General features: G+C 36.2%; 2 protein-coding genes across 2 annotated transcripts; one reads left to right on the top strand and one right to left on the bottom strand.

Annotated features, from left to right (window-relative positions):
• Window positions 1-33,125: 33,125 nt before the first annotated feature.
• Window positions 33,126-34,622, bottom strand: LOC128230697 (uncharacterized protein K02A2.6-like). Its single transcript, XM_052943141.1, has one exon. It carries the CDS (start codon window positions 34,620-34,622, stop codon window positions 33,126-33,128), a length of 1,497 nt encoding a protein of 498 aa, XP_052799101.1.
• A 4,908-nt stretch (window positions 34,623-39,530) lies between these two features.
• Window positions 39,531-70,487, top strand: LOC128232834 (prenylcysteine oxidase 1-like). The gene is made up of 6 exons (XM_052946599.1): window positions 39,531-39,674; window positions 41,459-41,665; window positions 42,680-42,860; window positions 47,648-47,856; window positions 53,285-53,397; window positions 67,098-70,487. The coding sequence occupies exons 1-6, from the start codon at window positions 39,578-39,580 to the stop codon at window positions 67,779-67,781; spliced, it is 1,491 nt and encodes a 496-aa protein (XP_052802559.1). The 5' UTR covers window positions 39,531-39,577; the 3' UTR covers window positions 67,782-70,487.
• The last annotated feature ends 1,602 nt before the right edge of the window (window positions 70,488-72,089 follow it).

Genomic DNA, 72,089 nt, shown 5'->3' with positions numbered 1-72,089 from the left:
ATATATATATATATATATATATATATATATATATATATATATATATATATATATATATATATATATATTTTTTTTATCAAATTCAATATTTAAAGCCTGTTTGTTTCTGACAGATATAATAAGCTTAATGAATCCATCAGTTCTTCTTTCGCACTTTTCGTTATTTCTTCTGTTTCACCCGCTAGTAACCCCAACGTAATTGCTAAATTGGGTATGCAATGTCTGTATTGTATTTGCAAAGTTCTTTCTTGCATACCGGACGTGTGTTTCCGGTCATGTGACCAGTGCTGGAAAAACCCATCTTACATACCCCATGTAAGATGAGACATGCGCAAATACCCGCCACTTCTTATTTCATATTGTATGGTTTATGAAAAAAATATATTATGCCATTTCAATAAAGCGCAATCAAATATATTTGTTAGCAAGACTTAATTAAAATTGAAAATAAATAATCGTATAATACGCTATTTTTAGTTATTTAAATTTACTTTGCTCTATGACGTCAGTAAACAACGTTGCAAGCGCTTTTTGGTATAATTGTACGAAAGTTCGTTTTCTACGTCATTTTTTCCATAAATTCATAATTTTAGGTATGCAAGAAAAAATATCAATCATGTTTTTCCGGTCCGGATCGAAAAATCCGACCCTCGGGCACGCTGGGTGACCGGTAACTCGGCAAGCCTCGTTACCGGCTAACGCGCGTGCCCTCGGGTCGGATTTTTCTATCCGTACCGGAAACATATGATAGATACTTATATTCTTCCAGTCCTCTTCTAGCTTCATCATACTTTTTACAGTGGAATAAGAAGTGTTCTACAGTTTCAGGAACTTGGCAGACACTGCAACAGTTGTTTGTTTGGTCTGGTGTCTGTTTTGCCCAGTGATCTTTGAGCCGGGTGTGACCACTTAGGAGTTGGTTTATTTGGCTGAAACTTCTTCTTTTCTTTTCACCAACGCAGTTTCTTACTCCGGGTGTGACAAAGATGTCATGTATGGCGGAAGACCTCTCAGAGTTGCGGTATTGTGCTAACCATAAATTATGATTATGATTATGATTATGTTATTATGACTGATGCACATTTTAGGTGTAATCCAAGGTTCTTTTCTTCTGGTTCCTGTGTGAAAACATTTTAGCCTCAATTAGCCGCAATAACTTCCGGTAGAACTCTTTCACCAGTAAATGTCAACAAATAAAGTCTCACAGGTACATTAGTGACATCACATTGCGAAGTTATCAGTTTGAAAACCGTTTTGTGTTTTCGACGAAGGCACTCAATTCTTCAGCGATAATTGCTCGATGCTCTTCCCATGGATCATCTTGTCCAGAAGTGAGGAGAAGGTGTTCTGTGACCTCTTGGTGCTTTATTCCAGTTATGTTGTAGAGGTTAGAGAACATTTTATCCCTTTCAGCACAGTAGAGATTGCAGTCAATCAGGTAATGAGAAATTGTTTCAGGTTCTCCACATAAACACCAGGGTGATTCTTTGACTCCAACTGTGTGGAGGTGCTCATTTAGTTTGCAGTGCCCACTCTGAAGCTGTAGGAGAATGCATTGGTTTTGAAGGGAGTTGAATGAAATTTTCTTCTGTTTTACAGAGCGGCGGTTGGAATATAGTGTTCTTGCTTTCTCTGAAATATCCCATCGTCTTCCCCATTTAATGTATAGCGCATTTCTTGCTGCAGATTTGATGTCGCCTTGGGAAACTGCTGTCATCAGATCCTCATCCAGCAGCTCAGCCTCTTTTGCAGCTTTTTTGGCCAGCATATCAGCTACCTCATTTCCTTGAATGTCAGATTGCAGAAGGTTTTGAATTTCAGAGATCAAGCTTTTGTGAGAAGAGACGGACCCCCCTAAAGTTAGAATTCCAGCTGAGGTTTGACTGTCTGTTAGTATCCTTACATTTTGTAGTTGCTTCTTTTTTGCTTCATCAATAATGCATTGTAGAGTCATTTTTATTGCCACCAATTCTCCAACCAGTATTGAAGCACTCTTAGCAACTGGCTGGCTCAATTCTACTCTTTTCTGATCATTGAAGTATATGCAGGCTCCTGCTCCACATGGCCCTGGATTTCCTAAGCACGACCCATCTGTGAATGCAATTACAGTGTTCACTTCATCTTCTGCAATAATTTGTGAAATAATCTTTTTGGCAGCTTCTTGTTGTGCTAGATTTCTTGTTTTTGAGGAACCTAGGTTGTTCCAGTATTCTGGCCGTCTTCTGCTTGGTTGTAACCCTTCTAAGTAGGATGCTTGAGGAACCTAGGTTGTTCCAGTATTCTGGCCGTCTTCTGCTTGGTTGTAACCCTTCTAAGTAGGATGCTTCTGGTTCGATTGAATTTATGTTTATGTCAATCAGTAATTTCATGTCTGTAACTTGTTGTAGCATTTTTATAATTGGTGTTGGCTGTTTTATTTGATTTGTCTTCTTTTCACCCATGTTTAAAGTCTGTTTTATCAGGGATGTGTCTGGTTTGGCCATTATCTTTGAACATTCTCTGATGGCAATTTCTTCAAGTCTCAGTCTATTGGAGGTATATTTGCTTGAATCTCAAGACCTTCTAAGCTGGCTAAGTGCACAGCACCAAGGCAAATGCTGAGACCCTTTCGCTGAACCTTGTCTAGTGTTTTAACTGTTTTGCCTGATTGCCATACAGGAGACGCATATTCCATGTAAGGTACTACTAGGCTCTTGTATAGTCTTGTCATGTTATCTGGGCTGATTTTCTCGGACTTTGCAACGTTCATTAAAGAGTTAACTGCTCTTGTTGATTTGATTTCTACTTGGCTCAAGTGATTTTCAAATGTTAGTTGTTTGTCCAAGAGCACTCCAAGCAGCTTGGTCTTACTGACTTGTTTCAATTCCATTTTGTTGAGGTGTAATCCAAGGTTCTTTTCTTCTGGTTCCTGTGTGAAAATTATGTATTCTGTCTTATCTGTGTTGAATTTCATTCTCCATTTTTTTGTCCATTGTGTCACTTGATCAAGGTCATGTTGAAGTGATGCTTTTATTTCATATTGGTTTTTACCTGTCTTCCAAATTGTTCCATTATCAGCAAACTTCACCTTTGAGCTTGTCACCTCTTTAAACATATCACTAAGGTAGATATTAAAAAGTAAGGGAGATAAGACAGATCCTTGTGGTAGTCCTATTGATGTCTCCATCATCTTTCCATTAGTATTCCCTACACAGCAAAAAGCCTCCCTGTCTCTTAGAAAGTCTCCTATCCAAGTCCATATATTCCCTGTGTCCCTAATCTGCACATTTTGACCATAAGCCCCTCTCTCCACACTGTGTCGAAAGCCTTTTCCATATCAAGAGACACAGCAACAGTCATCTCCCCTTGGTTCATTCCACCAGTTGCATCTTCAACAAGTATGAGGAGTGCATGGGTTGTACCTCTTCTTTCCCTGAATCCTTCTTGTTCTTCATCAAGGATACATTTATGCTCTACAAAGCTGTACAGCCGTTTGTTTATTATTCTTTCTAGGCATTTTCCCAGGATACTTGTAAGGCTTATTGGTCGATATGCTCCTGCCTGGTGATATGATGTTTTACCTTGCTTTTGTAAAATCTTGACTTTGGCTATTTTCCATGCTTGAGGTAATCTCCCTGTTATGAATGAATTTTGAAACAATGTGTGGATTGCAATCAGCAAGGGGGTATTATATCTCTTCAGCAGATCTGAATGAATATTGTCAATCCCAGTGGCTTTTCCATCTTTTAGGTTTTGAAGTGAGGCTTCTACTTCATCCAGTGATATTGGTTTATTTAAGAAGTTGTCAGGCTCTGAAATGGATTTGTTGGTAGTTTATAAGTTGTGAAGTTCTGTGTCAATTTTTCTCTTAAATGTGTCATCAAATTCTTCATTTTTTATGTGTTCACCACCAAAGAAAGTTTCTGCAAGGATTGTGCTCTTTGCTTTGTTGTCAAACACAGGAACATTGGCTTTGTTGTACAAGGGTAAAATTGTACTTCCATCATTTTGTTGATAAGAAGTTAGTTTGTGAAAAGCAGTCCATTTCTGTTTTGGGTTTTGGCATTTGTCAATATTATCACAAGTCTTGTTGGCCCACTCTTGTTTTGCCGTTTCGCATATGTTTTCATACTCTTTTTCTTTGTTTTGGAAGGCTTTCAAGATAGACATTGTTTTTCGTCGCTTGAAGTGTTTTTTTGAAGCATTTAACTCATTTTTTGCTTTTTTGACATCTTCATTTGTACATGGTGGTTTTCTCATTCTTGTTCTTCTCACAATATTTTCCTCTGGAACACAGGCTTTAACACAGGCATTGCAAGTTTCTATGAATGACCCATATACTGATTCTGTTGTTTCATCTGTATGTTGCACTTTATTCCATTCATTGAATTTAATGCTTGTTATTCATCCCATTTTCCCCAATTTGTTTTCTCAACCCTCATCTTCTTAATCCTTTCATTTTGATTCTCTGCAACATCATCGGTGTCAAGTTTCATATACAATGTCACATGATCTGATCGTACATTTTCATGATGAAGTGTTTGGCAGGTTTTAAGTTCTTTTAACAGTGGTGGTGAAATAAGGACCAAGTCAATTACACTGTCACAGTTTCTGCGAGTTGGTAGTCCATCGTTGACACACATGTATCGGCTTGGTACTAGGAACTTTTCTAGAATGCTGCCTGCCATATTTTCAAATTTATTTCCCCATAACATGCTTTTTGCGTTGAAGTCTCCAGTGATAATGACATTTGGGAAGGAGCCGCTTATTTTGTCCGTCATTTCAATCAGTATTTTCAATTGTTCTATTTTAGATGGTGGAATGTATGAAACTACAAGTAGTACTTCTTGTTTGTTTTTAAGTGTAATTTTTGCACATACAGCTTCAACATTATCATTTTCAAGCTTTGGTTTTCTTTCAACGATGAAGTTTTCTGCTTGTCTTGCAAGAATAGCCCCGTGGTTGTTTTCCTTTCTAGGTTTTGAAAGGACATTCCAATTTCTAAATTTTATGTTGTCATTTGGACTTTCCCAGGTTTCAGTTAATGTTGATTAGTTACATAAGATGTGCAATTTTCAACTCTTTTAATTTATCCTGGTAAATTTTGCAACAATTTAAAGATGCTTTGTGGTTTTCTTGGCAGTTGGCGCAGCGTGTCTTGTTCTGACACTGTTGTATTGGGTGATTTTCACCACAGTTCTCACAGCGAGTGTCAAAACTACAGTTGGCACTGATGTGTCCAAATCTCATGCAGTTAAAGCACCGGATTATTTTCTTTGGTCTTTTTCCTTCTATGTAGGCTTCTTTGTTGTTGAACTTGATATTGAGTTTGGTCTGAGTACTAAGTTTCAAATGTTTTGAAGATTTAAATGTGAGTTTCATAACAGGCATAGGCCTGCCACTATGTCTGTGAAAACACCTTTTTGCAGTTTCAACTTCACAATTTCTCTTTCGTAATGCAGCAAGGACTTGTTTTTCTGAAAATCTTGGGTCAATGTTTTTGAGGTACCCGGTTCTGTCTTCACTGTTACCAGGTTGATGAATAGGTTCTTCTTCGCCAAACACGTTGAGCGGCCAAGAGTTAATACACTTCTCTTTCTGTTCAGTGTTTTCAAATTGCAGCACTACACCACCTTTCGGCAAACTATAGGCAAAGTCCACACCTTCAATGTTTTTTTCGGACAGCCGTTTTTTTCAATTTTAGAGGATGACCTGAATAATGTAGGATCATGGATATTGTTAACAATCAGAATATTTGAAGGGTCTGCAACAATATTGTCGGGAATTTCTTTTCCTTTGTTCTTTGATGTTGTGTCCTCAGTAGCCACTCTATATGTATGTGCATGTAATATTTGAATATGATACCGGGACTTCCGGAAGATATACGATCATGAATAAAGCTAGTGAACGGTCATCTGTTGTTTCTAAGAATATCTAATCCCCGAACATATCATCTGGCGACGAGGATACTGTGAATTAATAGTGTAATATTTGGATTAATGATCATTTTGTTTAACTAATGGATAAAGACGTTAAACAGTGAACATAAAATTAATAATCTTCCGAATTTTCCATCCTTTGATGTGGACACAGACAAATCAAACGCTGGCACGCGTTGGGAGAAATGGCTAGGGCGGTTAGAAAATTTATTTGTAGGATTAAAAGTGACAGATGATGACCAAAAACGGGCGCTTTTGCTTCATTACGCTGGTGAGAAAGTGTATGATATATACGATGTAGAAAAAAGGGACACGGATGCGTCCTTCGAGGCAACGAGGAAAGTGCTTAATGATTATTTCGCCCCTAAAAAGAATGTTCAAATGGAAATATACAATTTTCGCTCATGCAAGCAACATGACACGCAGTCATTAGATGAGTTCGTGACAGAACTCCGGACACTTGCAAAAAATTGTGAGTTCACAAATGTAGACAAGGAAATTCTACAACAAGTAATTCAGAACTGCAGATCGAACCAATTAAGACGTCGTGCCCTGCGAGAACCGGATAAGGCATTATGCGACATATTAACAATGGGTCGAATGCTGGAGCAATCCGACCGACAGGCTGCTGCTATGGAGAATTCGGACACTGTGCAAAGGGTTTCACAACGACCACGTGGCAGTGTGAACAGGTGTGGACATAAACGAGAGCGCGGTGGTCAGCATTATGCAAATTCCGGCATGCGGAGAGGCTTATCGGCGAAATCACGTGATCACCCTGGCTAATCGGCGAGACCACGTGATCGCGCTCCACTGAATGAAAATGACAGCTGAGAAAAATGACAAAATAGTTGTAGACAAATTTTACCTAGTCAAAGGTAATTACGGGACACTTTTAGGATTTCAAACGGCTTCAGACTTAGGTGTTGTTAAAATAATCCAAAATGTCAACATTTCACAGGAAACAATCGAAAGAAAATACCCAGGCATATATGAAGGTATTGGGAAATGGAAGCAGCAAACCGTGAAACTTCACGTAAACAAGGACGTGCATCCAGTGGCACAAAAAGGCAGAAGAGCTCCTTTTCATTTGCGAAAAAAGGTCGAAAAGGAAATTGAAACAATGCTCAAAAACGACATAATAGAGGAAATAAGTAATGAATCAACGCCATGGGTGTCTCCAATCGTGACACCACCGAAGAAAAATGGTGACGTCAGAATTTGCGTTGATATGCGATTAGCAAACAAAGCGATTGAAAGGGAACGACACCCAATGCCAACCATCGATGAGCTTATACATGATTTAAATGGATCAAAAGTGTTTAGTAAAATGGATTGGAAATCTGGATACAATCAACTATTTCTCGAAGAAGAGTCACGCCCAATTACAACCTTTTCGACGCACATAGGTCTATTCAGATACAAACGATTGAACTTTGGGACAAACTCCGCAAGCGAAGTATTTCAAAAGACAATAAGTCGGCAAAGTGTTCAATGCACTTCATCGCAACGGGTTGACACTTAATAAACAAATATGCGTATTCAACAAGTCAGAGATTACGTTCTTTGGTGTTGTTTTCAATGGGTCAGGGATCTCAGCAGATCCGTTAAAAGTGGAAGCTATCCGGAAAATGGAACAACCAACCAATGTGTCAGAAATAAGAAGTTTTCTTGGAATGACAGCATATTGCTCCCGTTTCATAAAGGAATATGCGACAATAACAGAACCTCTCCGAAGACTGACAAGAAACGAAACACCATGGTCATGGGAACGTGAGCAAGAAAACGCGTTCGAGAAGCTCAAACAGGATCTCTCAAGTGACACAGTGATGGTGTATTTCGACCCAGGGAAGGAAATAGAAGTAGTGACAGACGCTTCACCGGTGGGACTTTCAGCAATTCTTACCCAACAGGGCAAAGTCGTGGCGTATGGAAGTCGGGCATTGTCACCAACAGAGTCTAGGTACAGTCAGACGGAAAGAGAGGCGTTAGGTGTTGTATGGGCATGCGAACACTATAACATGTATCTTCATGGTGCTCCATGCTTCACTGTCATAACGGACCATAAGCCGCTAGAATGCATATGGAAGAAAAAACAACCGCCTCTAAAAATTGAACGTTGGGGTTTACGACTTCAGCCATACAAAATGAACATTGTCTATAAGCCTGGAAAAGACAATCCATCTGACTACCTGTCAAGACATCCATTGAAAGATGTTGGTAACGATAGAAACCTGGCAGAGGAATATGTGAATTTTATCGCTGAAAGAGCTGTTCCAAATGCTATGACATTAGATGAGGTAAAATCATCATCGATAAGTGACAGTACAATAAGAAAGGCTATTGAGCTTACAGAAAATGGAAAATGGTACGAAATAAAGACACTAAGTGATCTAAAAATAAACAAAGAAGAATTATCTGCACTTAGAAGTGTGAAGGATGAACTGAGTGTACACTGTGGAACTGTACTATTGAGAAATGACAAGATCGTTATGCCTAAATCGTTAAGAGCGCAGGCTATCAAACTGGGCCACGAAGGGCATCAAGGGGTCGTGCGAACCAAGAGCTACATACGTTCAAAAGTCTGGTTTCCTAATTCGAACGCTGATATCGAAACGGCAATAAAAGGTTGTTTGGCTTGCCAAGCAAATAAAAAGGAACCGAGACCAAGAGAACCACTGAGAATGTCGGAAATGCCAACAGGCCCATGGATGAATTTAAGCGCGGACTTTTGTGGACCGTTACAAACTGGGGACTATTTATCCCACTCGAAAGAGTATGAGGACAGAAGGATTATGGCAAGGGAACGCCACATCAACATTGGTGACAAAGTGTTACTGCGAAATGAGACACCGTCTAAGTGCTCTACGCAGTTCAAACCAATGCCATATACGGTTACGGAAACAAAAGGACCTATGATCAGTGTAAAATGTGATTCAGGACATCGAGTGACACGTAATTCGTCTTTTATGAAAAAGGTTGAACCATCATTGGACGCCTCCAACATGAATAGGAATAACAATGACGATGATCTTGGGGATGATCTGATCGATAATGATGGTGGTCAAAATACGACGGAGGTTCACACCCGACCAACTAGGGAACGACGACCTCCGACTTATTTGAGTGACTATGTGCGGAGTGTTGATAATAAGGTTTCATAGTGATATGGGCATAATAAACCCAGTGAAACCTGAAGATCGATGATATTTGATCTTTCGTGTGAGTTGTAAACATAAATGAGTACAAAATTATCTTATATTGTTTTATTATAGTTAATATTGATAAGGCGTTTTAAATGAGTTTTGACATATGAACATTTGATAAATTCTAAAACATTCAGTATATTTAAATTTCTCACAGTGAATATCTGCCAAAGACATACTTTAAAGTAAAGAAAAGAATGTGGAAAAATTATGGACAATTTAGATGACAGACGATTTTCTTATATAACATTATTCTTTAAAAAAAATATGAATAAGATTGTGTACGTATGTGTAAATGTTTGGTATTGCTCATGTAGTAGAAACGTATTATCTAGTAGTAATAAATATAACATTCGAACTGACCTCACTGTAGCACCAGTATCAAGTTTCAATGAGTTACTGATTACCTTGGAATTTCTTAAACCTGTAAACACTATAGTTAAGTTCACAGTCTTCTAGTGATTTTCCACAGTTTGATTTATTTTGTGTTTTCAGTGGAGGTTTTGAGGCTCATGTTTCGCAGTGAAATCAATAATGGTTGTGTTATTATTCTCATCAGGCTTGCAGTCAGATATGTTTTTTTCTAATCCAGGGTGACCTATTAATTACACAGTAAACGCATGGATACTTTATGAATTCAATCACTCTCGCACTCTCAGCATCAAGTGCAGCACAATGAAGGTGCCACCACTTGCAACAAAAGTCACACTTTATCCAGCTGGTTTCTGTTGTTGAATGATGGGGTGGTTCTTCCAACTGGCAACCTGCACACACAGTGTTTTCAGATTTCAACTTTGTTTTTGACCACTTTAAGTAGCTCTGTGGGGACTCTGCTTTCTCTTCATTTACAACAGATTTTGATTTGATTTCAATTTTTCTACATGTAGGTTTATTATTTTCTACATTTTGATTATGACTATGTTTAACACTTTCACTAGTTTTAGTTTGTATTAGGTCTTGATTCGGGAACAGTTCCTTTGTTTTAGTTGAAATCCTTTTACTTCTTCGCATATTTATAACTGGTAATAATTGTCATTCTGTGCCATAGAAATATCATAAAATAAAGCGTAAACATTACCTTATTCCTTCCTCAAATTGATCGGTGAAAAGATGTTAAAAACCCTGTTCAAACCTCGTCTATGTTTACATGTTTATGTCCTTGACCCGCACCGGAAGTTAAGATCAGCTGTTAACTGTCAGAATGATGCACAGAAAATTTACACTTTTTCAATAAAATCTTTTGAATTAAACACTTGTACACGTCTTAAAACCTTCCTTTTACTCTTCTTGTGTGTTTCGGTTAAGTTTCATTCAACAATCACTTTAATCACGCTAATTTCAATTATTTCCAATTTTTTGAATAAAAACAACAACTTTTACGTTCCGTGACGTCATTATTGTATTTTCGGATGATTGTCGTCGTTGTTGTTGTTGTTTTGTCGAATTTTTGGCTTGTTGTCGCCTGTGATCTCTTTGTACTTCGACGAATTTATTCGCCGTTATCATCACATAGTACTGCTTCACATTGTGCTTTTACTCTTGCTACTTATAATGATATAAACGTCACTTAATTTGGAAAGTTGTTTTGAGTATGTGTTCTTTTTGTTTTGACTTGATTTTTAATTAATTATATTATCATTACATCCTCTTCGTTTCCATCAAATAATCTGCCAAAGATGCAACTAAAGCTTCTTTTGCGTCCACAGGAATGTTTTCTATTTCTCCTGCAAGAATGGCAAATCAAATCAAATCAAATCAAATTTTATTTTCAGTCGGTATGACATAAGAGAGAAAACATTAGCTATGAATACTTATTGACCGATTTGATTTGATTTGATTTGCCATTCTTGCAGGAGAAATAGAAAACATTCCTGTGGACGCAAAAGAAGCTTTAGTTGCCAAAGATGTAACTAAAGCTTCTTTTGCGTCCACATGAATGTTTTCTATTTCTCCTGCAAGAATGGCTATTGCCCCACAGTTTATTCCAAAGCGATGTAGGTGTTCTTCAGTTCTTTTTTCTAGAGCTTTTCTTGCCACTACAATTTTTTTACAATGGAAAATGTAGTGCTCCACTGTTTCATGAACCATACAGAAGTCACAGTTTGGTCATTACTATCTGTTATTTTAGCCCAATGGTTTTTTAGATGGCTGTGTCCACTTAGTAGCTGGTTGATTAAACTAAACGTATTTCGATTTCTATCTCCTATGCAGGTCCTCCTTCCTGGTATTGTAAAAATGTCCTGGAGTCTTTCGGCCTTTTGTGAGTTCGCATACTGACTTGCCCATTTGTGCTGTGAAGTTTCTTTCATTTGCCTAATTACATCTCTCGAGTCCCTTTTCTCTTGCAAAGCAATATCATCTGTATTTTGGGCATCTCTGGCAGTTTCTTTGCCCAGGTGGTCGGCTAATTCGTTACCAGCAACATTATTATGGCCAGGTACCCAGTGTATAGTTATTTTATTTTCTCTTTCTTCTAAAGCTGCTTGACAGTCTGTGAAGATATGAATGTCTTTTCTTTCAATGTTGGTTAGTTCACTAGCAAAAGTAAGGGCCGTCTCTATTCCAACTATCTCCCCGGCATAGTTATTACTCAACTTTGAGACAGGTTTTTTGATCTGTATTGGTGCTGAGTTGTAGCCATCCATATAAATGACTGCCCCTGCCCCCGTAGGTCCTGGATTGCCTAGAGTAGACCCAATCAGTGAACATCAGCACATCTTCTTTACATTCTTCAAGTATTTTGTTGGTGTTTACTACTTGGTTTTCCTTACTCTCTTTAAATTCTTCCAATATAATTTTTTCCCTTGTTCTTGATAACCCGATGAAAGATTCGCTGTACTCAAACTCTTTTCAATGTCACTGAACTCGGTGCGGCCCCTAAATTCTCCAAATCTACTCATAAGCATGGAGAAACATGTTGGTTTTTCTCTCTTGGTTCCTCTGTGGTTTAACCATCTGTTGAAGTCCTCTTTTAGTGGATCATCTGGCGCCTTCTCTGCTATACGAACTGCCTCCTCTGCCTGTTTTCTTTTAATGTGTATGTTTAGAGAAAGACTGTTTGTTAGTACTTCAAGTGTCTCTGTACTAGTGGAATGTATGCAGCCACTTGCCTTCAACATAGCCCCTCTCTGGACCCCTTCCAATGACTTTAATTTCATTTCTGGTACAGTTGCAAGTACCTGAGCACCAAAATCCATAACTTGTAGCACCAGTGCCCTGTATAACCTCATGTAAGTTGACTGGCTGCATCCAAGAATCTATCTAGTGATTTAAGTGCTTTAAAACCAGATGCAGCTTATATGCTTTTCAAAACTAACTTTATCATCTATAGTAATACCCAACAATTTCTTGTCTTTAACAATCTCAATTTCTTGAGTGCCTATGACTAATTTCTCTGTTATGTTAGATTTATCACCAATAACTAGGGCCTGTGTTTTCTCTGGAGCTATTTTCATGTTCCACTTTTGGCACCAGTTAGTTATACTCTTCATGTCTTCATTAGTTTTTTTGACCGCCTCATTAGCGCTGTCGTGGCAGTTCCAAATTGATACATCATCTGCGAACTCTGTGTGTTCTCCGTTTACTGCGTCAACGCTGTCCCTTGTGTAAAAATTACAAAGTGTTGGGCTGAGCACTGATCCTTAGGGGATACCAACCTTAGATGTTGAAATTTCTGATCTGTATCCATTTACTTGAATGGAATACTTTTTGTCAGTTATGAATTCTTTCAGGTACAGCCAAAGTCTTCCATCAATTCCTAGATCTTTTGCTTTCTTCAGGAGACCAGCCCTCCAAACCCTTTCAAAACAAGACTCAAATTCCATTGCCACAAGAACTGTAACTTTCTTTTCATTCAGAACCTCCTGTGCCCCTTGTACTGCCCTGATAACTGACTGTGTACTTGACTTACTTTTTCTGGAAGCATTTTTATGTTTTGAAAACCCTTTTTTAACTTCTATTTTCCAAGTAAGGCGATTTTTTATGATCTTTTCTAGTTGTTTCCCAATAGTACTTTCAAGTGTTATTGGTCTATATGCGCGGGTCTTGTTGTAATCTTTGTTCGGTTTGGGAAGCATTACCTTTGGATCTCTTTTAAAGCCTTCAGGTAGAGCTGCATTTTGCCAGCATTTTTGGAACAGGTACAGTAAACCTTGCTTCATGATTTCTCCGCCTTTCTTAAGCATGATGCCAAAAACTTTCTCTTCAGGACTCGGTGCACTTAGTGTGTTAATTTCCTTTAACACAGAGTTAACCTATTCCCATTTTATGTCTTTTTGTTCAAATCTGTCATGAGGTACATTTGCTAGGTCAGCTCTCTCTTTCATCTGTCATGTCTACTTCCTTTTCAACATCGGCGAACCATTCTGGTAAGTTTTCTTTAATATATTGGGTATCCCGTCCATACCTCTGCTTCATCTCAATGAAAATGTCTTCATCAGACACTGCAAGAGTATTGTCTTGCCTTATTATTGGTTGCACTGCTGCTCGGTCATCATCCTTCCTTACTCTATTTATTATTTTCCAAAATGTTTGTGGTTGTTTTGGGTTAAGTTGGTTGGCAAGGTCCTCAATGTATTTTGTCTGAGCCTTCTCAACTGTTTCTTTAAATTTGTTCCGTAAATTCATCACCTCTTGCTCGTTAGCCGGATCAGCTCTTTTTTGATATTTTCTTTTTGCCTTTCTGTAATTCAAACTAGCTTCAGTCAGGTTATGGCACCAGTATCCTTTGCTGTATGGGCATACAACTTTTGTTTTTATTGTCTTGTCAACACATTTCAAGATAGTTTCAACTAATGATTCATAATCATCATCTAAGCTTGTGTTTGGTAGTCTGTGTTCTAGCCATGTTTGTATGTTTTTATCACACATTTGTTCATATTTAGACCAGTCTGTATGTTTGAAGTCCCATTTTTTTTACTGGTTTCCAGATTTCTTTACTGTTGATTTCAAATGAAATAAGGTTATGGTCAGAGTTCAGGTATACTTCTTCTTGCACTTTCCAATTTGAAATCTTGGACAGAAGCTCGGGTGATACAATAGACAAGTCAATGATGTGGTCTTTTCTTGTTGGCATATGGTTGTTCAGCACTACTAAACTTTTCCTTTGTAAAAATTCATGTAAAGTCCTTCCTAAGTTGTTATTAGTTTTGTCATGCCAGTATTGATGATGAGCATTAAAGTCACCTAGCAATATAAGAGGTTTTCCAGATTTGTCAATTACATTTATGATTTCAAACAGTTTGTGAATCATTTGATTCTTTTCTGGTGGAATGTACATGGATCCAACAATAAGTGAAGTATTGTTTGTATAAACTTCGGCCCAGACTGCCTCAACATCACATGCTCTCAGATCTTTTCTTTCAAATATTTTCAAACTTTTGTCGATCATAAGACTGACTCCATCTCCTTAATTTATTCTTCTTTGTTTCTTTTTACTGATTCTTTAATATTGTTTCCTGGGTGCCAAATTTCTGACAGGGCTAATATTTGTATTTTCTGGGCTTTAACTGCATTTTCAATAAAGTCAAAGGATGTGTTCATAGATCTTATATTTGCATGTGCTATTTTCATATTTTCAAGTACAACAATACATATAAAAGAGAGTATTAAAATTCTATGGAGTTGAATATCTTTTGTACTTTTCATTAATACTACAGTATATGAATGTGCTAGATTCTTCTTTTCAATCTATCACACAAGTCCAAAAATGCCGGACACTTGCTGTAGCTTGCTTTTTACACTTCCTTTTCTTCTTACAGTTTCCTGTGTGAGATTCTGCACAGTTCTCACAGGATTGGTCCTTTTTGCAGATGGCCGCTATGTGTCCAAATTCTTGGCACTGGAAACACCTTGTTGGAATGTTACGCTTGGTCCGGTATGCTTGCACCACAATTTGTTTATTCTCTATTGTAATCTTGCTTTAAAAAAGTTTCTGCTGATCTTCATAGGAGAAACACTCAACGATTAGTATTGGCAAGGGTTTTTGAGTGTCCCTGTACCGCAGACGCCTGTAGGTCGCTTCCACACCAGTTTGCAGGTTTACCGCTTCACCAACTAAGTCTTCTGATAGGCTTGTAGGCACGTTTCTAAGTACACACAAAGGTTTAGGGCAGTTTTCATGAACTTGCAATGTTTCTTTACCTGAATTGGAAGCTCCCTTTGGCCACTTCTTTAGCAATTTATGCGTATTTGGCTTCAACGTTCTTATGTTTCTTTCCTTCTTGATGACCCTACTGTCTTGGAAATCTGATGGCGCTGATATACCACCGATGATGACAAAATTTTCAATTTGTGTATCAGTCTCAGCTGATTTGTTCTGTTTCGGCTGAGATTCCTGTGGTGTTTGTTTTCTGTCTGTTATGTCAATTACCTCTACAGGGCTGTCAACAGAGATAATGTTTGGTACAGGCTGTATGTCAGTTTGGGTTTCGGTACTTGTCAATGATTTCTCAATCAAGTTACAATCTTTTGAATTTTCAAATTTTATCCAGGGGAAATGTTCAATAATACACAGTGCATATGGAAAGAGGATCTTGTGTTTGTCTATTTTCTTCAAATCATCAACCCTCAGAAAAGAACATTCCAAGTGCCACCAAGAATTGCAGACGTCACACTGAATCCATGGTTTTTCAGGATAGCGTTTGATTTGTTCAGGAGGCTCTATATTTCTACAAGCACAACAAATTGTGTTTTGGTTAGTTTCACTTTCACTCTTTACAGAAACAGGACTCACCGGCGAGGGTGATTTTTGTTTACTTGTTTTCTTTTTACCTGTCTTTCTTTTTTCAGCCATTTTCCATATCGCAATGGTTGTGTTAAATGTTCAGGTTTTATTTTAAAATTGGATTAAATAAAGTTTTACCTCAAAAAGTCTTCAAAATGAAACTTCAGCCAGCAAACCAGTATGTCGACCTTGACTTTGTTTACAAATCTGCGGAAATTCCGATCAGCTGATTTTTGTCCGCTCAAGGAAACTCTCAAACCCCTTTCAAGCCTTTATATCCGGTCGATTTTCACCAAAACTATATCAAACTACTCGTTTCAGTTATTCTGATATTTTCCAATTCAACTATTTAACACTCGGACGCAAAACCTTTTAATTTCTATTTTATTTTTAATTTTCCGTAAAAGTAAACAACTTTCCGTTAAGTGACGTCACAAATATCGAATTACGTCCACGAATATACGAATAGCGTCCACGTTGTTGTTGTTTTGTCGAATTTTTGGCTTGTTGTCGCCTATGTTCTCTTTGTACTTCGACGAATTTATTCGCAGTTATCATCACATAGTGCTGCTTCACATTGTGCTGTTACTCTTGCTACTTAGTCCACTGGGCGCCGCCATTATTGGCCTTTGCCTGACGTACTGTATGAAATATCAGTAAGCAGGGAACCAGACTATATTCGGAGCTCCTCGGCCCGAGGAGTTCCGAATGAGACCAATAAATGTGCTTGAATTTATCGATACATTGTAAAAAGTGTTTGTGACAACTCCCGTTTTAATGTGACACTCTTATTTAAAATCAATACATACGCATGTATAACAAACATAAACTACATACTAAATAATGCATTTATGGAAAATATTAATTACCAGTGAATAACAAGATTGTAACTTTGTATTTAATAGTTGAAAACGCAAAAATATTAAATGATTGGTGAGTGCTAAAAGATTTAGTGCGGGATATATGTATTACAACCGTCTCCGTGGCCGAGTGGTTAAGTGTCCGCCTACGGAGCGGGAGGTCATGGGTTCGATCGCTGGCCGCGTCATACCAAAATACGTTAAAAGTTGGTACAAGTAGCCCCCTTGCCTGGCGCTTGGCAATAAAAGGGTAGTGCTTGGAAAAGTGGTGTACTCAGTACTGGTTTAACCCAGGAAAGTTGTACCCCGTGTATCGATGCTTTACACCGAGCACGTAAAAGAACCAATTAATTAAGGGGTCTCTTCGAAAAAGAGGTAGGGTATAGCACCCGGACTTTCTTGTGACCCACCACTGTCTCTTCAGCGTGCTGTACCTTCAGCAAAACAAAGGACCCCGTTGGAAATAAGTGCTTGCACTTACACGGGTTATCTTTGATCGTAAAGCCTAAAGAAATACAATACAATACAATACAATACAATACAATACAATGGTGGTAAAAAATATTTGGGAGTAAGAGTGCATCTTTAACTTAAATAGCAGTGGAAATCTTTAGCCATGAACACGCATATTGGGGTTACTACTTGTTATTAAAAGATCTATATGTAGATGATTCCACTCTTATGGAGGCACTACTACTAGACCCACAAAATGACTTAGTTAACTATTAACCTAAACAAAATCAAAATAGATATTGTCTTAGCAAAAAACAATCTTTGGGTATATCAAGACTATATAATTAAACCTGGGCTATGCAATAAAGCAATCAGCTCAATTCCAAGCTTTAATTAGTGTTTATCTCATTTTTTAATGAAGGTATATAGTGTATAATTTACAATTTATTTATAATTTCTTCTTTTGATTACTGTTAGTATAGCAAAAATCAAATAAACACGTATAAGAAGAATAACTACGCTGCAAAAAAGAACTAGCAAACTAATTATTTGTAATGGCTCTCGTGTAAAGAGTCATTTATCATATTGCAAAACATTAATGTTTTTTATTCAAACATATAATGTTTTATTATTTGAAGCTTAATCGGTTTTTCAAAGCTCTTGTACAGCGATGGTGTACGATATGTGCATGAGCAACAGACAAATTGACAAATAAAAAAAGGTATCACCCCTCTGATAGCCTTAATCAGTTTTCGACTTATTCTATGTTCGTTTATTTTGATATTACATAATAGTATAACTGTGTGTTAGAAGGCGTAAATCAAGAGTAAGTGTATTTTTAGTGTTATATTTTGAATACGGAATATATGCAACCAGTTTCTTATTCCTTATTAAATTGTATATTGTCTTTGACTCCTTTGCCGTTAAAAAGTAGGTTTAATGCATTGTTCGAATATTTTAAACATTTATAAGGACTATAGATACAAAATAAACAAAACTGAACAAGGGGTATGATTAAGGAATACGTTTATAAGGACTATAGATACAAAATAAACAAAACTGAACAAGGGGTATGATTAAGGAATACGGAACTATATTTCCATATTTGACTTATGCTATTTTCCTTATTTTTAACTGACGAAAACAATACTAAGAAGGGATTTCATGTCCTTAAGAAATAGTATATTTGAAAAAGGAATGAGGAACCAACATATCGCCCATGTTCAACAAGCAGTAATGTGAAAATGATATATTCACTGTATAAATGGCGAGCGAACGAAGCGAGCAAGATAGATAGATAGATAGATAGACACTTTTTATTCCTCCAAGTGAAGAGATTAACATATATTCAGATGAATGCAAAGAACGTATACACACATCGATGATATGATATACAAGAACATCAAAAGAACATTTTGATATTATATAGATGAACATTGCGAACATTAAACATTTCGAGTAATCATTAACATACACAGCATCTTCCATGCACATATAATTGTGTATAGATAGTCAGATGTAGTCTTAATTGACAAAATATATGAACGAGAATTGTTCAGAGTTATCTACTCAAGATGTTTTACAGACAATCTCTACATGGCGCTTTCTGTGTAAAATATAAGTGAAGCAGATTTGTCCAGATTAGTGATAGCCTAACAAATATTATAAAGTAAACACTAAGGTCGCCTTAAACAAAATGAAAATTAAGACAGTTTATAGTGAAAACCATTATTGAAGCTATTTAGTAATCTAAAGTTTAACACCCGCCGCAAAAGTCTTACTAGTGCAACTGTGACAGGATAGTTGACAAAGCCTTCATCATAAATATCGGTACTATCAAGTGAAAATAAAAACACACATTGATCGAACATGTCATTGTCTTTATCGACTTTAAAATGTCGAGTCCACAATGTTCTTAAAGTGTCCTAAATTTACGGTGCTCTTCGTTCGCATGACAATAAAGTAAGAAATGAACACTAATATTGTCTGTCCTTAAATTACAGCATTTACAAATTTGTAAATATGAGCGTGACACAAATAGTCCAAAATCACTCAGAATATGCTTGCGTGGGCATTCATACGAACATTACAATGCTACACAAAATCAATGTTACACCAATATGGTTAGCAAAATTAATGGAAACAAATCAGTTACTGACCGCATAGAATTCCAATATATATATTTTTTTTGTATTTTTGGAGATGCGTTTACGCTCTCAATCTGTCAATTCATCATTGTTTTCAGTTAAATATTATTTTAAGTTATCTACTTCTTGCTTTTCGATGAAATATGGAGTTTTATCAGTGAAATAACAACAGTGAAAATATCAATTTAATATTTTCACTGCAAAATAAGGAGTGCAAATATCAACTTTAAGAACTACATTTAAAATCCATTGTAAGTTACTTCCTATTGATCTAAACCAAACACGTCACGTTTGAACCATAAACTGTCGCCAAAACATAATTTAAATTTTTAAAAATGGTTGCATAAGGTTAAATAAAGTTATATTTGGAAATAAACAACTTACTGTCTATAGGGAAAATGGTAATCCTGTTTTTCAAACATTTACTTGAACTTTGAAGCTGAATGTTCGAACATATGATGTTATATCATCGTTCAAATATCTTTTTGAACTGTCTGTCGTTCTGATACGTAATTCGAACTTCCTGGGAAATTCACACAACAATTAGCAGATTAACTGATGATTTTTACCCCAACCACGTCTAAAAAAATGTTAACAACCTAGCGTGTTCTTCACACTTTACCTGGTCTTCAAGCGAATCAGACTGGTCTCTGACAGTGAGGCATGACTGAATACACATGTTTTCATAAAATGAGTATCCGCAATTGTTTTGCTAACTCTTTCGACCTTTAATGTTTTTAATTCAATAAATGGCGGCGTAGTAATTTGGTCATTTATTCAATCTCAAACTCCTTTTATTCGTGATAGAAGGCCATCGGCCAAAAACACAGTGTACATGAACCCCATGGACAAGTATTTGAACTTAATTCTGACAAAATACACAAATAAATGTACAAAAGATAATATAATGCAATTTTATCCGTAAAAGGATGTACAAGGGATAATATAAGGCAATGTTATCCGTAAAAATGAAAACCAAATGCTAATGTTGATTATTAAATATATTTAACCCTTATGATAAAGGTTAAATATATTTAATTATCAACACGTATGACTTGAACAAAGGATATTGTAGTTCAAAACTGTCCATAACACAATTTATTGAGTTTGCATGTATGTTGATAGTAAATATATGTAACTTTTAAGGCTAATTTAGAAATATTTAAAAGTGTGCTGTCAGAGAGCAGTATCTTAACTATATATAATCGTATGTATAAATTTAGCAGTACTGAAAAAAATTCAGTTCAACTTTTGCTAGACAATTTAGCATAAACCATGTTTATAGTATAATTATTAGAGTTCAGATTTGTCAGATACATATTCCTAGCCTCAATAAGTACATAATCTTTCATCCCTGGGTACTCATATGGCGTCCCGTTTCAATTGCCAATCTGTGGCTTGAGCATCTAAATATTGCTAAACTTCTCCTTAAATAAGATGGGAAGTCCATTTTAAGACAGTGCTCGATATCCAAAAGTGATTTAAAGTGCTTATAGTGATCACATCTAGTTGAGCTATTTATGTAATCGTGCCAATTCTGCCTTAAGCAGTCTGGTACTATAGTTTTAAAAGGATGTATAAACTTCATTTGCAATCAATACAAAACCAAAACCATATTGAAATAAATTTTCTCTAACGTCTGACGCCCATGTACGCCTTCCAGAGCTGTCAATGTTTTTCAACATAATGTAACATGCTTTAGGATACATTTGCATAAACCATGTATAATAGTTTGCACCAATATTTAATAAAACGAATAATGCTATCTATATACAGTGGTAATCGTCCGCACTTACCTAAGACCATATCAGTATTAGTTGATTTATTTACACCCAGAAAAGGTTTGCAATACTGAGTTTGTACCCTTTCAATATTGCGTGAATACTTGTAGCCACATACCTCAGCTCCATCTAACAATATTGGTTTGACCATCGAGTCAAATACCTTGAAACTCTCAATGAAATAAAGATCTGGTAGCTTCGTATTCGGTTTATTCACTTCGGTCATAGCCTGCATAATTAGTTTACTATGCGATCGAGACTGCCATGATAGTTTAGGTATATATTAGCCCCATATATTTATAAAAGGATACTACATTTAAAGGGGTTTTGCCAAACGTCCATTGTTCCGTAATTTTAGTGGGCCACCCCTACGAAATACCATAACATCTGTTTTACCAACATTAACCTTCATGCCTCACAAAATGCGTATATAGCATTAATTTGGCGTTGTAATTGAATTATAGCCTCAGCCGGGGATGCTATGTCGTCTGCAAACGCGAGTGCAACAATATCTGGTATATCGTTGGTAACAAAAATTCCGTTTTCACAGTGATTTCTAAGGTATGTACAGAGATCATTTAAAATATTAAATACAAATAATTTGGATCTACTTATATCCCCTGTCTGGTCCCCTTCAAACATGGGACGCCATCAGTAAGGCCGTTATTGGTTTTCACACTAGCATTGGTATTTGAATACATAGCTTTCAAAGCATTTAAAAACTTGCCACTTCTCCCTTATTCAACAGGCTTACAAACAGCTTATTGTGTATAAGATTATCAAACGCTGAATGCATGCCCTGTTTAATTTAAAGTGCTTTCCCTATTTTTAGAACATATAGATGCACCGATAAACTTTTCTGGTTTCTGGTTTTATTGCCCAAATGTTCATTCATACAAACATTTATAAATGACTTATATATTATATACCATTTAATACAAACCGTTATACAATGTATATCAATGTGAACAAATAAATATTGATCTAACTCTTTGTTTGAAAAATCCTATTAACATTTGGGACTTATTTTCTAAAAAAATAAATAAAAAAATAAATATATAAAAGCACGGACCTATAAACCTTGATAAAAGGTAGAACAAAATAAAATTGGAGAGATGGTGTGTATTTGATGTTGTGGAATAGTGTTCCTAACATAAATGTTAAATTTAAAAATGAAAAAAAACTACTAACTTTAAAAAAAACTACAACTTTAAAAAACAAGAATCTTATAAAGTACAGTACTTTGGTGGATATTTCATTCAAATGCGCTGTACAATACTAATAAATACTAGAGCTGTTTTACTAAGATAATAAGTGTTTTCTCTAGTTTTAGTCGTTTACTGAGATGGTTAAATCAAGGAGTAGGGAGTACTAAACTATTTTTACTGCTAGTTAAACAAAGATTGCAAGACAATTTCGTCCAAAATCTGAATGCAACTATACATGAATCATCTAGGTCAATGTTTTACAGAAACATTTTCAATTTTAAGTTTAGCGAGTACCTCAACCTTGTAAACATACCAAAATACAGAAAAGCTTTATCTAGATTACGTTTGTCGTCACACAGGTTAGCTGTGGAAACTGGAAGGTGGCGTAGACCAGAAAGTTTACCATATCACGAACGCAAATGTATGAAATGCGGGGTATTGGAAGATGAATTTCATTTTGTTCTGCAATGCGATAGTTATAAAGATATCAGAAAAAAATATATAAACAACTACTTTTGGCGTAATCCAAGTTTCTTCAAGTTTATGCAATTGATAAATAGTGAAAGTTCAGTCAAATTAAAAAATCTTGCCACATTTACTTTTAAGGCCTTTGAAATAAGACGCCATTTAGTATATGACTGACGTGCTTTTACCTAATACAAATTGAATCGAATACATGTTGTCTCTCCCGACATGATTTTTTTTTTCCTTCAAGTATATAAGTTTCATATTGCTATTTTGAATATATTATGTAAACTTACTATGCCAGATGACATCTGTACCAGTATATTATTATTATACGTTGTTGTTAATTCTGCTATGCTATGGATCTTGTCAGATTTGTTTGCATAATAAAGTCTTCTTCTTCTTACTAAACAAACATGACACATGTTGATATCTTTCCTTCACATTTTGATTTAAAAATGAAATATTTTCCTAAAAGTATCATAAAATTTATTTGATAACCAAATTTTTCTTTGTCTGGCATTAAATCACAAAAAAGGTTATGGTTTTATATGATAGTTCTCTAAAGCTCACTTCACTTCATTGAAAGAATTTGTTATGAATGTTCTAAATTCACCCCAAAACGTCTGCGAAATATGACATTCCCAAAACATATGGATGTTGGAGTCGATGTTCATTACACAAAAATCACATAACCTTGATGCAACAATATTGTACGTGTAAAGCTTGTCATTGTTTGGAAGGATATTCATTATGTATTTATTAGGGATGGCAACGAGTACCCGAGTACTCGATCGAACGTCCGAGTACTCGAGTACCAAATCACTACTCGAGTACTCGGAAAAAAATCAAAAACATCTATAAAAATCACCAAATACACGATTTACAGACAAAATATCAGATCTGGTTAGTTGCCAAGAGGACAATTTACGGTCCCTCTAATCCCCGCTGTGTACACAATTGACCTCAATCAATTAGTTGACAGTAGTTGTGATAGTTGCAAACTGTCAACAAAGGACCCTTATTTCAAATTAGCACTGATGTCAAGTAGCGAAGTTTTGATAGCGGTACTTTCACCTACACAATTCTATTGTATACCAATTAGAGACCTTCCACCAAACAATGGACGCTAACGAGCGAAAGAATATCGACTGTTTACGAGAATTGATTTCTTAATGGGCGTATTTTAACTATTTTTGCAATGATTATCACAATTGATTGGTTGATATTTTAAATCAAGAATTATGAATATTAATGAGGTAAACAAAAATTACACAGTACGAAAAACTATCATTTAAAAAAAATAAAATTGTAGAGTAAACAACTCAACAACTGAACTTCGTATTGAATTTCGTTCACTATTTTATGTATGCTATTAATTTTCGTTCATTGTAATTCTGATTGTTGTTCATTTCTGCAGTGCATACTTGTATAAAATGAAACGAATAAGACAAATTAAAAGCCTGAAACAACATTTGTTTTCTTTTTATATCATTTTTTGTTAAAATAGTAAAAAAATACGTAATGAAAGTTTACTTTAAAGGTGAAAATGACCAATAATACGACCAACGCACAATATACGTCATTAACGATACATGTATACACAATCTTGTCTTTGCGAACACATATTCAATTTTTCCGAGTAATCGAGTACCCGAGTACTCGATCGAACGATCGTCCGAGTACTCGAGTATTAATTTTACTACTCGTTGCCATCCCTAGTATTTATATTGGAATTCCCGAAGTTTCGTATATATTGTTAGTTTGAGCGCCTGTGTGTCCACATTTTTCCATTGTATAGAGTTTAGATCAAATTGAGATTCCCAATTTTCTTCTCGAGTTCTATTTTCAGGTTTAAGTTGTATAATAAGATGCTTGTAGACTATTTTAATAATTTTTGTATTTTCCTCCATTTTATCTACAAAGTAAGTTGGTGTGTTTTATGATATGCCTTCATTTTTTAACCGGGTTTTCCAGTCATCAGGAATACTGCTGATTAAAGCATGATATTTCAAAAAAATCATGTGTACCAAGATCGTATAGTCTCGATAAGTCGTTAAAGTCATAAAAAGATTTTTTTTTCTGTAGTCATACAAATGTTCGACATATTTTACACCCCTATTATACCATTCTTTGTAAAAAAATGTTTTATTATTAGGGAGTTTTATTTTGCTGTTGTTCCATATAATTTCTTTTGCTACGATCGCAGTATCCGTCTTATTTGTAAATGATGCCCATGATTGTATAACTTCTAGAAGAAAAACAGATTTTAATTGAAGATTTTGAATGCTTTTCGGATCCAAACAACTAGGGATGGCAACGAGTACCCGAGTACTCGAGTACTCGATCGAACGTCCGAGTACTCGAGTACCAAATCACTACTCAAGTACTCGGAAAAAAATCTTTAAAAATCACAAAATACACGATTTACAGACGAAGTAACAGATCTGGTTAGTTGTCAAGAGGAAACTTTATGGTCCCTCTAATCCCCGCTGTGTACACAATTGACCCTAATAAATTAGTTGAGAGTCGCAAACCAGCGTCAAAAAATAAGTGAAATATAATAATTTATTATATTTCACTTATTTTTTGACGCTGGTCGGTATCAAAAGGTTGCAGAACTTGAAGCATGTCGCTGAATTCTATGAGCCAAACATTATAGATGTAAATGTAGTTCGGGGGGTTCGAGGCTCTCCCCTATATTTTTGGGGATGTATTTTTTTCTTAAAGTCTTGCCATGTTGACAATTGTATTGTAAATGAAGGTACTTATAGTAATGTCATATAAAATGGCTCGGAATCCGGAGTACCAAAGAGGAGAGGGTCACTCCCAAATATCACCTAAGCACTTTTTATGCTTGATCTTTAGCTCAAGACTGTTGTAATAGACGGCAGAAAAATAGACTGAGTCCGGCCATGTGAAAATCATACTCGAGAGTACCAGCTTTCAATACAAATCAGTTTGTTCAGACCTGTTTAATGTTTGCTTTACAGATTATTTTCAATTTTTGGACTAGGGCACTTGTGGCCTAGTTCATAGCCGTAATCGCGATGTCTGCATTTTCAAGCCGAATCTGGGGGTTCACTGAAGTAATGTATTCATACGCTGTATTTTGATTGGATTGCCGTTAGCAAATTTGAATAATCAAAGTAGTACCAGAACTGATTACAATGAAAACATCCAATAAAAATAGTTCTCCTAACAAGACAAGCTAATTGTATGTTCTTTTAATGAAGCACAGGAAATGGGTACGTAGCGAGTGAGTTAATCGGGTTAACTACATGAATGTTCTTGCATACGGTCAGATTAAATGCAATAAGAATATGAACATATTGGAAAAGTACGCATCGACATTTTCCGTTCAAAGCTCTTGATTGATAGACTGGTAGCCGCTTTCTCTTTTATCCGAAAAGAGACCAGTATCAACTAACCACGGTGCCCGTCGCGCATTCGAAATGTCTTGTGGGTACGTAAAGCGAATCAAGCTTGCGGTCTAAGTAGTAAACAACCAAGATATTTGTTGTTGTTGTTTAAAAAAAGTATTGTTATCCTTTGTATAGAATGTTGGTATTAATTTATTAACAGGGCTGTTCTTTTTTTCGACATAATTTGCATGTTGCCGTGACATTTTCTTTTTAAATACAAAGTTTATTTTTTAACTAATCATTGCATGTCACTCAGCACTTTTTTTAAATACAGCATGATTTTAGGTATTGATTGTTTAAATACTATTAATGTAAAAAACCCAAAACATATGCCGCGTACCTGTATAACGTTATAACTTGTGTCTACTGTATTGACTCATTCACTCTGATCAGAGCGGTCGAATGATTCACACATGTACATGTTATCACTACTTCCGGATGCTGATGATGTGAATTTTATACGTGTTATATTGAAGAAATTTATCAATAAAGTCGCCATTGAATGATTACCACCATCAAACGGATTTATTGTCATCTTACCGTGGATAGCATGTTTTATTTGACACGTAGAATTTCAAGCAATACAAGTTCGTTTGATAAAATCATGTGATTTCAATTTTGCAAAATGGAGATAAAGAAATATCAAATATGCGCATACTTATTTATAAAGTTTCATTTTAAATGAAGCCAAATGTATGAATATATGTGCATAGCATCTGGCTTATGAAGATGATGAGTGTTTACCTATGTGCATAGAAATGTCTTGGAGCCATTCTCAGTGTAAGTACATTTTGTTCAATGACATTGTGTGATAAACCATCGCCATTTGCCTGCTCACTTTTGATTTCTACTCTTATTATGCACCAGTCAATTGTTACCACCCCCTCGGGGTATACTAGGGAAAAGGGCAGTGTTTTCACCTTTCAGCGGTGTCCTCGCAGTGCCTGATGATTGCGGTGGTTTTGCCTTCCCGCAAAATATAGCGGGGAATTACCCTTACCGAAGATCCTTGGGGTGCGAGGTTATTTGGCAGGGATTTTACCATCAGTTCGTTCCCGCAGGGTAGGGCAGGGATTTAATAGCGGATTGGTTGGACTGAAAGTCAAAGTATTCCCCAGACCTGGAGGGGGGGGGGGGGGCGGGCGTGGTTACATTTGACTGGTGCATAAAGTTCTTTTTCTGAAGACGCTTTGAGCTCACTTTTTGTTTCCTCGACAAGAATGAAAATCAGTAATCACCCAATGTTGTGGCATAGTGAAGTAATGAAGATTTAACCTCACAACAGTCTTTCTCAAATGCTGTCCAGGGTTTTTTATGCTTAAGAATAACTTACCTGGAGATGTCAGACCAGAAATCGTCTTGGCATGAGATTGGATTACTATGGATCAGCATACACCAGTCAATTGTAACCAGGGCTCCCACATCCGGGGGTATACCGGGGAAATGGGCCGTGTTTTTACCTTTCAGGTGGCCCCGCAGTATCGGGTCTTCGTGGAAAATACAGTGCGTATGTGGCTTAACCTAATGTCCCTAGGGCGCTGGGGGGGATTTGGTGGGGACTTTGCCATCAGATCATCCCTGCAGGGCGGGGATTTTAGCTTGGGTTGGCTGGACCGAAAGTAAAAGTCCCCGCTATTCCCTGGACCGGGTGGGGGGTGCATGGTTACAATTAATTGACTGATGCATAAGCTTGCGTATACATACAGATTCAGTGTTTTGGTGCGCAGTTGACAAAATAACTAATTACTTATTAGAAGTTAAGAATATATATTTATTTATATAAGTTATACTTTGCAATCTAAATCATAGATTTGAAAAAGGTAACCTGTATCAATAAATGCAATTATACATAAATAATTGTGCAAATCTTTATGAATCATCCAAATATGAGTACATTGCAGGGTCTATGTTATTTCTAAAAAATTATACTAAGGGAGCTTTCAAGATTAGCTTTCCAATCGCATACACAATGCAGTTTGAAACCTTGATAATTCAAACAAATCTTGGTTGCAGACCATTACTATTAAATATTTGATAAGTCACAGACATTATAAGGAACATTTTAAATGGGCTGTACTCAGTTAATAATGAAAAAGAAAAAAACTTTCTTTTTTATAGAAACCTGACATTAACTTGGTATCGATGTGTACCGAATTAATGCATTGAAACTTACTAACTGATGATGCACATAGTTTACAAATGATTTATTAATAGCAGTTATTTCATGTTTTTCCATTAAAAAAAGATTACTAAGTACATTGTATGTCTACTGAGTATAATTCATTCCTTATGCGTAATCTGCCGTTGATGTTATTACGTGATTTAAGCGAGTTAGGTATATATCTGGAAATTCCACCCAGTCTTCATAGCATAGTGGATTCGACACTGCACTGATTTTTTTTTACATTTTGGTATTTTATTTACAATAACGATATCAAAGAGTAAAATAGTTTATTAAAAAATTGTCCTTAGATTCGTTAAAGAAAAAAATCCAACTTTTTTGGTGCCATTTTGGTGTACAGTCCCTTTAATAAACAACAGGTGAAGCCAATGCTGTATTAAATTTGAGACAGACAAAAAGAAGACAGTACAAAGTTCAACAAGTGTGACCAATTTGAGAATATCCGGTACCTTACGTAATTTATAAATATTCATGCGATTCAGACAATTTAAATGCTTGAAATCACAAAAAAAACCATTCCCTTGAATTATTCCTGTCATAGTTTAAACTCATAATCAAATTTCAATGCACAGCATTTGAAATAATTTTAAACAGATGAAAAACTGTTATTTTTAAAAAGCACAATACATTGTTTATTTTTATGTGACCTAACATTAATATAAAAATTTATTCAGATCATAATTTAGAGACTTTTCTTGCACTTAAATGTGAACAAGTATGCTTGGGATTGAACAGTAAGAAAAACAAATTTCAATGAAATTAAATGAAGCACAAAATTTACAAAAATTGAAACTTTTTAGACTTTCAAAACTTTAACATTTATACTAAATACGGTTACATGAAATGATGAATACATTTTTAGGATTTGATATCCCACTAAATGTAACCGTCGGCTTCGTTCATTCTAAACTTTCTCTCAGTGATAAGGAATAAATTTTATTCACTGCAGTTGTTTTCTAACTTTATGAAAATAAGAACAATGGAAACAATGCATTTACTGTTGATCAGTGCAGATTGTGGGAGGTCATGGTTGATTTCACTGAACCACCAATAAGCCCTGCCGAAATTGGATTCTAATTGGTCAGTCAGGTGTTTTTGGTAGGCATGATTAGTATGAATCTTAATTTTAACCATCATTTATGAATGTTTACCAAATCATTGAATATTGAAATAACAAGCGGGATGTTAGTTTGAATGATGAAAGCCATGAAACATGTGAAGTATTCAAAAAGAGACCATTTTCCAGCTTGTGTAAGTATCGAGAAAATTATTAAGTAAACTTATCGATTCTTTATCTGGAAAATGTTGAAATCTCATGTTTAGGCTTGATTGCTATGCTATTGCAATATGTTTTATTCATTGCAATATTAATGTAAAACATTTTTATGTTGACTTAAGTTTGTAGATAAAAACTAATGGTATTGGTGATATGAGAATGATCTCGTAAGTCTTTAAAATCCCTTTTGGTATTGTGAGGATTTTGCTCCAGTCTTGATCAGTTTAGCTTTTGAAGATTTTCAAAGTAACAACAAAACAAGTCCAGCTGCCTAGAAAGACTATGTCAAACCCTGACCAGATAAAATTTCTAGTGTTTTCAAATTACCACCTTGACAATGGTTTTATCATAACATAGGATATTAATGCTAGTGGTTTTAAAGAAAATGCTAGTGTTTTTGTATTCGGAATGATATATCATAAGTGGCACTAAATTGAACATAATTTATAGTTCTCATTGATAAAACACATAGCCCCAAGTACATGTTGATCTAAGATTTAAGGCTTGGATGGAGTCAGGTCAAGAAAATTGCATGTAACATTGTCAATACATTGTACTTTCCAACGCAAAAACTGTTTGTTTATTCAAGTATATAATGCACACTAAGGAAATGCAGTTTTGCTTAACCAGCTCAATTGACATCATGAGTTGGACATTAAATTGCTGCAATTAAAGGCACATCTAGATATCAGAATTATTCAAACTCTGATTTAGCAACCTTATTATAGTTTAATATATGAACTACTTTTGAGAAATGAAAGCTTTTTTAGATTTACAAGGACGGGTTAAAGTATTTGTAGTAAAGTAAATGTACTGCAACACCTGATACATGTTGCTAATCTTACAAATTCTAGGCACCCCAAATGTTACAGTTCTATTCAATTCGGAGTGCCTGAAATGAAAGCTTCCTGATTCTACATTCAACATCTTTTTGTATGACCAATGACCAAGAGAATCATGAACCTACAACCATTTGCAACTATTGAGATAGGGAGCTATCAGGACAGAGACAGAGGACAATACAAGAATGGCCTACTGTTGCATTTATTGATGTCTTTTACAAATATTATCCAAAGTATAGCCCTGTGTTTTAAAGCTCCCCTGAAAAAGAGGTGACAGGTTTTCTATATAGGATATAATTACATCATTGAAAATCTTCTCTGAAACTGCAAATAACAAACCTTTGATATAAAATGATTAAATCAAATTAAACAAGTATGCGTACTTTGGTTAACATACGCCAACCACGTAAATTAATTTGTTTAGGTCTGATTTAACGACATTGAGATTTTCAAAAGAACTATGACTTTATCTGATTAAACACTTTAGCCCCCCCCCCCCTCCCTCTACCCACACTTTTAAAATTTCATTTGCAGCTTGCAAGCAGTTTTAGTCTAAAGTTTAAGCTAGCCCATTAAACAGTGACCACTTGTGATGTGAGCCGATTTGTTTAATGCTTAGAACATGGTTATCAACATTCCCCTAAATGAAGCCCTAGTCCATCAGTGCTTTCAGCACTTTGATATTTAAGAGTAAGAATGTGTAATAATTTCGATATATTAACAGTTAACGAACTTTAAAATACGGATATGGAAGGGAAAACTCCTATAAACTCAAAAACTACTGGCAGTTCAGAGTGTGACCTCAATGGAACTATACTGCATAATAATCCTATAAATAACAAAGAATAACCTATTGCAGGGGAGGGGACCCAGATCTACAAAACATACTGATTAATTAAATGCAGTTTTCTCCCTTCTGAAATATAAGTTAGCTAAATGGACAACATATACCCAGTTGTTACATACATCCTATACAATACCAATCCCTATTCAAACAAAATAAAAAGTTTGAAAAAACACATAATCAGTTATGTTTTAATTTTAAAAGCAAACTTCAAAAATAAAGTGAATAAACTATTTTTCACTTCACTAAATTCATAAACATAATAATTTATTGATTTAAACAATAAAATTTCAATGTCAATATTTTTTTTCTTATTCTATATTGTATGCGTTTCTCAACATCCTTCTTTGTGTATGTTGTATGCAAATGTGAAAACCCTTCTTTGCCTTTGTTGTATGCGTTACTCTATTTCATTGTTGTATGCATTTCATACCGACCCCTCGATTGGTTCCAAAGGCAATCGGAACTCCTCGGCTAGTATCAAGATATGCGGTCTATCTCGAAGCTTGCCGGAGAGGGAGCAAGACAAATCGGCCCCTTACCAAAATGGCCTACTACCAAATCGGCCCCTAAGACGTTTCGGCCCTGCCATCTCGTCCCCTTAATTAAAATGACTCGAGACGTTTCGGCCCCTTAGTGATTTTCAACAGAGACATTTCGGCCCCTTAATTTTATTTTATTCGGGGATGTGACGGGTCAAGCCATAATGAAGCAACTATATAGAGTGCGGACAGACTATTATAAACTCAACAACTACAACAACAACAACAACAGCCGGTCGAGTTGTGTCGAACTTTTTACCTAGACTGTTGCAACACAAATTAACTATCGCAATTATTTTCTTTTAATGTGTATAGTATTGTTAAATCATAAGTACTTGTACATACATGTATGTATTTAATTATAGAAATATTTACTTATAGACATTGAAGTTCCATTTCCATTGTCTTATAAATCACATGTAATTGAGTCATACAACTATGTTTGATATGTTCGGGGATTAGATATTCTTAGAAACAACAGATGACCGTTCACTAGCTTTATTCATGATAGTATATCTTCCGGAAGTCCCGGTATCATATTACATGCACATACATATAGAGTGGCTACTGAGGACACAACATCCCTCCTCAATTCAGATTGAATGTTATTTGAAAAATATAAATATAAAAACAACAATCATTAATTAAAAGTAATACATGTATGTTATAATTACAATACGAATATATCAAAACTTAATATTGCAAACCACATCGATAACTTTGCAATTGATAATTTGATTATGAACATACTCTGGTGGAATTGATTCTGTGAACTTAACTATAGTGTTTACAGGTTTAAGAAATTCCAAGGTAATCAGTAACTCATTGAAACTTGATACTGGTGAGGTCAGTTCGAAGGTTATATTTACTACTACTAGATAAAACGTTTCTACTACATGAGCAATACCAAACATTTACACATACGTACACAATCTTATTCATATTTTTTTTTAAAGAATAATGTTATATAAGAAAATCGTCTGTCATCTAAATTGTCCATAATTTGTCCACATTCTTTTCTTTACTTTAAAGTATGTCTTTGGCAGATATTCACTGTGAGAAATTTAAATATACTGAATGTTTCAGAATTTATCAAATGTTCATATGTCAAAACTCATTTAAAACGCCTTATCAATATTAACTATAATAAAACAATATAAGATAATTTTGTACTCATTTATGTTTACAACTCACACGAAAGATCAAATATCATCGATCTTCAGGTTTCACTGGGTTTATTATGCCCATATCACTATGAAACCTTATTATCAACACTCCGCACATAGTCGCTCAAATAAGTCGGAGGTCGTCGTTCCCTAGTTGGTCGGGTGTGAACCTCCGTCGTATTTTGACCACCATCATTATCGATCAGATCATCCCCAAGATCATCGTCATTATTATTCATATCCATGTTGGAGGTGTCCAATGATGGTTCAACCTTTTTCATAAAAGACGAATTACGTGTAACTCGATGTCCTGAATCACATTTTACACTGATCATAGGTCCTTTTGTTTCTGTAACCGTATATGGCATTGGTTTGAACTGCGTAGAGCACTTAGACGGTGTCTCATTTCGCAGTAGCACTTTGTCACCAATGTTGATGTGACGTTCCCTTGCCCTAATCCTTCTGTCCTCATACTCTTTCGAGTGGGATTTTGATTTCTCGTCATTACGCCTTGCGAGTTCGTCTAATCTAACATCTTGTTCTGGTTTTGCGATATCTGGTAATCGCGTTGATGGTTCCCGCTGAAACAATAAACGGAACGGCGTAAAACCAGTTGACGTATGTGGCGTCACTCTGTATTGGCGTAAGAAACGGAATAACTCCTGTTTCCAGTTCTTTCCTTCTACATGTGAAGATTTGATGCATTTCATTAGGGGCTTATTAAAAGACTCTGCTTGAGCATTTGCCCGCGGCCACCTAGGTGTGATTTTTCGGTGAATAAATCCACAGTATTTTGCATAATCTGAAAATGCATTACTGTTAAATGGACTGCCATTATCCGTTTTGATCACTGTTGGTACCCCGAACATTGCTATTATTTTGTCCAACACTGGTATGACAGTGTTCGCCGATACTGATTTGACTATCTCCACAATTGGATAACGTGAATATTCATCAACGATAACTAATAAATAGTCCCCAGTTTGTAACGGTCCACAAAAGTCCGCGCTTAAATTCATCCATGGGCCTGATGGCATTTCCGACATTCTCAGTGGTTCTCTTGATCTCGGTTCCTTTGTATTTGCTTGACAAGCCAAACAACCTTTTATTGCTGTTTCGATATCAGCGTTCAAATTAGGAAACCAGACTTTTGAACGTATGTAGCTCTTGGTTCGCACGACCCCTTGATGCCCTTCGTGGCCCAGTTTGATAGCCTGCGCTCTTAACGATTTAGGCATAACGATCTTGTCATTTCTCAATAGTACAGTTCCACAGTGTACACTCAGTTCATCCTTCACACTTCTAAGTGCAGATAATTCTTCTTTGTTTATTTTTAGATCACTTAGTGTCTTTATTTCGTACCATTTTCCATTTTCTGTAAGCTCAATAGCCTTTCTTATTGTACTGTCACTTATCGATGCTGATTTTACCTCATCTAATGTCATAGCATTTGGAACAGCTCTTTCAGCGATAAAATTCACATATTCCTCTGCTAGGTTTCTATCGTTACCAACATCTTTCAATGGATGTCTTGACAGGTAGTCAGATGGATTGTCTTTTCCAGGCTTGTAGACAATGTTCATTTTGTATGGCTGAAGTCGTAAACCCCACCGTTCAATTCTTAGAGGCGGTTGTTTTTTTCTTCCATATGCATTCTAGCGGCTTATGGTCGGTTATGACAGTGAAGCATGGAGCACCACGAAGATACATGTTATAGTGTTCGCATGCCCATACAACACCTAACGCCTCTCTTTCCGTCTGACTGTACCTAGACTCTGTTGGTGACAATGCCCGACTTGCATATGCCACGACTTTGCCCTGTTGGGTAAGAATTGCTGAAAGTCCCACCGGTGAAGCGTCTGTCACTACTTCTATTTCCTTCCCTGGGTCGAAATACACCATCACTGTGTCACTTGAGAGATCCTGTTTGAGCTTCTCGAACGCGTTTTCTTGCTCACGTTCCCATGACCATGGTGTTTCGTTTCTTGTCAGTCTTCGGAGAGGTTCTGTTATTGTCGCATATTCCTTTATAAAACGGGAGCAATATGCTGTCATTCCAAGAAAACTTCTTATTTCTGACACATTGGTTGGTTGTTCCATTTTCCGGATAGCTTCCACTTTTAACGGATCTGCTGAGATCCCTGACCCATTGAAAACAACACCAAAGAACGTAATCTCTGACTTGTTGAATTCGCATTTTTGTTTATTAAGTGTCAACCCGTTGCGATGAAGTGCATTGAACACTTTGTCTAATGCAATGTCATGCTCTGTTTGGTTTTTCCCATATACAATTATGTCGTCTGAAATGTTCTTTGCTCCTGGAATTCCTGCTATTATTGAACTTATTGTCTTTTGAAATACTTCGCTTGCGGAGTTTGTCCCAAAGTTCAATCGTTTGTATCTGAATAGACCTATGTGCGTCGAAAAGGTTGTAATTGGGCGTGACTCTTCTTTGAGAACTAGTTGATTGTATCCAGATTTCAAATCCATTTTACTAAACACCTTTGATCCATTTAAATCATGTATAAGCTCATCGATGGTTGGCATTGGGTGTCGTTCCCTTTCAATCGCTTTGTTTGCTAATCGCATATCAACGCAAATTCTGACGTCACCATTTTTCTTCGGTGGTGTCACGATTGGAGACACCCATGGCGTTGATTCATTCCTTATTTCCTCTATTATGTCGTTTTTTAACATTGTTTCAATTTCCTTTTCGACCTTTTTTCGCAAATGAAAAGGAGTTCTTCTGCCTTTTTGTGCCACTGGATGCACGTCCTTGTTTACGTGAAGTTTCACGGTTTGCTGCTTCAATTTCCCAATACCTTCATATATTCCTGGGTATTTTCTTTCGATTGTTTCCTGTGAAATGTTGACATTTTGGATTATTTTAACAACACCTAAGTCTGAAGCCGTTTGAAATCCCAAAAGTGTCCCGTAATTACCTTTGACTAGATAAAATTTGTCTACAGCTATTTTGTCATTTTTCTCAGCTGTCATTTCACAACAACCTTTCACTTTCAAGTTTGAACCCCCTCCGTATGGTAATAATTTAGGTAAATGTTTCGTTTTAAGTGTTGGTTTTCCGAGGAATGCGTATGTGTTTTCATCGATAATGTTTACACTCGAACCGGTATCTATTGTTACTTTTATTGCTATATTGTTAATTGAGATGAGTGTTTTCGGAGTCTTGTTGTTTTTGCTAACACTTTTTACACTGACTTGGTAGTTGTATTCATCTTCTGAATCGGACTGTAGCTTAACTTCCCTAATACCCCTCTGTCGGCAGCACCTACTAAAGTGATTAGGCTTTTTGCAAAGATTGCAAGTTTTGCCCTTCGCTGGACAGGTCTGCTTGTGTGGATATTCATAACCACATGCTCGGCAGGTATTTTCATTCAGTGGAGCGCGATCACGTGGTCTCGCCGATAAGCCAGGGTGATCACGTGGTTTCGCCGATAAACCTCTTCGCATGCCATTTGCATAATGCTGACCACCGCGCTCTCGTTTATGTCCACGCCTGTTCACACTGCCACGTGGTCGTTGTGAAACCCTTTGCACAGTGTCCGAATTCTCCATAACAGCAGCCTGTCGGTCGGATTGCTCCAGCATTCGACCCATTGTTAATATGTCGCATAATGCCTTATCCGGTTCTCGCAGGGCACGACGTCTTAATTGGTTCGATCTGCAGTTCTGAATTACTTGTTGTAGAATTTCCTTGTCTACGTTTGTGAACTCACAATTTTTTGCAAGTGTCCGGAGTTCTGTCACGAACTCATCTAATGACTGCGTGTCATGTTGCTTGCATGACCGAAAATTGTATATTTCCATTTGAACATTCTTTTTAGGGGCGAAATAATCATTAAGCACTTTCCTCGTTGCCTCGAAGGTCGCATCCGTGTCCCTTTTTTCTACATCGTATATGTCATACACTTTCTCACCAGCGTAATGAAGCAACAACGCTCGTTTTTGGTCATCATCTGTCACTTTTAATCCTACAAATAAATTTTCTAACCGCCCTAGCCATTTCTCCCAACGCGTGCCAGCGTTTGATTTGTCTGTGTCCACATCAAAGGATGGAAAATTCGGAAGATTATTCATTTTATGTTCACTGTTTAACGTCTTTATCCATTAGTTAAACAAAATGATCATTAATCCAAATATTACACTATTAATTCACAGTATCCTCGTCGCCAGATGATATGTTCGGGGATTAGATATTCTTAGAAACAACAGATGACCGTTCACTAGCTTAAACTAGGACACAACAATGTTCCACGTGTATATGTACATACTCACTTATAATTATGTTTATGTATATGTATGTAATGCAATGTCCAATCTCTTCTTCAAAGGAGGAAATAAAGAATTATCTATCTATCTATCTAGTATATATTGTGCATACCGTGACACACTTATTGCTTTCAGAGACGGATCAAAGATTTGACTTTCCCTCAAAACCAAAAATTAGGCCCCAAGCGCGATATGGGGAGTGGATAAAAGTCCTCCCCCGGGACATTTCTGGTTGGTTTCAGTCTTAAATCGTTCATTCTGGTGCAATTTATTCATCTTTCTTATCTTCCCATGAAAGGTTCAGTGTCACCACAATACTAAATTCATTGCGATATCAAGAAACCTGCTTAAGTGATGGTTTAGACCAAATGTGTCACGGAGAAACCAGAAGACATGTATTTTGATTCGGTGGAGGTAGGTATTTGCCAATTTACGCCTCCGACTTTTGATCATTGATCTCTAGCTGTCCCTGCAACGATATTTACGTTTAAAGTAAACACTGGGATTTTTACAATCATTTCATCATTTATTTGTTCACTCAAGTGAAATGGATTAAACGTTGACTCAAAACAATCGCCATCACCTCCATCTCGTCTGTGACATATGGCGGGAAAAGTTGACAGCTATGCACAGTTATTTCCCTTTGCCAATTATAGTTAGACTTCAGAGTACAGTATGCTGTTTATTATTGGCACCAGGATTCAAGCGAATATTGAGAAGTTGGAAAAATTGTCTTTCTTTGTTGATGTAAAATTAAATTTGCCAATTATTTGATTGATTAATCAGAAGCTTTAACTTGTCAATATCTGAATTCTGGCCAGGAAGTAAAATTGGATCATCTATGAAGTATCCGCTCTAGACGCCAGGACCATGGATGAGTGGGACTCAAACGATTCGCATGAGGTCACCTGCGAGGAGTTTCTGAAAAATGTTGGTGCCATCTACGGCGGGCGATAGGTGTTTGGTCAAGACTGTTGTTAGACAATGGACATGTCATCATAGTTATGTTTAATATTTAAAGATTATTTAAAAAAAGAAGTTTAAACATTTTTTCTTCAACTCTATTTCGTTTTATAAAAATATCTCGTGAATAAATCTTTACATGTTTTCAAGTGTACAGATATTTTCTTTAAATCTATTTTTATCTATACCTTTGTATGCATGTATATAGCTTTGTCTATTAAAATAAAAAAAATGAAATTACATGTTTTTTACTTATATTTAGAAATAAAAAAATAAAATATAAATAAGGGCCGAAACGTCTCGGTAATCAGGGGCCGAAACGTCTACGGGATGGGGACGATTTGGTAAGGGGCTGAAAAGGTAACCGTTTGAGCTAGGGGCCGATTTAATAAGGGGCCGATTTGTCTGGTAGCCGCCGGAGATGGCCGAGTTCATTCGGAGCTCCTCGGGCATTTTTATCAAAAACAACCTCGGATGTATTTGGACGGTTTACATACTCAAAAAGAGGTACGTTTAAGTCCGCTGCAAGTAGATCGCGTTGTAATTTTATTTAGCAGTTAAACTTTATGACTTAACTCTTGGAAATCTTAATTATGTTTGCAATAATATATTTCACTGACAATCAATTTAAACTTGGATCAATAAAAACAATTCCAAAACACTACATTTCATAAATGATATTATTCAAAAATTTACGAACTACTTCAACTGCTGTACCGGCATACATCCGAGGTTGTTTTCGATAAAAATGGCGGAGGAGTTCCGAATGGGCCGAGTTGTTACGAGTAACGTATAAGGTTACACACCACTATTGTTATTCCCCATATAATTCAATGTAAAATTATAATTTTTAGACAACATTTAAAGGCATTTCGAGCGAATGCAGGCTATGATAACCACATATATTCTTAAAGTACAACCTTTAAATTACCTTTTAAGCCAATAAAATGGGGGGTCAAGTTATTCCTAAGAAAAATCACTCCACTTGAAAAACGAACTCTGAAAATTGCACCGTCCGGCATGACAGTTCTTCCAAAATGACCTTTCAACTATAGGGCAGCGGTTTATGCTTTAATCTCTACTCTAAATGATAAATCAAGCAAGAATAGATACTTAAGGTATAAAAGTTTCAGGAATAATCATAGTTTTGAATTACAGTGAATTGAGCATGTAAAAACATGTCTATCAAACATAAGAACAATTTTTTTTTTATTGAGAATTTTCCACACAACGGAAGTACATATGACGTAATGGTGACGTCATTCCTATAACGTTAACAAACAAAATGCCTTCAAAGAAATTATTATATTTGATATATATTTACTTTATTATCGCTTCAATTTCGAAAGCAACTGATGAACTAGAGGAAATCGCACGTGTCGGTGCGTATAATATTTTAATTGGGACTTGATCCTTTCAATTGCTTTGAAATGCATTGAACTTTTAAGCAGTACAGTGTATATTTTCGCAACCGGATCTCGTCACATGCATTTTGTATACACTGACTTGAGTGGACTCACGATGTTTCTGTCTTCTTCAATGCTTGTTATCCCACACACATGTAGAATGTTAGTTTTGTTGAATAGCTGACAATATGGCCCATTGCTAATAAGACCCAGTATGAAAGACCATGCTAAATTTAAAACACACTGAAGATTAACAAGAGGATACTGTCCAGTACGGCCCAGTTACATAGAAAAGATTAACAAGAGGATACTGTCCAGTACGGCCCAGTTACATAGACATTATAGCTCAGATAATTGGTGGACCATACATTCCAGGTTAAAAGACAATCAGCCAACATGATCGGCCCAGATCAGCACTGAATAACTATCCTTAAGTTAGAAATTATATTTGTTTCATTGTAACATGACAAGCTGGGGAATTTTCGAATTGCCCGTCCTGCGCTGTATAATTTCCTCAAATCAGGGCTGTATGGAATGGTAAAAAATATAATTAAGAAAACACAAATATTTATTATTATTATTGGAAATAAAAATCATGTGCAGACATGTGAACTATATCTGTGGTAGATAAAATCTACCAATTTTGAGACCCACCTTCCGCTCTTCCACTATCCCGACAAAATCTACCGCTTTTAAAAATAACATTTTAATTTTTTGAAATGAATTTGCATTTTTTGCCAAGTAAGGTCATACAACTGAAAATGTAACTGCAGTCGTCTGGTCACATATTGCTGGAGGGCGAGAGATTAACACAATGTGTCTGCCATGATCATGCCAATGAACAGATATTATATTCAGTGATTATAAGTCCATTGTTTTCATGACATCCCATAAAAGGTTGACAACGAATTGGTGAATATCTACCCTTTCCACCAATAGCATGTTTAAAGTGTTTACTTGATTTACCGCAGTGAGTTCACAGGCCTAAGTCAATAAAACAGAAGCTGCTTAATTTATGGGCACCTTGTGGAAATCACAAGACAAGCATTTGCGCACCTTAGCAGTAAACGAATACACCCTTGTTGACTATTAACAAATGTTTGATAGTTTGTGAAATTTTTTATGATAACATTTTACTGCTTATTCTACTGCTTGGAGAGCAGTATCTGCCAGGAAGCAGTAGCCGGCAAATGCCATTTTCTCTTTCATGTTTGTTTTTCTTGGCCATTGTAAGTGTTATTTCATAAAATGTGTAATTTTGCATCGAATATTAAAAAAAGAAATGTTTGACAAACATCTCTTGTTATACTTAATTTTATTTATTTTTCTGATTTTTTTATATCAAAGAGTAAAATAATTATTATATAAGTGATTTCAGATGCATTACCAGAAAAAAACTCATTTTTGGTGCCAAAACATGAGCAAGTCATTTTGAGTCTTATCCAGGTGCTTATGCTTTTGCAATACTATTGATACCAATAAAGTAAACCTGTCAGAGGAATATGTGTCCATTAATTTATGAGGCTAAAACCCACGACTGCCAGAACAAAAATATGGAGCTATAATGACTGAGCTAGCCTGTTGGCAGTTTCGTAATCACTCACACACTACATGCCAAGTATCATGAATAAACAGTAAACACATCAATACTTCAGAAATGTTTAGCTGCTCAGATGTTTGAAGTTATATTCAATTCTTTTATATAATAAATATGTTATTGTAATATTAGTGATCATCAAAGATTGTTTACCTCCTTACAGGCATAATTGGGGCAGGAATAGGTGGAACGTCTGCAGCTTATTTTCTGCGGGACTTGTTTGGAGACAAAGTTCTGATTGATATCTTTGAGAAACAGCATGTCGGTGGACGCTTGGCTCCTGTCACCATCGGTGGCCACAACTACAATGCCGGAGGAACCATCATACATCCAGCCAATCTTTACATGCTCAACTTCACAGATATTCTAGGTATAGACATGGTGAAATATACATTATACAAGACACTTTGTAATCTTAATCTTTTCTAGTTGTTAAATGGTATCTTCAAATCAATTGTTGGCTAGATACATCAAATTCTCTTTCAAGTCAATTGGAATAGGTTCTTAACTTTGAATTCTTGATACAGTAAAACTGCGAATCGCTCGAGGACGCCGGGGTCTGAGCTGAAACCTCGAGGGAACCGATGTTTCGAAAGACCCGAGTTTCAATTTTCCAGTCTGTTATGAAATATCTTTCAGTGTATTTTAAGTTTGAAGTCGTCAAACCGACTATTTACTACGACACCGATTATGTGTTGCATTGTGGAAATCTCTCATTTGTTTAAATGCTGTCGTAAACAAAATGTAAAAGAATTTTTTTATTATAAATGAATAAATAGTTATGTTTATTTTTACAAAAAGCACTTTTTCTAAACAAGCAACATTTAAATATGACAGTACATATTATGGCATTAGTCAGATTTAAGTTCAAATTCATAATTATATTCTCAAATGCCTTTATCAACTATCATCAGTCATGGGTAAACAGTAATAAACCGGTTTTCACACCTTATCAAATTGTCTTTTAACTGCCATTGCAATTTTTACAACTTGCGGAAACACCATGTGTTTGTTTATTTTGGAACACGCACTCGGGATAAAGTGTGAAATTATGACCTCGAGGGAGCCATAAGGTTTTGGGCATGATTTGTGTATTTTGGACCCTATAGCGCTCGACTCCTCGACTTATTTAGGTTTCGATGCAGCTTCAGTATATTTTGTATGAAAATAGAAGGAAAAATGTTCGGGACCAAGCTCTGACCTCGAGGGATCACCGCTTCTCTAACGACCGCTTGTTCGAACGACCGCAGTTTTACTGTATACATTTAGTTTGACTTGAATTTATATAATACAAATGTATCATCTCTAGAGCATTACACAAACTTTGCTATCAAACTATTGTATGTGTCCCAAGATGTAGACATTCATGTAAATATTTCCACAGGTTTGGAGTGTGACGCCCACCCTGAGCCTGGCCGGCTTGGCATCTGGAATGGCGAAGAGGTGATGTTCTCCACCAGTGATTACCTACCTGTCACATTGGCCAAGATGTTCTGGCGATATGGCATGGACGCTTACAACATAAAAAACTGGGTCCAGGAGAATACCCTTGCCTGCATGACCAAGTATACTTTACATGATGTTTTTGTCAAGGTCACTCTTTGATGCATTTATGTCAAAAATGATAAAATTTAAGTAATATGTTTTCACTCTCATGTGTCTATCATAATTTCATCTTGGCAACAAAAAAGTTTATCTATTTGGCAACATAAGAAATCAAGTATGTATTTCTATGGTTTTGAAATAGCTATTTCAGCATATCTATGAACTAGGTCATTTAAATTTGCAGTTGCCTCTTAATGTTCCAGTAAAATTTTGTGAGCTTGTTCACTTAAGGAATGAATTGCAGGGTTGATGTTATTATCAGGGTATGAACGCTATTGGGCTGGTCAAAGTGTGGGAAGTCCGAAGGACTCCAATAGTTCATTATTTCATTTAATAATTGTTAAAAAAATACTTCATTTCATTTAAGAAAACCTTTCAGTAACCCTTTCCTACGCATTCTGTAAATAAAACGTCCCAACTGTAACCGGAAGCATTTTATCAAATGACGTCACAATAACGCTGGAAAAGATCAACCACTTGAAATCCCTTTTAAGGTGAAACGTGACTATGAATTTTTTTCGAGTTACTGTCTGAAAATTGGTATACGAATAGAAGAGCATATGCCCAATTAGGGACTGTTTTTACATTTTCAATATTCAGAACAGTTTTGAAACTATGACTCCTCAAAATATACCACTGACGTCAATTTTGAGACGTCTCTCATATTTTTGCGTTCCAGCTACAATAACCGATAGTTTCACCAATTCTTCGTTTACTGCTAAGAAATTTAAACCTCAAGTGCGTCTTGTGAAAACATTCACGCTCATATATTTTTCTTTCTCTTGTTTTACGTTATTTATTTAAAATTCGTCTTTAACGTCATTTTTCGCGGGAAAAACGGCGTCGTGTTTTGCTGAAAAAAGTGCGCCTTTTTTAGTTCTTGAAAAAACTGCTCATTTAATTTTTGATTTTTTTAAATACATGTATTCAATGTTTTATTACAAATCGCCTGATATAAAAAAAAAAAAGGGTACCTCACCGAGTTCGTTTTTGCGCAGTATCAAATAGTCTAACCCCTATACCTGTTCTTTTTCATTACGTATTGTTATAAAACGTTTAGCATGACGTAAATCGAACTATTATTTACGGTAATAAAAGCTTAGTTTTGAATAAACCACTGATCAATAACATATAACAGTTGTTGTTAATTTTAGTTAAATTGATAATTCAACATTGTTTTCTTCTGTTGAATTTCGAATAGTTAACATTTTTAAATAATTAAAGCACTGATTGTAAATGAACTATAGTTAAAGTGACATGCTTATCCAAAATCCATGCATAAACATGTAAAACAAGATCAATTTTGTCTAATAAAACTTTAACTTCTTACTCAATTATGCATTTATGGAAAATATCTATTACTGATTACAAGATTTTAACCGCGTGTTTAATAACAGAATGCACAAAAATATTAAATTATTGGTGAATGCTAAAATATTTACTGTGGTCTACTCTAATCTCATAATATAAAAATACCATGTTTTATGCTCATTTCTTTCAAATCAACTCGGTATTACTCATAAGAACCTTTGTTTTCGAAAAGATTTCTGCATCTAAGCGTCAGATCACATACAACCTTACTATCATGGAAGTCAAATAGACTTATTTTATTTGCATGTAGAATGTAAGCTTTTTATTTATACTTATATATAGCTATATCCTACCTATATAAATATTTTGACAACAAAATGCTATAATTTTAAACTGTACTATTATTGTATATACTATTATTTATGTTCTATGTCTATCAATGTTTGGATATATTATGAATATGTCCAGCCATGGGGAAAATTAAGATATTGAGTTGAGTTGAGATTGGAGAGTAAGTGTGCATCTTTAAATAGTTACTATAAGTTCATTTGGTTAAGGGTTGTTATAGCTTACATACAAACACACTCACAAAACGTACAATAGAGTCATGTACGCAAGCACGCGTAAAAACGCACCATACACACCATCCCACACTCAAGTACGCGTGCACACGCATGCATATATGCGCACGCGCTCTCGCGCACACACACACACTCACACAAACATTCATACGCACGCCCATACACACGCCCATACACACGCACGCGCACACACACGCTCTCACACACATGAACGCTCTCACACGCAGGCATGTATGTACACACTCCCGCACGCACGCGTGTACAATACGCACGGCAGGGACAATGAGTGCGGGATAAGGTAGCTATGTTGGCTTCTGTATCATGGGCATTGAATGCATCGCCGAAAGTTGTTTTATGAATTTGCTTGTACGCACGAGAAGCTTTGGTTGCGTGGTAAAGTCAGGAAAACAAAATAACTCGTTATGGGGCATTGATTAACAAAATTAAACATTTTACTGCACTAAAAACATTAACTTTGAGATCATCATTTGAGCCATTTGGAACATATATTTTATCATAGTGTGTGTGTGCGTGTGTGTGTGGGTGTTCGTGTGTATGGGCGTGCGTGCATGTACGAGTATGTGGGCGTATACGTGCGTTCATGTGAGTGCATTTGTGTGAACTATAACAACCCTTAATAAGATGAGATAATAGAAACAATTCAATGCGATCATTTACAATCAGTGCAAACACAAGTATTAAACACAAATACGATTTACCACAACTTATACTATTGTTTTAATATGCCTTTAAGAATAAATACATATCGAAAACAATGGTTCTTATGAAGAATACCGAGTTTAATTTGAAAGAAATATGAGACCATAGTAAATCCTTTAGCATTCACCAAAAAAAATGAATCATTTTTGTGCTTTACTATTAAATAAACAGTTACAATCTTGTAATCAGTTAATACTATTTTGTATGAGTTTATTATTTAGTAAGAAGTAAGGGTTTATCAGTCAAAATAAATGTTTATTATACATGTGGAATATTGATTTGAATAAGAGTTTCACTTTAAACATTTTGTGTGTTTTAAATTAACGCCGATTGACCCCGTTATATATTGACCACATGAGTCATTTTCTTTCTGTTCAAAGAATGACCGATCATTTTTTAACGTCAAGAACTGACCATCCCCCACCCCTCCCCAAACTGTTGCGTAACAAATGACCCTCGTTAAAAATGTTCAAGAGTTATATTCACTACCGAACTTAGTCAATAATATGGTTACCAATATTAGTGGAATTTATTAATTGTATATGTTTTTATTCAACGATAACCGATTGACTACATCAAACTTAGATTCAAAATACTGAACTCTATAGTCGCGTATTTTATAGATCTGTATACTATTACATTTTTCTCCGATAGTGACATACAGAAGAAAACTTGGATGATTTTAAGGGGAGGGGGGGGGGGGGCTGCACCCCCTCTACTGCCGGGATCCGTTTGTGCTTATTGCAATGCAGATTTCTGTCGATTATCATTTTTTGGTTTGTTAGTTATATTTTGTGTATGAAATGAGTGTCACACACTGGATTTACTATGCTTTTGCTTAGTTTAGAGCCTTATAACTGCAGATCTCTACAGATACTTATTAAAGAAATTGGTAACTATTAAAGTAGTAGGACCGTTTATTGTTGTGTTATTACTGTAGATGTATAAAATTATATATATCTAAAAAAAAAGCACTAATCAGCATAGTCACAGCTCATAGCATAGTGACTGGAACGATTATTGATGTGTATTATCAAAATATTCTAATTCGGCAAATGAGATTGCTTAATAATTAAGAAAGCCTCTCATTAAAATAGCCGCCAGATTTAAGTCATTGATGTATAAAGCTGGTTATTCAGCGCCCGTCTTGTGTGGAATTAGATATTTTGTACAACAACAATAACAAATATCCCTAACATAAAACTGATCAGACACTCTAAGATTTCTAATCTTTCCATTTAATAAACAAAAATAATTCGATTAACGTCATGCTAAATGTTTAGATACACTATGTATTGAAAAAGAAACAGGTATAGGGGTTAGATTATTTGATACTGCGCAAAAACGAACTCGGTGAGGTACCCTTTTCTTGATATCAGGCGATTTGTAATAAAATATTGAATACATGTATTTAAAAAAATCAAAAATTAAACGAGCAGTTTGTTTCAAGAATTAAAGAAAGGCGCAGTTTTTTAGCGAAATATGACGCCGTTTTTCCTGCGAAAAATGACGTTATAGACAAATTCAGAAACAATAACGTTCAACAAAAGAAAGAAAAATATATGAGCATGAACGTTTTCACAAGACGTACTTGACGTTGAAATTTCATAGCTGTATACGAAGAATTGATGAAAATATCGGTTATTGTAGCTGGAACGCAAAAATATGAGAGACGTCTCAAAATTGATGTCAGTGGCATATTTTGAAAACTGGTAGATTCAAAACTGTTCGGAATATTGAAAAAGTAAAAACAGTCCCCACCTGGGGATATGCTCTTCTATTCGTATACCAATTTTCAGACAGTAACTTGAAAAAAAATTCATTGTCGCGTTCCACCTTAAACGTAAAATTCAAACACTTATGGCAACAATACATTAATTTTTTTTTAAAAATAACACTTTCTAAAATGTTGATTTATATTAAATTATGGGACCTGCTGACACAATACAAACAATAACAAGATCAATATTTTTCATGTATATTGTTATGCAATTAATTGCGATCCGAACATATCCGAAGATGTTGCGTTCATCGATTGACGCAATTGCCAAAAGGCAGTTCAATTAAGGAATGGAAGTTGAGGTGTAAATATTTGAAATACAAAGTGCAGTCAACATTTGTTTAACCCTTTACAGTCTGTACAAGTTCCAGCGAGATGGCCATGCATTTTCCTCAGTAGAGGATCTTCTTAATGCTATGTGTCCCCACCTGGTAGATTTCACCCGTCTCTCCATTCGTGATCTCTTCAAGAAAGACGGCTTTTCGGACCGATTCATAGATGAGTTTGTGTATGGTGCTCTCCGTATCAATTATGGTCAGACTAGTGGTATCCATGCACTTGTTGGTAAGTGTAAGTCTAAGTTTGTTAGGTAAGTCTATACTTATTAACCAGGTTTTCACATTGTGAAACTTGGTTATTAGAATGATGTACGTCGGTGTTAGGGCGGCCTGGCGGCATCAAACTCACATATGAAATTGGATAACTTTATTTAGGGTTGACGTATCTTGCTCAAACTTTGTATATAGGAAGTGATTAAGAATACCTTTCATTGGAGTGCGTTTGGGGCCCTTCAGGTCAAGATCATTTACTAAAAATAGAAAAACGGTTAAAATCAAATAACTTTTGTTAGGGTTGACATATCTTGACTTAACTTGGTACATAGGAAGAGTTAATGGAGAACTTTCATGGGATTGTGTTTGAAGCCCCTTGGGTCAAGGTCACTGTTACTAAAAAAGAAAAAATGGTTGAAACTGAATAACTTAAGTTAAGTGTTGACATATCTTGACTAAACTGGGTTTTTAGGAAGAGTTTAGGGAGACCGTTCATAGGATTAAGTTTGGGGTAAAGGTTAAGGTTACTGAAACTAAAAATAGAAAAATGGTTATAATGAATAACTTTAGTTTGGTTGAAATTTCTTGGCCAAACTTCATTTATAGGAAGAATTTATGGAGACCTTTCATGGGATTGCGTTGGGGGCCCTGGGGTCAAGGTCATTGTTACTTCAAATAGAAAATCAATTTCTTGAGTTATGCCTCTTTATTGACTCAGGACTGTTCCATGAAAAAAGGTAACGAGGGGCCATAACGGAGATGAATTAAAATTGTCTTGGTGGGGGTGTTAAAGGAGTTCCAATTGTCTTGGTAGGGGGCGTTACAGGCGTTCAAATTGTCTTAGTTGTTGATGGTAAACTACATATTCTAATGTGTTGGTTGGAGGGTCTCGAAGGCAGACCATTTGAATGTAAATTATAAAACCTAGGCCAATCAACCGAAGTTCATAAAGTTGCGAAGATAACTCGGTACGAATGCGTACTGACTGGTATGGAAGCAATTTTCACAACGTGGTTTTTTCCAAGATAGCATCACCAAAACCAAATATTTACATCCATACTGCATCATTTTGCATGAACCAGTCGACCTTTCATGACCTTTGTAGGCGGAGTTTGGCAAGAAAGCAACGCTCTGATTGGGCGCTGGTGAACCACTGTGTGTAGTTATCTTACTACGATCTACTTTATTGCTTAATATACAATGTATCAGGGCACAGTTCTGTTGAATGCCGGCTTGTTTACATGTTTCTTTTGATGTTTTACGAAGAATTTAATGAGACATTATTTTGTAGAAATATCATTTGAAAAATGCTTGATTTTGCATTTGATAACAAAAGAACACGCATTGAACAACTAATAAAATTAAAATTGACGCGTTTTTTACTACGGTTCATCTGCAACAACTGTCAAAACAAACATGGCTGATGAATCTGAGTTTGGCGATTTCTTTCTAGGACAAATGTATGATCCATTATCAAATTCAGACAATGAATATCTTTCTATGATAGAATTAGGCGATATCTTGGTCTACATTAAAATACATGTTGGAAACTGTCAAAGTGTCATGTATTTTCGCGAGTTCGAGAACAAACATCTTAATATTGACAATTCGAGAAGACTAGCACATCAGAACACTTCGATATCTTTGCAAAAGTTAAAAGACAACAAAAAATCAAATTATGATGTTATAATTACCTTGAACTGGAAGTTATCCATTAAATCACCTTGACCGCATTTTTATGCCAACTCACAAGGGTCATGCATATGTAAAACAGGAGTTAAAATGCATCGAAAGTTTTCTTGATTAAAATGAACATATAACAACAAAATCATTATTACCTCCACTAATTTTACTGAACTACCAAATAATTAAAAAACATCTTTGATTATTTATTTCTTTCTGCAAATTACTTATGAACTATTTATTATGGGAGGATAAAAAGAACGCCCAGCTAAAACACCAAGGGAGACAAGTGCTCTTACTATTTACACGGCTCTAAAGGGTTTGTTCCCCTTTGTTGTAATTAAAGACTTGTTCTCAAACACTATTAGGTCGTAAAAAAAATAAAATGTAAGTATTGATTTTTTTTGTGTGCGTTCATGCAGTATGAACGCTCGGCCGTGATTTTGCATATTTTCCCAAAACCTCTAGCGCGGTTCATGGATATGCAATATCACGGCTGAGCGTTCATACTGTATGAACGCACAAAAAATAAGAATCAATCCTTAAAAAACATGTGTCTCGATGATGTTCTCCGCTTTTTAGTAGAGAACATTAGACACCCTGCAAGAAATATTCAAAGGTATATATATGAAATGACGTCCCATATGATTGTAACATTGATAGTTTATTATACCCCCGAATGAAGGGGGTATATTGGAGTCACTCTAAGGTCGGTCGGTCAGTCCGTCGGTTTGTCGGTTTGTCCGTTGCAATTTACCTTGTCCGGAGTATAAATTAAAAACTACTGGATGGAATTGGATTAAACTTCATACAATGGTAGAGCATAATGAGAGGAAGTGCAGTGTACAATAACCATAACTCTATTCTAACTTATTACTGAGTTATTGCCCTTTGACTTTTTTTTTGTCCGGAGTATAACTTGAAAAGTACTGGATGGAATTCATTGGAACTTCATACAATGGTAAAGCACAATGAGAGGAAGTGCAGTGTTCAAGAACCATAACTATACTTAAGCTAATTACTGAGTTATTGCCTTTTATTTTATTTTTTTGTTGTCAATTTTTTTTCCAGACATTAACTTGCAAACTACTTGATGGAATTTATTAAAACTTAATACAGTGGTAAAGCACAATGAGAGGAAACACAGTGCACAAGAACCATAACTCTATTTCAGCTAATAACAGAGTTACTGCCATTTGTTACTATTGGATGGAATTTAATAAAACTATAGTGATAGATCATAATGAGAGGGAGTGCAGTGTATAGGGACCGCAATTCTATTTCTGCTAATTACAGAGTTACTGCCCTTTGTTACTTTTTCTTGTCCAGAGCATAATTGAAAACTATTGGATGGAATTTAATAAAACTTCATACAGTGATAGATCATAATGAGAGGGAGTGCAGTGTACAGGAACTGCAATTCTATTTCAGCTAATTAGAGAGTTACTGCCCTTTTATACTTTTTCTTGTCCGGAGCATAACTTGAAAACTATTGGATGGAATTGAATAAAACTTCATACAGTGATAGATCATAATGAGAGGGAGTGCAGTGTACAGGAACCGCAATTCTATTTCAGCTAATTTCAGTTATTGCCCTTTGTTACTTTTTTCTTGTCCGGAGCATAACTTGAAAACTACCGGATGGAATGTAATAAAACTTTATACAATGGTACAGCACAATGAAAAAGAGTTCAGTGTACATGAACCACTACACTATTTTAGCAAATTACAGAGTTATTGCCTTTTTCTGTGTCTTTTTTTTGTCAAACTTTTGTCTGGACAGTAACTTGAAAACTACTAGATGGAAAAGCATAAAACTTCATACAATGATAAATCATAATGAGAGGCGGCATTCGGGGGTATTAATCACCTTCAGTGATAGCTCTAGTTATTTTCTTTCAGCTGTTTTGAAATATGCGAGAATATGCGAACTTCAGTTATAGTTTCTGGAATTAATCCAGGTCCGCGTGAATTGTCCAAAATTACCCTTAATGTAAAAAAATAAGCATGACTAATTTTCCTCCAAGGATTACTTATTGGAAATTAGTTTGTCTCTTTTTTATTAACAATGGATCTGTTAGCATGCTGAACCAGGTATACTAGTTTATACGGAACACTTTTAATTATTGACACTTGTTCAGACAGACAGACAGAAAAAAAGACAGTATATTTAAGTCTGATATGTGATATATTCAGATAAAACATTCATTTGAAATTTATAAAACCACTTCTTTAATAGGAGTAATGTGAGGCTATTTGAAAACATGTAATAAAGCTTAAAATATTCAATAATTAAGACATACTAAACAAGATAATAATTGCAAATTTAAAAACTTTATGGGGAGTTAAAAATATGCATAGTAAAACATGAAATAACCAGGTTTAATTATGTATTAATTTAATATAATTCTATTAAATTGTGGGGGTGTCCGCCCTATTCTAGTTGTGGTGGTGGGGGTGTTGGACCTATTCTAGTTTTGGCGGTGGGGGGTATCTGCCCTATTTTAATGGTGTTGGTGGGGGGGGTGAAAAAAAAATTATGCCCCCCCTTCGAAGAAGAGGTGTATATTGCTTTGCACATGTCGGTCGGTCGGGTCGGTAGGTCGGTCGGTCGGTCAGTCCGTCGGTAGACCAAAGCTTGTCCGAGTGATAACTCAACAATTCCTGGATGTATGGTCATCAAACTTGACAACGCTTGACCAGTAGATGACGCTATTGATTTAAGGGCTCATCGGGTCAAAGGTCAAGGTCACAGTGACCTTTAATGGTAAAATAATTTTAAAGCTTGTCCAAGTGATAACTCAACAATGCCTAGACCTATGGTCATCAAACTTGATATGGAAGTTGGGCCTGACCAGTAGATGACCCCTATTGATTTAAGGTGGTCATTGGGCCAAAGGTCAAGGTCACAGTAACCTTGAATGTAAAAAGGTTGTCTGAGCAATAACTCAACAATGCCTGCACCCATGGCCCTCAAACTTGACTTGGATGTTCGGCCAGACCAGTAGATGACCCCTATTGAGTTTAGGGGTCAAAGGTCAAGGTCACAGTGACCTTGAAAGCAAACTTGACAATTCCTGAACCTATGATCATTAAACTTGACTTGGAAGTTGGGCCTGACCAGTAGATGACCCTTAATGATTTTAGGAGTCACTTGGTCAAAGGTCATGGTCATAACACACTCTATCCTCACACTTGAATGGTCATAATCTTAAAACTGCCTCAACGGCATCCACAGTCAGTGGCAAATCAGCTGTCATTTCGGTCCATGCATATTTCATTCAATTGTCCATCCTGACAACATGGCGCTCATGGGGGGCATAATGTTTGACAAACATTTCTTGTTATAATTGTCTTGTTGGCCCCCCTTTTTCGAAGTTCAGTTCCTGCCCCCCAGTACATTTTTCCTGGAACAGCCCTCAGCAAAACATCTAAGCATGAGCATTGATATCTACTGGTGCTGTTGTTCATTTAGATTGGTCATAGGTCATTGACTGTGCAGTAAGATGGAAAGTCCATTTTATGATTGTCATAAATGTATGACAGTAAATTTATCAATAAAATTTAATGTGTTTTCAAATTTTTCATAGTATGGTGGATTATTCAATTTTGATCACAGGGAAATAACTACAATTGATATCAAAAGTAGTTTTAAAGATATTTTTTAAACTTTTACTGTTATTTCACCATGACAGCATGAAAGAAACAACAATTTCAATCAAGTTCTACCATCTACACCACTTGATATGTTTACATAGGGTCAGTCTCGATGGCAGGGGTGGAGCCAGGACTATGGAATGTTGTCGGAGGTAACCAGCAGGTGCCCCAAGGCCTGCTGCGTAAATCTGGTGCCAACCTCATCAGGGGAAAGGTATTAACAATTAAATTTAGGTATGGCCATATGGTGGTGGTGTTTCAATTGTTTGACATTGCTATGAATATATTAGGGATGGCAACGAGTAGTCAACTCAGTACTCGAGTAAGAGTACATTTGAACGGGTCAATAATGTACCTAGTTGGGATTAAAAGGTCTGTATATTTTGTCTTGTTGACAAAGCCCCAGTCGTGTTACATTGTCTGCATGTCGTCTTTACATTGTGCATTTAGTGAAATTTAAAATAATACTGTTTTTGTATGTTTTTTGTCCAGGTACTTGAAAAGTAAATTAGTGTTAAGGACTCAGATGATCGATCAAGTTCTCGAGGAATTGGGTACTCGTTGCAAATCCTAAAATATTTACATGTAGCTTCAAAGATTTTCTTTGTAGTCTTCAGTTCCTTTTTAATAGATTGCTTTGTCATTCTTAATTCGATTAAAATGATCTTAGTGCCAAGTTTTTTGCTCACCTGAGCACCTATTGTGATTGCCGAATGTCCGACGTTGTTGTCCAGGGTAAACATTTTAAAACTGAAAACATTTTCTCTCAAACCCCATGGCCCACACCGATGATATTTGGTAAGCAGCCTCATGTAGTAGTTCTTTACCAATATTGTTAGAATTATGTCCCTGGGATTAAAAACCGCCGCGCTGGGGGTCTCGAGTTATCAATAAACTTATATTGTAAAATCTTTGAAAAATGCAATGCCCAGGCCCTTGATAATTGGTATTCAGCCTCTTGTAGTTTTCCTTTACCAAGATTGTTCAAATTTTGTTTCTTGGTTCACCAGTCCCAGGGGTCACAAGTTTCTGTATACTTATATAGTCGTTTTTAGCTCACCTGTCACATAGTGACAAGGTGAGCTTTTGTGATCACAATTTGTCCGGCGTCCGTCCGTAAACTTTTACTTTAAACGACATCTCCTCATAAACCGCTTAGCCAATTTCATCCAAACTTCACAGGAATGTTCCTTGGGTGGTCCCCTTTGAAAATTGTTCAAAGAATTGAAATCCATGCAGAACTCTGGTTGCCATGGCAATGGAAAGGAAAAACTTTAAAAATCTTCTTCTCCCAAACCACAAGGCTTAGGCCGTTGATATATGGTAGGTAGGATCACCAAATGGTCCTCTACCAAGATTGTTCAAATTATGGCCCTTGGGTCAAAATTGGCCCCGCCCCGGGGGGTCATGGGTTTTCTCTAAAAAAACTTAAAAAATCTTCTCCTCTGAACTTACTTGGCCTAGAGCTTAGATATTTGGCATGATTCATCGTCTAGTGGACCTCTACAAAGTTTGTTCAAATTATGGCCCTGGGGTCAAAATTGGCCCCGCCCCGGGGGGTCATGGGTATGCTCTATATGTTTATAGTTAAAACTTCAAAAATCTTCTCCTCTGAACTTACTTGGACTAGAGCTTAGATATTTGGCATGATTCATCGTCTAGTGGACCTCTACAAAGATTGTTCAAATTATGGCCTTGGGGTCAAAATTGGCCCCGCCCCGGGGGGTCTTGGGTTTTCTCTATATGTTTGTATTGAAAACTTCAAAAATCTTCTTTGAACTTACTTGGACTAGAGCTTAGATATTTGGCATGATTCATCGTCTAGTGGACCTCTACAAAGATTGTTCAAATTATGGCCTTGGGGTCAAAATTGGCCCCGCCCCAGGGGTCATGGGTATACTTGATATGTTTATAGTTAAAACTTCAAAAATCTTCTCCTCTTAACTTACTTGGACTAGAGCTTAGATATTTGGCATGATTCATCGTCTAGTGGGCCTCTACAAAGATTGTTCAAATAATGGCCTTTGGGTCAAAATTGGCCCCGCCCCGGGGGGTTAGGGTATTCTCTATATGTTTATAGTGAAAACCTCAAAAATCTTCACCTTTGAACTTACTTGGACTAGAGCTTAGATATTTGGCATGATTCATCGTCAAGTGGACCTCTACAAAGATTGTTCAAATTATGGCCTTGGGGTCAAAATTGGCCCCGCCCCGGGGGGTCATGGGTATACTTGATATGTTTATAGTTAAAACTTCAAAAATCTTCTCCTCTTAACTTACTTGGACTAGAGCTTAGATATTTGGCATGATTCATCGTCTAGTGGACCTCTACAAAGATTGTTCAAATTATGGCCTTGGGGTCAAAATTGGCCCCGCCCCGGGGGTTAGGGTATTCTCTATATGTTTATATTGAAAACTTCAAAAATCTTCTCCTTTGAACTTACTTGGACTAGAGCTTAGATATTTGGCATGATTCATCGTCAAGTGGACCTCTACAAAGATTGTTCAAATTATGGCCTTGGGGTCAAAATTGGTCCCGCCCCGGGGGGTCATGGGTTTTCTCTAAAAAAACTTAAAAAATCTTCTCCTCTGAACTTACTTGGCCTAGAGCTTAGATATTTGTTATGATTCATCGTCTAGTGGACCTCTACAAAGTTTGTTCAAATTATGGCCCTGGGGTCAAAATTGGCCCCGCCCCGGGGGGTCATGGGTATGCTCTATATGTTTACTGTTAAAACTTCAAAAATCTTCTCCTCTGAACTTACTTGGACTAGAGCTTAGATATTTTGGCATGATTCATTGTCTAGTGGACCTTTACAAAGATTGTTCAAATTATGGCCTTGGGGTCAAAATTGGCCCCGTCCTGGGGGGTCATGGGTTTTCTCTATATGTTTGTAGTGAAAACTTCAAAAATCGTCTCCTTTGAACTTACTTGGACTAGAGCTTAGATATTTGGCATGATTCATCGTCTAGTGGACCTCTACAAAGATTGTTCAAATTATGGCCTTGGGGTCAAAATTGGCCCCGCCCCGGGGGTCAAGGGTATACTTGATATGTTTATAGTTAAAACTTCAGAAATCTTCTCCTCTTAACTTACTTGGACTAGTGCTTAGATATTTGGCATGATTCATCGTCTAGTGGACCTCTACAAAGATTGTTCAAATTATGGCCCTGGGGTCAAAATTGGCCCCGCCCCTGGGTGGTCATGGGTTTTCTCTATATGTTTATATTAAAAAAAATCAAAAATCTCCTCTGAACTTACGTTGCTTAGAGCTTAGATATTTGGCTTGATTCATCATCTAGTGGACCTCTACAAAGATTGTTTAAATTATGGCCTTGGGGTCAAAATTGGCCCCGCCCCGGGGGGTTAGGGTATTCTCTATATGTTTATAGTTAAAACTTCAAAAATCTTCTCCTCTGAACTTACTTGGACTAGAGCTTAGATATTTGGCATGATTCATCGTCTAGTGGACCTCTACAAAGAAAGTTCAAATTATGGCCTTGGGGTCAAAATTGGCCCCGCCCCCTTGGGGGGTCATGGGTTTTCTCTATATGTTTATAGTGAAAACTTCAAAAATCTTCTCCTCTGAACTTACGTGGCTTAGAGCTTAGATATTTGGCATGATTCATCGTCTAGTGGACCTCTACAATGTTTGTTCAAATTATGGCCCTGGGGTCAAAATTGGCCCTGCCCCGGGGGGTCATGGGTATGCTCTATATGTTTATAGTTAAAACTTCAAAAATCTTCTACTCTGAACTTACTTGGACTAGAGCTTAGATATTTGGCATGATTCATCGTCTAGTGGACCTTTACAAAGATTGTTCAAATTATGGCCTTGGGGTCAAAATTGGCCCCGCCCCGGGGGGTCATGAGTTTTCTCTATATGTTTGTAGTGAAAACTTCAAGAATCTTCTCCTTTGAACTTACTTGGACTAGAGCTTAGATATTTGGCATGATTCATCGTCTAGTGGACCTCTACACAGATTGTTCAAATTATGGCCTTGGGGTCAAAATTGGCCCCGCCCCGGGGGTCATGGGTATACTTGATATGTTTATAGTTAAAACTTCAAAAATCTTCTCCTCTTAACTTACTTAGACTAGAGCTTAGATATTTGGCATGATTCATCGTCTAGTGAACCTCTACAAAGATTGTTCAAATTATGGCCTTGGGGTCAAAATTGGCCCCGCCCCGGGGGTTAGGGTATTCTCTATATGTTTATATTGAAAACTTCAAAAATCTTCTCCTTTGAACTTACTTGGACTAGAGCTTAGATATTTGGCATGATTCATCGTCAAGTGGACCTCTACAAAGATTGTTCAAATTATGGCCTTGGGATCAAAATTGGCCCCGCCCCGGGGGGTCATGGGTTTTCTCTAAAAAAACTTTAAAAATCTTCTCCTCTGAACTTACTTGGCCTAGAGCTTAGATATTTGTTATGATTCATCGTCTAGTGGACCTCTACAAAGTTTGTTCAAATTATGGCCCTGGGGTCAAAATTGGCCCCGCCCCGGGGGGTCATGGGTATGCTCTATATGTTTATTGTTAAAACTTCAAAAATCTTCTCCTCTGAACTTACTTGGACTAGAGCTTAGATATTTGGCATGATTCATCGTCAAGTGGACCTTTACAAAGATTGTTCAAATTATGGCCTTGGGGTCAAAATTGGCCCCGCCCTGGGGGGTCATGGGTTTTCTCTATATGTTTGTAGTGAAAACTTCAAAAATCTTCTCCTTTGAACTTACTTGGACTAGAGCTTAGATATTTGGCATGATTCATCGTCTAGTGGACCTCTACAAAGATTGTTCAAATTATGGCCTTGGGGTCAAAATTGGCCCCACCCCGGGGGTCATGGGTATACTTGATATGTTTATAGTTAAAACTTCAAAAATCTTCTCCTCTTAACTTACTTGGACTAGAGCTTAGATATTTGGCATGATTCATCGTCTAGTGGGCTTTTACAAAGATTGTTCAAATTATGGCCTTGGGGTCAAAATTGGCCCCGCCCCGGGGGGTTAGGGTATTCTCTATATGTTTATAGTGAAAACCTCAAAAATCTTCTCCTTTGAACTTACTTGGACTAGAGCTTAGATATTTGGCATGATTCATCGTCAAGTGGACCTCTACAAAGATTGTTAAAATTATGGCCTTGGGGTCAAAATTGGCCCCGCCCCGGGGGGTCATGGGTGTACTTGATATGTTTATAGTTAAAACTTCAGAAATCTTCTCCTCTTAACTTACTTGGACTAGTGCTTAGATATTTGGCATGATTCATCGTCTAGTGGACCTCTACAAAGATTGTTCAAATTATGGCCCTGGGGTCAAAATTGGCCCCGCCCCTGGGTGGTCATGGGTTTTCTCTATATGTTTATATTAAAAAAAATCAAAAATCTCCTCTGAACTTACGTTGCTTAGAGCTGAGATATTTGGCTTGATTCATCATCTAGTGGACCTCTACAAAGATTGTTCAAATTATGGCCTTGGGGTCAAAATTGGCCCCGCCCCGGGGGGGTTAGGGTATTCTCTATATGTTTATAGTTAAAACTTCAAAAATCTTCTCCTCTGAACCAAGGCTTTTTCTATAGTACCCACGGGTCCGACTATCGGACCCATTCCCAAAGCAAAATATAAGATATTTTTCCCAATTTTCAGAAAAAAATCCCAATCAAAAAAAAAAAAAAATTTTTTTTTTTTTTTAGAAAGTCTTTTTACTTGTACTTGTTCATTTTCAACATCCTCATAAATTATGTGATGTAAAGTTTTTTTGATAATTGAACTCGGAAATCATTGATTTTCATTACATTCAGAGATCAGTATGAAATATTATCTGTCATGATTTATTGCAATAGATATTTACACCCCAAGGATTGATATTTTTGGGGTCTTTTAAAGGGAAAATAAACTAATATTAAATCATTTCTTAATTCGCAGGAGACTAGACAGCCTTTTTTTTTTACTGTAAATTTTCCCAATTTTGGCATTTTCACGACGCAAAATTTCCCAAAATGTCTAGGGTCTTTTTCCCAAAATGGCCAGAAAAAGCCCTGTCTGAACTTACTAGGACTAGAGCTTAGATATTTGGCATGATTCATCGTCTAGTGGACCTCTACAAAGATAGTTCAAATTATGGCCTTGGGGTCAAAATTGGCCCCGCCCCCTTGGGGGGTCATGGGTTTTCTCTATATGTTTATAGTGAAAACTTCAAAAATTATCTCCTCTGAACTTACGTGGCTTAGAGCTTAGATATTTGGCATGATTCATCGTCTAGTGGACCTCTACAAAGTTTCTTCAAATTATGGCCCTGGGTCAAAATTAACCACACCCTGGGGCCTTAGATATTTGGCATGATTCATCGTCTAGTGGACCTCTACAAAGTTTGTTCAAATTATGGCCCTGGGGTCAAAATTGGCCACACCCCGGGGCTGATGGGTTTTCTCTATATGTGTTATAGTGAAAACTTAAAAAATCTTCTCCGAACTCTCAAAGACAAGTAACGTCTTAATTTAAACTGGATAACATATTTAGTACACATACCAATTTTCAATATGGGCCACATACAACAATTAATAACAAATATACATATATAGATACACACGTAAAATCAAGTAGTGACAAGAGCTTTGATATTTGGCATGATATATCATCTAGTTGACTTGTACCAATATTGTTCAATCTTTGGCCCTGGGGTCAAAAAATGGCCCCACCCGGGCGGTCATGGGTTTCCTTATATATGTATATGATGAAAACTTATAAAATCTTCTTCTCCGAAACCAAAAGGCGAAGGCCTTAGATATTTGGTATGAAGCATTGTTTATCGGACCACTATTAAAATTGTTCAAACTTTAGCCCTGGGGTCAAAATTGGCCACGCCCCGTGTTCATAGGCTTAGGTTTTCAATATTTTTATATAGTCTTATATAATAAAACTTTAAAAATCCTCTTCTCCAAAATATAAGACCTAGAGCTTTCATATTTGGTATATAGTGTTACCTAGTGGACCTACACCAAAGGTATTCAAATTATTGTCCTGGGGTCAAATTGGCCTTGCTCAGGGGTCATTTGTTTTTACATTGTCTTGTCACTTAAACGTCTTTTCCTCTGAAAGTAAAGGTCAGAATGACTCCATACTTGATATGTAGCATCCTTACATGGTCCTCTCTCAACTTTGTTCAAATGGTTTTGTTTGGCCCCTTTTAGGGGTCACCAGAGCAAAAAATAGAAAAACCTTTAAACAACTTGATCTTATTAACTGCTTGATGGATCTTCAAGTCTGAAGCATCCTAGCATGGGCCTCTGTCAGGTCTTTTCAAATAATTTTGTTTGGCCCCTTTTAAGGGCCACCAGAGCTAAAAACTTAACATTTTCTTCGCATGAACCCCTTGATAGATCTTCAGCAAATTTGGTTTGAAGTGTCCTTGCATGGACCTCTCTTAAATTTGTCACATAATTTTGTTTGGCCCGGTTGCCATGGCAACCTAAAGGAAAATGTCAACAATTGGTTATAATCATCTTCTTCTCCTAAACCGCTTTGACAATTTTGATGAAACTTCATAGGAATGATCCTTAGTTGGTGCTATTTCAAAATTGTTCAAAGAAATTAATTCCATGTAGAACTCTGGTTGACATGGCAACCTAAAGGAAAAGTGTCAACAATTGGTTACAATCATCTTCTTCTCCTAAACCGCTTGGACAATTTTGATGAAACTTCATAGAAATGATCCTTGGTTGGTGCTTTTTCAAAATTGTTAAAAAAAAATAATTCCATGCAGAACTCTGGTTGCCATGGCAACCTGAAGGAAAATATAGGCTGTCGTGTCCGCGCTGTGACTTTTTCTTATATGGACAGATTTTAAAATGACTTGCCATATGTTTTCGACATACCAAGACAACGTGTCGTGTGCAAGACGCATGTCCCTACCTCTAAAGTTTATTCACAATGGAATGCTGAATATGAGGACATAAAGAGTGTTGGCTGTCATTTAGTATGATTGTTTTTTTTCTATGCTCAGAGGCAATTTAATATAACTTGCAATATGTATTTGACACATAAAGGCAAGATCAACTTTTTATGTACTTGTTCATAGATCAATGTCACATTGGGGGGCATTTGTCACATACTTTGACAGCTCTTGTTCAATATTCTTTGAGAAACAAGCTATATTAATAACAAAGGTTAAACTCTTTTACTCAGGTGAGCGATTTAGGGCCATCATGGCCCTCTTGTTTTTTAAATCTTATTCTCTGAAACCACAATGCCCAGACCCTTGATATTTGGTATGCAGCCTCATATTGTAGTCCTTTACCAAGTACAAATTAAGTCCTTGGTGTGAAAAATAGCCTGGCCCAAGGGGCCACAGATTTTTAACTCGACTATGCGAAGAATAAGAAGAGCTATACTACTCATCCAAGCTTCGGCATCCGCGTCACACCTTGGTTAAGATTATGCATGTAAGCACCTTTAGGTCATTATCTCAGCAAATGCACCATGTATTGCATTGAAACTTTAGATATATATGTATTCCCAACTATCCAACCTAATTAATAAATCAAGTTAGATAACACTAATTTGAATATAATGCAAATTATGGGCCTTTATTATTTGACTTAGAAATTCTGGTTAAGTCTTGCATGTAAGCATACATAGGTTAATATTTCAGCAACTACTTGATGTATTGTTTTGAAACTTTATACAACGCTACTCAACCATCCAAACTACTTGTATAACCAAGTTACATAACTCTATTTTGCATATAATGCTAATTATGGCCCTTTATTTTAGGACTTAAAAAATCTGGTTAAGGTTTTGCATGTTACCACATTTAAGTTAATATCTCAGCAAATACAACATGTATTGAAACTTAAGCCATGTGTTCCCAACTATCCAACATACTTAATTAATCAAGTTAATCATGCATATAGTGCAAATAATTGTCCATTATAATTCAACATAGAAATTCTGGTTAAGGTTTTGCATGTAACCACACTTAAGTCAATATCTCAGCAAATACATCATGTATTGAATTGAAACTTTATACATGTGCTCCCAACCATTTAGCCTTCTTAATTAATCAAGTAAGATAACTCTATCTTGCATATGATATAAATTTTGCCCCTATATTTTTCGACTTTTTGCATGGAACACATGTAAGTCAATAACTCAGCAACTACTCTGTGACAGCTCTTGTTTATGTCCTTCTGATAAAGTCTTTGATAATCATTTTCTCTGAAACCCAAAGACCCAGTGGTATGCAGCTTCATGTAGTGGTCCTTAACCAAGATTGTTCAAATTATGTCCCTGAGGTCAAAAGTGTTTCCATCCCATGGGTCAAAAGTTTTCTTTATACTAATATAGTAAAATTATTCAGTAATGTGACCACTGAATCCAGTCCCCTTTAATTAATCACATGTTAAAATGGATCCATTAATGTGACTGCAGGCAATTTCTTGATAGGTACTATACATGTTTGTGTGCACACCTTGATTGACATGCAATACAAAGAAGTTTACAACACGTCTCCTGGTTTAAGATTAATCACCGACCACTTTCGACAACAAGAAGCCACTTTACGATAAAGGTCAAGATTATAGTGAAAAACACGGAAGTGTTTGATAATTGATTAGGGACATTGAAACTGTGTTGTTTTAATACATGTTATTCTTTGAACAATTTATGATGTAAATTAATAAATGACATAGCTTTTTCTCTACTTGAATAGTATTTACTATAACCCCATATTACTAATACCCAGTTAAACATGTACAATTCCACCGCTTGACCATTAACAAACCTAATCAGCACAAACTCAGTAATGACACAAACCCGCTATTAAGACCATTTTCTCATAGTCCCATAAGGGGTCTGAATAGGGTTTTTACTGTATTAGAAACTGCATCTACAGAAATAGTCTTGATAATTTGTATGTAGCCTCATGTAGTGGCCGTTATCCAATATCCTTAATAACCATTTAATCAGGTGGTCATTTTAATCAGGTGAGCAATATAGGGCCATTTTAGCACTCTTCTTATCTTGCTTAATATTTGTTTGAATTTAACTTTAGGGCCTCTGTTTCTTTATTCTTCGTTTTACAAAACTGCTGCATGTAAAATCACCGATCTGAAAAGAAATGATTGAAAATGCTACATTTTTAGCTCGACTATTCGAAGAATAGGTGGGCTACACTACTCGCCCCGGCGTCGGCGTCCGGTTAAAGTTTTAGGGCAAGTTGGGATTTTCTCTTATAAGTCCAATACCCTTCATGCAATTGACTTAATACTTCACACAGTTGTTCAGATGAGGTTAGATAACTCCATAGTATTCTTTACACAGATTATGGCCCCTGATTGACTATGGAACTTCGGTTAAAGTTTTAGGGCAGGTTGGGCTATTTATTAATAACTTCTATACCCTTTGTCCAATTGACTTAATACTTCACACAGTTGTTCAGGACCATCACACAATGAGGTTACATAACTCCGTATTATCCTAAATACAAGTTATGGCCCCTGATTGACTTAGGTTAAAGTTTTAGGGCAGGTTAAAGTTTTAGGGCAAGTTGAGATTTTCACTTTAAACTCCAATACCATTTATTCAATTGACTTAATACTTCACACAGTTGTTCAGAGCCATCACATAATGAGGTAAGATAACTCCATATTATCTTTAATTCAAATTATGGCCCCTGATTGTCCATGGAACTTAGGTTAAAGTTTTAGGGCAGGTTGGGATATTTATTAATAACTTCTATACCCTTCATTCAATTGACTTAATACTTCACACAATTGTTCAGGACCATCACCCAATGAGGTTACATAACTCCATATCCTTAATTAATACAAGTTATGGCCCCTGATTGACTTAAAGTTTTAGGCAAATAAAAGTTGGGATTTTAATAAAAAAAAGCTTCTATACCATTCATTCAATGCACTTATTTAAATTCATAATTATTTTACCCTTAATACAAATTATGGCCCTTGAATTTATTTATTTTATTTTATTTCTTTTGAAAGGCATATTTGTATTATTCTTAACCACATTTTCATAATGGGAAATCAAGTTATTTGAATGACTTGCGTCATTGTTCGGGCTTCAGCATCAACTTGGTAATATTACATCGTTATTGTATTCACTTCTAAGTCAAAGCGGCGTAGTCGAGCGCGCTGTCTTACGACGGCTCTTGTTTATTTCCTCATCAGTGTGTGTATACCATGTGATAAATTACGTCATATATGCTACGTCAGAAGGCAACATTTTGCTTAAAATGAAGACTTAAATCAAAGATATTTTTTCTTTTACTACACCTTTTTAAATGAAACAAAGTGCAGTCTATGCCGCTTAAAGAGCCCCGCCTTTGTTGTATTACCGGAGTTTGATAAGGTGATTAGTTTCATCAAACACTTTGACAAACCTGTTTCCAAAATAATATTTGGCAGTGCTCCGTCAGACGGCCATATTGTGAAAAGTTTTGTCAAAGTGTTTTAAGAAACTAAACTCTCAAACAAACTGGTAAAAGACCAAAGGCGGGGCTCCGTAAATGGCGTAGACTGCGCTAAGTTTAATTTAAAATGGTGAATAAAGTCTTCATTCAAAGCAAAATATTGCCTTCCGATGTAGCATTTATGACGCAATTTATCTCGTGGTATACACACACTGCTCATGATTTAGTATCATCTCACAAAATAGTTTGTCGGGAAATCATCAGCGAGAAAAAAAAGACATCCAGACTGGAAAGATATTTCCTTTTGGGTTCCCTTTTAAATTCTTAACATAGAAATGATGCGTCTCTGACAATAGAATGGTCGTCAATCTCCGCCATAATAGCAACTACACACTGATTAAAGTCAAACGTAGACAGAATTAGAAATAGTCGTTTATTTCTGTTACTATGACCTATATTTCATCGGTACTCTTCGCAGCTTTTGTAAAGAAGATCTTGTGAACTGGGTGTTCTCATTTGCAGAATTACCCGAATATTTTCATTAACATTTTACACCTATCACAAATTAGTGAAAACTGACAACAAAGCATTGCGACTTCAAGCTTAAACATTTAATCACTAAAGTTCCTACCCTCATGTAGAGAGCATGAACGGCCTGCTAAAAACAAAATGAGATGATTGCAGTGGCTGTCAAAAGTATATTCAAAGGGTTTTAGAAATGGTTGAAGTGGCTTCAAAAGCCTATTTTTCTGTGACAAAGTATTCCATTATGTTGATGCAACATTCATTAAACATAATTTTTAGCTCGACTATTCGAAGAATAAGGAGAGCTATCCTAGTCACCCGAGCGTCGTCGTCGACGTCGGCGTAACCACTTATGTTAAAGTTTTTGTAAGAGTTTTTGTACCACCTCAAATATTTTCAAAGTCAATTGATATATGGCTTTGAAACTTTGCACACTTCTTCACCATCATGCCCCCAACCTGTACACAGGAGGAGGTAACTTTATCAAACATTTTGACAAAATTATACCCCCTTTTTCTACTTAGAATTTACCTTAAAGTTTGCGTACCACCTCAAATATTTTCAAAGTCCATTGACATCTGGCTTTGAAACTTTGCACACTTGTTCACCATCATGCCCCCAACCTGTACACAGTAGGAGGTAACTCTATCAAGCATTTTGACAAAATTATGCCCCTTTTTCTACTTTGAATTTACGTTAAAGTTTGCGTACCACCTGAAATATTTTTAAAGTCCATTGACATCTGGCTTTGAAACTTTGCACACTTGTTCACCATCATGCCCCCCAGCCTGTACACAGGAGGAGGTAACTCTATCAAACATTTTGACAAAATTATGCCCCTTTTTCGACTTAGAATTTACGTTAAAGTTTGCGTACCACCTCAAATATTTTCCAAGTCCATTGACATCTGGCTTTGAAACTTCGCACGCTTGTTCACAATCATGCCCCCAACCTGTACACAGGAGGAGGTAACTTTATCAAGTATTTTGACAAAATTATACCCCTTTTTTTTACTTAGAATTTACGTTAAAGTTTGCGTACTACCTCAAATATTTTCAAAGTCCATTGACATCTGGCTTTGAAACTTTGCACGCTCGTTCACCATCATACCCCAAACCTGTACAGTGGAGGCAACTCTATCAAGCATTTTGACAAAATTATGCCCCTTTTTCGACTTAGAATTTACGTTAAAGTTTGCGTACCACCTTAAATATTTTCCATTCAATTAATGTAAATATCTCAGCACATCATGTATTCCATTGAAGTCTAATCTAACAGTGATCCATGCATGTTTCGCCAAAACTTTTCAATCCATACATCGAAAAGCGGCGGAATAGTCGAGCGCGCTGTCTCTGTGATAGCTCTTGTTTATAATTTCTTGACGTTAGCAATGTCTAATTCATGTATCCCCTGATTCTTGTATTTGCTGATAGTTTTTGGGGATTTTTCCTAACCTGCTGTATACTGTAATTATGTTATAGAAAGCTTAATTCCATGAGCTTCCAGGGACCTCTGGCCCAAGCATTTTGTTCAGTATTATTCAAGTGATTTACAAGATAAAAAGGTGCATATTCCATTAAAATAGACCCTGACATTACAGTAGGTGAGGCTATATGTGAATATCTACCACCCTTATTCATAATAAACGACAGAATTAATGTTAATCAAATTATTATGTCACTGATTTTCTCGTTTCTTTTAAAATATTCTTACATTAATGCTGCAGCACGGGGGATGAACAAAAAAAGTCACGTGACCGCATTTTGGTAAAATTTAAAAAACTTTAAATTGAGTTAGTACTGTTAAAATATTTGTCGACAGTAACATTCCCCCTTTTCAGAATGGTGTATAAAATAATATCCGGTGATATTGGGAATGGTATGGACTATATTGGGCTGAAAAAAAAACAACAACCTGCATAGATAACATTAATCCTATAGAATAAACCATTTGCAGGTGACAACGGTGTCCCTATCAAGCGACGAATCCCCACCTGTATACCAGATTGACTATCTTCCCGGCACTTCTACAAACAAGGACGATATTAACTCCAAGGAATATGACATTGTCATTGTTGCTACTCCACTGTATAAGGGAGTATCCAACATAAAGTTTGAAGACTTTCAGAAAGATATCGAGCCAGTCCACTATGACTTTCACTTGACAGTTGCCTCTTTCATTGAGGGATTACCGAATTCTAGTTACTTTGGTTTTGACTCAGTGGACAGTTTACCAAGCTGCATGATGACCACAAACGAAAGCTTATTTTTTAATTCACTCTCAAAACAGAAGCCAGTCTCGGGTAAAACTGCAGAAAAACCTGTCTACCGGATATTTTCAAACAAGGTTCTAAAAGTAGATGAATTAAAACAGTTAATTCCAGAATGGTCTGATCTAAAAGTAGTTAGTTGGATGGCGTATCCAGAATACCCATCCTCGTTAAAGAATTTACCCTCATTTACACTTCATGAACAGATGTACCATATTAATGCAATAGAAATGGCAGCCTCTGCTATGGAAATGAGTGTGATAGGGGCGAAGAATGTGGCCTTGCTAGCCTATTACAGATATACAGGTCAATATGATAAGATTGATGAATTGTTAACCAATGACTCCAGCTCTGAAAAGACAGAGTTATAGGTCATTAGGAATGACTAGGAAAAGAGTTCAAACTGCTTCAACTTATATTTTTTAAGTCTATTGAACTTTTTCACTTGCAACCCTCCTGGTACTTGTAACATCCATCCAATAGATTTCTGTGCAATATGTTCAAATGTAAGATTTCATTAACTGGTTTTCAACCAGAATGCAGGGATGTCGTTGGACAGGCGGGCTGGCGTCAAATAATGATTTCCCCCAATAACTTAAGCTAGCATTGATAGGTAATGACGAAAGTTGGTGTGTAGGTAACTTATGTGAAGAACTAGCTTAGGATTGCTTTTTAGGGGGGTGGTCAAGGTCACTGTTACTATAAATAGAAAAATGGTTTATGCCCAACAACTTCAGTTAGAACTAGAGATTGCTTTTTTGAAAAAGCGCTTGTCTCCCCTATTGTGTGGTCGTAGCTGAGAAAAAATAAATGATGGACATGAAATTTGTAACTTTGGACTGGAGACAAACCAACAGTGAAGTTTGGTTTATTCGATTATATTAAATAGTGAAGAGAAGGTCACCACGACCTTGACTATTGACCTTGTTACCCCCAAAACAATTGGGATCATCTAGACATCATGACCAACCTCACTTCAAAGTTTGGTGAACCTAGATCAAAGCATTCTCCTGATATTGCACGGAAATATTTTTTTACATTAGAGGTCACAGCGACGTTGACCTTTGACCTTGTGACCCCCCAAAATATAGGAGTTTTCTAAACCTCATGATCAACCTCCCTACCAAGTTTGGTGAACCTAGGTCAAACCATTCTCAAGATATTGAGCGGAAATGTTTTTTACATTGGGGGTCGCCGCGACCTTGACCTTTGACCTAGTGACCCCCAAAACAATAGGGATCTTCTACACCTCATGACCAACCTCCCTACCAAGTTTGGTGAACCTAGGTCAAACCGTTCTCAAGATTTTGAGCAGAAATGTTTTTATATTGGGGGTCGCCGCGACCTTGACCTTTGACCTAGTGACCCCAAAAACAATAGGGATCCTCTACACCTCACGACCAACCTCCCTACCAAGTTTGGTGATCCTAGGTCATGCGGTTTTCCAGTTATCGATCGGAAACGAAGTGTGACGTACTGACGGACTACCGGACTGACGGACAGGGCAAAAACAATATGTCTCCCCCAGAGAGGGGGAGACATAATTAATGGAAACTAAACACATAAGATAAGTTATTTTCAGTTACACCCCTTTTTGATGAAAGTTAAGATAAAGGCTCCTACATTTTCCTTACTTACGTTCAAGAAATTAATTTTTGATTGCCCGTTTTAAAAACCTGGTTTAGTCGCTGGTTTTGGCCGTTATGTTTCACAAGGAAACAAAAGCCATGAAGACTTATCATATAATTTTTTGGTATATTATGGTGCTATTGTGAATATATGTGTGCAACACTGTAGAAATAAATGTTCTGCAATGACAGGAATTATTTTATCTGGCGTCTTTGTCGGTGTTACATTTTCATTTCCAATCAATATCCTTTTAATAACTTGTTGAACAGATTATAAACTTGGTACGCGTATTGGGCATGATCAGGCGATGACCCAATTGATTTTGTGATTAGTATGTTAAAGGTCATTGTCATGATAATCACTCTCAACACATCTGATTTGTGGAATTCAAGTTACTACTTATTAAAATTGATTTTTGTCTTAAATGAGATTCACATGCAAATAATTATGCAAATAGGAAGCTTGCTCCACTTGGTCACTTGAAATTATTTGTCAGAGTAATTCATTGGAATATAGGTCATGATATTGTCATTTATGAGATTCTTTTATATTTATTACCTTTGAAATCAAAACTACTTTCTTGTTTTTCATTTCCATTTAAATGCAATAATGGCAATAAACAATTAAGACAAAGTTACCGTATTCGGAGACATTGGGAGACTGGTTTTATTGATGTATTTTCGATGTGTGTTTTTCATGGTTTTTAAGACAAAAATGCACATCTCTATATATAATTATATATTTGTTCACTAATAGTATTAAGGAGCAAAGGTTTTTCTGTTGTAGTTCTTTAAAGACTTAGTTATTAAATTATTCTTGATTATTTTTGGCGGTATTCATGTGCATCTTTTAAGTATTCTAAAATCATTTTCATTAGTATGAATAATTCATGTAAAACTATTTCATTTGATCATTCAATGATCTGTTGTTATTGTTTTCCAATATCTTTTTCGGACATATTATGCAGTGATTCTCTTTCAAATCTGATTGAATGCGTGCCTTGAACTTGCATTCTCATAACCATAGGGCCTGGGAAAAGTCCCAAGCCTAGATTTGTGCTTAAACAATACATGCTGCTAATGCACAAGTTTGAGTGAAATGGGTCCTCAAGTTAAGCAATTTGTGTAAGAGTGTGCAGCAAAATGACTCGCCAACATATTGTTTGTTGTTTATAAGATAGAAAAAGTACTAAGACCTGCCATTTGGTGTAGCTGGACCATAGTAATATGAATGATCACCATGTTATATCTACTCCCATTCCAAAAAATTATGTGTTATATGACTGGAAACACTGCTAACATTCGTATGTAATATTTAATTATGTTAATTGATTCTAGACAATTTCTGTTATTTCATTAAACAAGATATATATTATATATGTACAAGTGCACAAGCATGTGTTCATGTTTCTTCTGTTTTGTTTTAGCAAATAAAACTTGATTTCACAATTTGTGTTGTAATGTACCTTCATTCAGCAAATTTAGTTTAATAGTCCAGTCCGAATTGTCACAATGGCGGTTTCTGTGCGTCCGTCTGCACTGAACCTTGTCCAGGCTGTATCTTGACCATGCTGATGAGGTAGCATGTCGTGCACAAAACCCAGGGGTTAGTGTCTTGAAGCTCTGATTAGCATAACGCCTATTGTAACTTGTGTTTGGGTATTCACTGTTATTTCGAAGCGTTCATATTTTACGAATAATCGTTAACTTGCCCCTTATTTAAAGATTATTTTATGCAATAATTATTCAGGGTTTATGTTATGGTCACAAATTATTCACATATATAGTTGTTTGTTGGCCAGGGTCAACACATTAAAACCATAGATGACTTTTGAGCGATAATGCATACCCATTGAGAAATATACCTCCTCTACAAACACATAATGTTGGTCACAAACGTACATGGTGTGCGATTGAAAATACTTTTGGGATTTGGAAAATGAGATTCCAATGTCTCCATAAGTCTGGACGGTACATGACGTACAGTACACGCCAGACGAGAGTGCTAAGATTATTACTGCTGTGGAATTTCATCGATGATAATGATTTCTTGCATACTGGACGTGTGTTTCCGGTCATGTGACCGGTGCTTGAAAAACTCATCTTACACCCGTCATGTAAGATGAGTCACACACAACAACGAGTCTTATTTCTTTTATTGTATGGTTTATGAAAAGTATATTATACAACTTCTATAAAGCGGAATCAAAAATTAAGTATACAATACTTTTAATTAAAATTGAAAATAAATAATCGTAAAAGCGCGATTTTTAAAGGAACTTTTTGACGTCGATAGTAATTTAAAATTACTGCGCTTTATGACGTCAGTACACAACGTCGAACGCGCTTTTTGGTGAAATGTACAATAGTGCATTTTCTACGTTAATTTTTCCACAAATTCATTATTTTAGATATGCAAGAAAAAATATCAATCATGTTTTTCTGGTCCGGATCGAAAAATCCGACCCTCGGGCAGGCTGTGTGACCGTTAACTCGGCAAGCCTCGTTACAAGCTTACGTGCGTGCCCTCAGGTCGGATTTTTCTCTCCTTACTGGAAACACATGATGGATACTTATAGTCTGTGATGACAAAAATGACAAGGACAACAACGGTGATGACCACACCGGAAATGATAGGGAAAAGAGCAAAGAGGAAGATGGTAGACAGACACGCAATAACCTTATTTTCGAGATGGGTTCACGCTTACTAAATCTAGGACATGTATTTGTAACGTCTACAATGATATATGTTTGCTATGAAATTGGCGTTTTGATGATCACAATCATATAATTGAATGTACATTTAATAAATGTATAGCTAAATGTGTGGCAGGATACGTCCATCAATGGTTAAAGATCAATGTTTTGTTGCCATTCTATTCCTTAATAATATCACAAGGTTATATTTCCATTCATGCGTCATGTTCTTTTATTTGAATTAATGTTGTCATCAAAATGAAATAAAACAGCATCATTTTTGACATTTAAAACAGATATTTAGAACAATACACTGTATATTCAGGACTACAAATATTACAAAGAATATATTGT

This window comes from Mya arenaria, chromosome 4 (genome assembly GCF_026914265.1).
Source record: "Mya arenaria isolate MELC-2E11 chromosome 4, ASM2691426v1".
Lineage (NCBI taxonomy): Eukaryota > Metazoa > Mollusca > Bivalvia > Myida > Myidae > Mya > Mya arenaria.
Note: the sequence above shows the minus strand (reverse complement) of the source record. Positions and strands in the feature narration are given on the sequence as shown.

Coding starts and splice junctions, on each gene's coding strand:
- LOC128230697 (XM_052943141.1), bottom strand. CDS start 34,622: ATGAACATTGTCTACAAGCCTGGAAAAGACAATCCATCTGACTACCTG.
- LOC128232834 (XM_052946599.1), top strand. CDS start 39,578: ATGCCTTCAAAGAAATTATTATATTTGATATATATTTACTTTATTATC. Junction 39,675..41,458: donor AGAGGAAATCGCACGTGTCG/GTGCGTATAATA, acceptor ACCTCCTTACAG/GCATAATTGGGGCAGGAATA. Junction 42,861..47,647: donor ACCCTTGCCTGCATGACCAA/GTATACTTTACA, acceptor AACCCTTTACAG/TCTGTACAAGTTCCAGCGAG.